We start from the raw sequence: 72,089 nt of genomic DNA, 5'->3' as shown, positions 1-72,089 counted from the left end.
AACATTCCGCATTAATTCAATTTGTGTGGTTTGATAGGGTGATAAAATTAACTGATTAGTTAGGCTGTTAGTTAAAATTTGTTAATTTCATACAGTGTCGTACGAGTTCATATTATATTTTTATTTCAAATCAAGAAGATTCAAAGGAAATTTTAACTAGCAGCAGTTGAACTGATCAGTCAATTTTATTATCAAATCAGTCCAATTCAACTGACCCACCCATCTTATCAAATCACACAGGACTGAATTGATACATAATATCTAATTTTTTAATACATTCCTATACATAATTACCTTTCAAAAAAAAAACACATTTCAAGCCATTCAAGCCTCAAAATTTCGAGGTCTCTAGCACGATTGTATTAATTTAACCAAAAAGACTACGGGTCGACCCAGCATTTATCAAATTGGAAAACTCCTCCTGAGTTAAATCCTAGAGTAATGCATGCAAGGGTGAATATTAAGCTTCATCAAAATGGCATCGTTTTGGTAAGTAATTTGAAAATAAAAAACACACAAAAAAAAAAAGGAAAAAAAAAAAAGATGGGTTCGTTTGGTTTGTATTTCTGAAAAATTTTTGGAAAATTTTCTCTACAAATAAGTTTTTAAAAGTAATCAAACCAAACAAATTTTTTCAAAAAAATTTCTCATAACTTTTAAACCAAACAAGTTTTCCAAACAAATCTCTCTCACACACACATCAAATCAATCACTTTTTCCAAAACTCTCTCTCAAAATAATTTTCCAAAACATCTTTTGAAAAAAACCAAACCAAACAACTTTTCGTACTTTTTATCTCTAAAACACATCTCTCAAACACAAACCAAACATACCCAAAGATCTGAATCGATCAAGAAATAGCGAAGGAGAGAGAGAGAGATGCTGAATCGATCAAGAAAATCTTGGTGAAGCTGGTGAGTTCATAATCTCTACCCTCGGAATATTTTCTCTATCACTTTGAATGCAATGTTTGCTTTCCTTTGTCAAGACATTGTGGTTCTGTTGGAATTTCAGCCACAACCCATCTGGGTTTTCTTCAAAATCTATACAGATTCAAAAATCAAAACTACTCCAGAAAAATATAAACAATGACTAGATTGCAAAATTGATGACGGTGAAGAAGACCCACCTCTGTTGTTGTTGTCATCGTCGTCGTTTTGTAGGGAGTCCCTCCTTGAAGAACAACAGCGTTTGATGAGAGGTTTTTGAATCCTTGAAAAAGTAGACCATAAATTGTGAGGTGTTAAAAAGCTTCCGAATCGGAATGGAATATCCATTTGAATCTGTGTATATGATTCTTCTACTTGGTGATAATGCAATATGGTTTCACAATCTCAGCCACAGCTTCAATCTGAGACTCTCTCTCTCTCACTCACTGTGTATGTATGTGTTATCAGACTGACTGCGCTTCAATCTGTTTTTGCCTTTTTCAAAAATACCCACCAAAACGACGTCGTTTTGGTGTGGCTTAATCTTAGCCAGTGACCACTCTAGGATTTACGCTCTAGAGGATCTTAGCGCCAAAAGAACCGGGTTATGCATCGAACTGTCTGAAAGGGTCTGTGACTTCAATTCATAGCTTCTCACCAAAATAAATAAATAAATAAAAAAGCTTCAATTCATAGCTTTACCAGATCTCTCTTCCTTGTTCCTCAAATCGTTGAGAAAAAACAAGGCTTTGAATCGTTTGGTTTATTAATCTCCCATTGTCTTTCCAGTTTCCCCATTCCCTGAATCTCCAATTCCATTACCACGAATGGCCAAATACTGGAGTGATCAGTGAACAACGACTGCGATCTTCCTTGTCCAATGAGTTTTCTTTCTCTGTGCCCTAATTTGTATTATTGATTCAATCGATCTTTTTTTATTTGAGGGTTTTGCTTAATCTAGCAGTATTTGTATTTACATGGATTTATTACAGTGGGTTTAACCAAATCGGGATGCCCAATTCTATTTAATGTCTGATTATTGGTTTTTTTGTCTTTTATAAGTAATTGGATAGGTTGAATATAATTTTTTACTCTTTTGCTAGAAAAATCAGAGTGCTATGAACAATGGTGTTTGATTTGTAAAATCATAGCGACATGAACCAAATTTTATTTTTTGCTTAGTTTTTGATTCATGCAGGTTCAATATTGATTTTTGAATGGAAACAACACAAACACAACTTCACTCTGCACATTCTTGAATTACTGATTACCAATGTTACACGGACTCTTCAAAATATATCAAATATCCATGTTAAGACACTCAGCACTTGGACAAGGTTATGGGCTATGTGTCCAATCCCTTCCATTGGGCACTTCTTATATATTTGTATTCAATACTATATATTGTGGTATAATTGCTATAAAATGAGTAAAAGGTCTTCTTGACATTGTATGTTACATATAATGCCATTTTATAACAAGATAGATTAAAAACATAGAATAGAATCATTTTTGGTTGAGTTTGCATATCCTTAAATTTAAGGTTTGATAGATCAGACTTTGGATACGCACCTGACACCCCGTATATGAGTCCATGTAACACAACTGATTATTGTTAGTCTGACCACTGGTCCACAACCCAGAACACTCTAATCTAATTTATGTAATCCCGCCTCTTAGAAATTGTGGTTGTAGATACGAAAAAACAAAAAAGCCTAGAGAATATAGTTCTGGATATGACAAAAGAAAAAGAAGCAAAAAGTAAAGTAATTAATTATAATTTTTCAACCAGGTCAGTTTTTTATGTTTTTGAGTTTTGTAATAATTTTTTCATATCTTAAACTTAGAAAATATGAGGAAGAAGAACTCCGAAAATATGAGGAAGAAGGAATATATTTCTGTTATATTCAAAACTTCTTATCTTACAAGACCAAATGACACTCCTTATATAGGAGATATTACAAACATCATTATAACCCATTATATACCACTTACATATTATATATTACCACTATCTACCACTATCATATTATAGACATGCCACTATCTACCACCAACACCACTATCATATTCTATACATGCCACTATCTTATTATATACATTAACACAAATTTCCAGCACTCCCCCTCAAGCTGGTTTGAAGATATCTTCCATAGCCAGCTTGCTAGTCAGCTTATCAAATTGCTTCTTGTGTAGTCCTTTCGTTAGCACATCAGCTAATTGTTCACCTGTTGGAAGGTAGTGTTAATTTTAGAAGAGAAAAAAAGGTTAGGGTATGAGTGGTTAATCATACCCTTTTATATTAAATCATAAATATAAGTTAAGGCCTAAATAAAGGCCCATTACAGACTGAATGAGAATAAAATGGGAAAAATCCTAACACTTCTAACACTCCCCCTCAAGTTGGTGCAAAGATATCTCTCATGCTCAGCTTGTCGAGAATGTCACGGAACGGTTTAATCCCTAATCCTTTGGTAAGAACATCAGCCAATTGATCCCCAGACCGCACGAAAGGCATACATATAATGCCACTAGTAAGCTTTTCCTTGATAAAATGCCGATCAATCTCCACATGCTTGGTCCGATCATGCTGAACCGGATTATGGGCTATATTAATGGCGGCCTTATTGTCACAGTATAGCCTCATAGAATCTGTGTGATTAATCCCCAAATCCCGCAATAATAATCGAATCCATAAAAGCTCACACACACCTTGAGCCATAGCTCTGAATTCGGCCTCTGCACTAGACCGCGCAACAACATTTTGTTTCTTGCTCCTCCAAGTAACTAGATTTCCGCCAACGAAGGTACAATAGCCAGAGGTGGATCTTCTATCAGTTACTAAGCCAGCCCAATCAGCATCTGTATATGCCTCCACATTGAGATGACTATGCTTTGAGAAATAAAGACCCTTACCCGGAGAAGATTTCAAGTATCTCAGAATCCGCATAACCGCCTCTAAGTGAGTTGCACGTGGAGCATGCATAAACTGACTAACCATACTAACTGCAATAGCAATATCAGGCCGCGAATGGGATAAGTAAATAAGCTTACCCACTAGTCTCTGGTATCTCCCCCTGTCTACGGGCTCGCCTCCTTCATCCTCACTAAGCTTTAGTCCGGGTTCTAGTGGTGTATCACATGCTTTACTTCCAAGCATTCCAGTTTCTTTTAGCAAATCAAGCACATACTTTCGTTGACATATGAAGATACCATCTTTGGACCGAGCAACCTCAATGCCTAGAAAGTACTTCAATTTGCCTAAGTCTTTGATTTCAAACTCATTAGCCAAATACTCCTTTAATCGAGGAACCTCCTCAACATCATCCCCTGTGAGTACAATATCATCCACATAGACAATGAGGGCTGTTGTTTTACCATGTGAGGAGTGTTTCACAAACAAAGTATGATCTGCTTGACTTTGTTTGAAACCATATCTCAGCATGGCTTGAGTAAACCTCTCAAACCAAGCCCTAGGAGACTGCTTAAGGCCATAAAGTGACTTGCGTAACCGGCACACCTTTCCTGTGGTTTTAACATCCTCAAAGCCAGGGGGAATGTCCATGTACACTTCTTCTGCCAGATCTCCATGGAGGAAAGCATTTTTTACATCAAATTGATGGAGAGGCCAGTCAAGATTAGAGGCAAGGGAGAAAAGGACTCTGACAGAATTCATCTTAGCAACCGGTGCAAATGTCTCCTGGTAGTCTACTCCATAAGTCTGAGTAAAACCCTTGGCCACCAATCTAGCTTTGTAACGTTCAATTGAACCATCGGCTTTGTGCTTTACAGTGTACACCCACTTACATCCAACAGGTCATTTGCCCTTAGGTAACGCAGCCAATTCCCAAGTGCCATTTTTAGCAAGCGCTCTCATCTCCTCCATTATGGCATGCTTCCACTCAGGAGTAGAAAGAGCATCCTGAAAATTTGAAGGAAGACTCACAGAAGAAACTTTAGACAAAAAAACTTTATAGGAAGAAGACAGATTAGTGTAAGAGACAAAATGAGAAATAGGATGTTGAGTACACGACCTAACCCCCTTCCTTTTAGCAATGGGAATATCTAGATCAGAAATAATTGAGTTACCTGGACCAGAAGGAGAGGATTTTGGACACTCATCAGAAGAAGAAGATAGCAGTGGAGAATCTGAATTGGTCTCTTGTACCTAAGTAACTTTCTGTCTACCCTTGTCCCTGACATACACTTTGCCGTCTTTCACTGCAGATGGAAAGTCAGCATTCTCAATAGTTGGATCATCAGTAATAATAGTCTCAGGAGCCGCAATAACTGATGGTGATGGTAGTGGTAGTGATACAGGAGTCTCAGGAGGCGCAATAACTGATGGTGATGGTAGTGATACAGGAGTCTCTTCACACCAAGGCTCCCCCTGAAGAGATGACGGGGACACCGGGGATGAGAGAAAATACGACTGGGATTCAAAGAAAGACACATCCATAGAAACAAACCATTTGTGAGAGGGGGGATGATAACACTTGTAGCCCTTTTGAGTGGCGGAGTAACCCAAGAAGACACACCGAAGAGACCGAGGATCCAACTTACTACGGGTAGGAGAATGATTATGAACAAAGCACACACACCCAAAGGTTTTGGGAGGAATGGAGAAGGCAGCAGAAGCTTGGAAGCCAAACAAAACATGAAGAGGAGTTTGTGTTAAGAAGAACTTGGGTAGGAAGCCGATTGATGAGGAACGCAGCAGTGAGAACCGCTTCCCCCCAATAGGATCGAGGAACGCGCATTTCAAAGGATAAACAATGCGCAATATCAAGAAGATGCCGGTTTTTACGCTCGGCAACACCATTCTGTTGAGGGGTATTGGTACAAGAAGTTTGATGAATAATACCATGAGTGGCAAAATAGCTGGCAAGTCCAGAATCAATGTATTCCCCCCCATTATCAGAACGCAGAATTTTGACAACTGCCCCAAATTGAGTGCAAAGCATTTTATGAAAATTTTGAAATACAGAAAACACCTCACATTTGTCCTTCATAAGATACACCCAGGTAGTCCTAGAACAATCATCAATAAAGGTGACAAACCATCGTTGACCCTTTAAAGACACAAAACGAGAGGGACCCCATACATCAGAATGAATCAAAGAAAAATGAACTAAACTTTTATTAATAGAAGGAGCAAAAGAAGCTCTGTGTTGTTTGCCAAGTTGACACGACTCACAATGAAACTCAGAAACATTATGTTTCAAAAAAACAGAGGGAAAAAGATGCTTAAGTAACAAAAAAGATGGATGCCCAAGACGGCGATGCCACAGCCAGATGTCTTCCTTGGTAGATGGAGACTGAATGGATGAGTGAGCCAGCTTGTCTACTTGATCCAAGATATAGAGACCATTCTCGTGTCTACCACTGCCAATCATCTTCCTCGTGATAAGGTCCTGAAACAGACAATGGTCAGGAAAAAACGTCACACTACAATTTAAGTCCCGTGTAATACGACTCAAAGACAAAAGATTAACACTAAAATTGGGAACATGTAGGACAGAAGATAAAGGGAGAGAAACAGTGGCATGAATTAAACCTTTCCCAGACACAGAAGAAATGGTACCATCAGCAATGCGAACTTTATCCTGCCCTGAAGAAGGGGTATATGCGGAGAACAAATCAGAAGAACCAGACATGTGGTCGGAAGCACCAGAATCGATAATCCAAGGTAATGTTTGATGAGAGAGAAAAGCACTTGTAGAAGAAGCTAAGTTACCTGACTAGGCAATATTACCTGAAGATGAACTAGAGGCCCGACGGTCTAGCAAGTGGCGAAGAGCAACCTCCAACTCAGAAGTAGAAAACCCTGAGATATCAGCAGATGAATCAACTGGAGCTGTGGACTGTGGCTCAACTGTATTAGAATGATGGGCTCGGGCATTGGGCCCACGGCCTCGAGACTGTCCGGAGCGACCCCCTCGAGAACTAGAACGGTCTCCACGACCGCCAGATGGTTGCCCATGCAACTTCCAACAAGTCTCACGGGTGTGGCGAGGGCGACGACAAAAATCACAGAAGAGTGTATCCTTCTCAGAAGGAGGGCGAGAACCACGATCCCCATCTCGAGAAGGGACAGAAACTAAGGCAGATCGATCAGAAGAGGCAGCCAGAAGCATAGCAGAACGACGACTCTCCTCATTCTGCACATAAGCAAACGCTTCTTGGAGAGAAGGAAGAGCATCCATACCAAGCACACGACTCCGAACAGGATCAAACTCCACATTCAAACCTTCCAAAAACTTGAAGACCCGCACTTGTTCAACAAATTTCCGATAACCAGCAGAATCTGTGGGGAAGACCGGCTTGTAGTCTTGAAGATGATCAAGTCGCTTCCACCCATTGCTAAGGAAAGTAAAATACTGGAGAATAGTCATCTCACCCTGAACAGACCGGTCAATAGAGCGTCGTAACTCAAAAGTCTGCAAGAAATTACCTTTGCGAGAATACGTAGTGGCCACAGCCTCCCAAATATCCTGTGTTGTGTCCATAGACAAGTATCCCTCACCAATCTTCGGAATCATAGAGTGTATCAACCAACCCATGATAAGAGAATTGGTAATCTCCCACTGATCATAACCTCTATCGGTGATACTGGGAGCCTGTACACGCACATCAACATATCCCATATTCCCTTTACTCTTCAAAAATATAGTCAAACTCTGCGACCACGCTAGATAGTTCTGACCATTAAAGAGAGAGGTGGTGATTTTCTGGCCAGGGTGGAGGGAATCGGTCATCGAAGTGGTCAAAACAGGACTCGCCCCTTGCGTAACAGGCTGCGAAGTAGCAGACTCACTAGTCAATTCAGCCATAATGACGTCACGACGGAACCCTCACAAACACATCTAGAGTGAATCACAAACCCGAAAGATGGGAAGATAATAATGAATTTTAAAATAAAAATTTAAGAGGACATTTTTTTTTTTTTTGAATTTTCTGTTTTTTTTTTTTTTTTTGTTAGAAGACAGATTAAGGAGAGGCAGATATTACGAAGATAGAGAGAAAGATGAAGACGAAGGTGTTACGTGCAGAGACAGAGAGATGTCATCGAGGACAGACCACAGGGCTCCAAGCTAGCCGAGAGAGAGATGAGCCTGTGCCTTCGACTGGAGTCGCGACTCCGACTGGGGCTGTCAGAATCCTAGGTGCCTTCGACTGGGGCTGTCGGAACCCTAGGTTGTGCCTTCGACTGGAGTCGGGATTCCGACTGGGGCTGTCGGAACCCTAGTTGCCGTCGACTGGGGCTGTCGGAACCCTAGGTGGCTTCGCCAGAGGCTTGCAGGCTGGGGTGGTGATGCTGTGGCTGCCGGAACCCTAGTTGCCGTCGACTGGTTTTGTTTGTTTTGTTTTGTTTTTTTTTTTTTTCTTCTCCTTCTAGGTCTGCTCTGATACCATGTTAATTTTAGAAGAGAAAAAAAGGTTAGGGTATGAGTGGTTAATCATACCCTTTTATATTAAATCATAAATATAAGTTAAGGCCTAAATAAAGGCCCATTACAGACTGAATGAGAATAAAATGGGAAAAATCCTAACACTTCTAACAGGTAGGTCATACAGATTATGTCAGCATTGATTTTCTCCTTGATGAAATGTTTATCCACTTCTATATGTTTTGTGCGATCATGTAGAACTGGATTATGAGCTATAGATATAGCTGCTTTGTTGTCACAATAGACCTTCATAGGTGTCGGGTGAGAAAGCTTTAATTCTTCGAGAATTCTTTTAATCCACATTACTTCACAGATTCCATGGGCAACAGCTCTGAACTCTGCTTCTGTACTACTCCTAGCTACCACATTCTGTTTTTTACTCCGCCATGTAACTAGGTTCCCACCTACAAAGGAGTAGTATCCGGATGTTGATCTCCTGTCTGTAACACTTCCTGCACAGTCTGCATCTGTGTATACTTCAACTTGAAGATGTCCATGTTTCTTGAACAGTAAGCCTCTCCCTGGAGTTCCTTTCAATTATTTTAAGATCTTATAAACGGTCTCAAAGTGCTCTGTCCCTAGTGAGTGCATGAACTGACTTACCATGCTGACTGCAAAGGCAATATTAGGCCGCGTATGAGACAAGTAAATCAATTTCCCTACAAGTCGCTGATATTGTTCCCTCTTTTTGACTTCTTCAGCCTTAGCAGCTTGTAACTTCAAGTTAAGCTCGATCGGAGTCTCCACCATCTTACAACCAAGCATACCTGTTTCTCCAAGGAGATCAAGAACATATTTTCTCTAATTAACGAATATACCTTCCTTGGATCTTGCAAATTCCATTCCGAGAAAATACTTGAGGGCTCCCAGATCCTTAATGTGAAATTCTTTTGCGAGTTTCTTTTTGAGGGCTGCTAACTCTGCTTCATCATTACCAGTTAAAATGATGTCATCAACATAAACAATCAAAATTGCAATTTTACTATTTTTTGAATGTTTATAAAATATTGTGTGATCTGCTTGACTCTGCGAGAAGCCACAACTGATAACTGCCTTCCCAAAGCGTTCAAACCACGCTCTTGGTGATTGTTTGAGTCCGTATAATGACTTGTTCAATCTGCATACTCTGTCGCTTCCAAGTCTCTGCTCAAATCCCGACGGTAGGCTCATGAACACCTCCTCTTCAAGATCACCATTAAAAAATGCATTTTTAATGTCAAGTTGATGTAGAGGCCAATCTGAATTTACTGCAAGAGATAACAGTACTCTGATGGAATTTATTTTAGCAACAGGAGCAAACGTCTCCTGATAGTCGATCCCATAAGTTTGAGTGAAGCCTTTAGCCACCAGTGTCGCCTTGTATCTCTCAACGTTTCCATCTGCGTTACATTTTATCGTAAACACCCATTTACACCCAACTGTTTTCTTGTCTTTGGGTAGATCAACTATCTCCCAAGTACCACTTCTTCTTAAAGCATTCATCTCTTCCATGACTGCTAATTTCCAATTCGGATCATCCAACACTTCCTGTATATTCCTTGGAACAAACAAGTGTGAAATCCTAGATGTGAAAGCTCTATGGTTTTTAGACAGTCTTTGATAGGAGAGGTAATTTGTAATAGGATGTTTAATGTAATTTCGGACACCTTTCCTAATTGCTATAAGAACATCAAGGTCGGAAATAGAAGGAATAGGATTACCTAAAATTTCGATGCCAGAACTCGGGTGGACATTCGGGTCATTAGGATGGACATTCGGGTCATTATTCCTCAGATGAAATCGCTTCCTAGTATAAACCTGAAGCTCAGGATTTAGATCATTTTGTAGTACTTCTCCCCCTAAACAAGAATCTTATTGACTAGGCACCATAGAACTTGGTTCTCCTAAGTGATCATTATCAGACAGATGTGGTTTTTGTGTAGGATAAATGACATTGGGGAGCGGGATAGAAATATTCCAAAAACGGTCTTCTACTCCACTTGTCTCCCCCTGAAGAGAAGTGTTGGGGAAATAGGATTTTGTTTCCACAAATGACATATCCATACTCACATGAAATTTCTTGGTTTGAGGATCGAAACACTTATACCCCTTTTTGTTTGAGGAATAACCCAAAAAAACACATTTTATAGCACGGGGGTCAAGTTTTGAACGAAATTGACTGGGAACATGAACATAGGCAATACATCCAAAAACTTTGGCGGGTAAATCAGAAAACAACCTCGTGTCAGGAAAAAAAGTTTTGAGACAATCAAAAGGTGTTTTGTATGTTAACACCTTTGTAGGCATCCTGTTTATCAAATAAGAGGCCGTTAAAATTGTTTCACCCCATAAATATTTAGGAACATGCATGTAAAACATTATAGCACGTGCTACTTCAAGTAGATGTTTATTTTTTCGTTCTGTAATGCCATTTTGTTGAGGGGTATCCCGACATGTAGATTGATGAAAAATCCCCTTTTTTTTCCAAAAACTCACCCAACTGCTCATTGAAATATTCTGTTCCATTATCAGAATGTAAAATACCAATTTTGGTTTGAAATTGGTTTTCAATCATATTGTAAAAATTTGTGAATAAATTTTTCACGTTAGATTTTTTATTCATCAAATAAATCCAACATAAGCGGGTATGGTCATCAATAAATGTAACAAACCATCTTTTACCAGAAAGAGTAGTGATTTTAGAAGGGCCACAAACATCACTATGAATCAAATAAAAAGGTTTGGAAGTCTGGTAAGGTTTTGGCAAAAAAGTAGAGCGATGAAATTTTGCAAAAATGCAACTTTCACAATGAAAAGAAGAACAATCAATCCCTTTAAATAATTCTGGAAATAAATATTTCAGATAAAGAAAACTAGGATATCCTAGCCTATAGTGCCATAGCATTATTTTTTCTCGAACAGAGATTGAACTAGTACTATTAAAGCTCTGAGCTTTTTTATTACTAATAGGTACTTCATCAAAGTAGTAAAGACCTTCAAGCATCCTAGCACGCCCAATCATCATCCCCGAGTTTTGGTCCTGAAATTCACAATGGGATTCAAAAAATGTAACACGACAATTAGAATCCTTAGATAGTTTACTGACAGACAAAAGGTTACAGACTAAATTGGGGACGTGAAGAACAGCATTGAGATTAATTTTCTCAGTTAGTTTAATAAATCCTTTTCCTGCAATAGGTGAAAAATTACCATCGGCTATTCTGATTTTGTCATGACCAGAACAAGGGAAATAGGTACTAAATAAATGGGAAAAACTAGTCATGTGATCGGAGGCACCGGAATCTATGATCCACGTAGAGAAGTTTAGGCAAGAGAAGGCTTTAGGATTTCTACCTGTTTGTGCCAACAAAACACTAGGAGTACCGGATGAGGAGTTAGATTTTATCAGCTTTAAGAGTTGATCAATCTGCTCTTTGTTGAAGGGACCTGAATCGGCTTCATTAGCGGTAGGAAAGCCACGATTCTTCTCTCCTTGTTTGCTGCTTTTCCAGTTGACAGGTTTGCCATGGATCTTCCAACACGTTTCGCGTGTATGGCGAGGCTTGTTGCAAAAATCACACCAAACCCGTGGCTTATCATCAAACCTGCGCTGGTAATTTGCAGCATTGTTGGCCGCAACATCGCTAATTAAAGCAGAAATTTCAATTGATTCACCAGTACCTTTTTTCTTAAGCATGACGCTCCTTCGGCTCTCTTCCCTTCTGACTTCGGCAAATACTTCGCCAATGGATGGGAGAGGAGGTCTGCCAATAATTCTTCCTCGCACTTCATTGAACTCAATGTTGAGGCCGGCAAGAAACTTGTAAATACGGCTGTCTTCCACAGTTTTCTTGTGGTGGTTGCAGTCGTCAACCGATTTCCATTCGTATGTGTTGAAGATGTCAAGATCCTGCCACAACCTTTTCAACGAATTGAAATATTTGGTGACGGAATCATCTCCTTGACGAATCTCTCCCAACTTCAAAGTTAATTCGAAAACTTGAGATTGATTTCCTAGGTCAGAATACATCTGACTAACATTATCCCACTATTCTTGTGCAGTAGTATAGCACATGTAATTAGAGCTTATATCCTCCTCCATGGAATTGACCAACCATGTCATAACCATGGAGTTTTCAGCGTCCCAACTGTCGAACAGCGGGTCATTAACAGCAGGAGCCTTATTGTCACCAGTGATGTAACTGATCTTTCCTTGCCCACGGATATACATCCGGACAGATTGTGACCAGCGAAGAAAATTATCACCATTTAGGCGGATGGTGGTGATTTGGATAGAGTGAGAGTTGGACGATTTCACCAGAATGGCAGCGGCAGGGGTTGAAGTGGTTTCGGACGTGACTTCCGACATGGCTATGACGGTTTTAGGGCTGCTGTGTTTTTTGTTGCTCTGATACCAACTTAGAAAATATGAGGAAGAAGAACTCCGAAAATATGAGGAAGAAGGAATATATTTCTGTTATATTCAAAACTTCTTATCTTATAAGACCAAATGACAAACATCATTATAACCTATTATATGCCACTTACATATTATATATTACCACTATCTACCACTATCATATTATATACATGCCACTATCTACAACCAACACCACTATCATATTCTATATATGCCACTATCTTATTATATACAGTAAGACAAATTTCCAGCACTTAATATGTTCTCAATAAGTCTTAATATATAGTTTTAGTGATTATATAGGAAAGCAGACTTTGTGTGGGTAATACCAAATAAGAAAATTGTAGGTATTTACTATTTTATCTACTTTTATATATATATATATATATATATATATATATATTTGTGTGTGTGATTATGTAGAGAGTGCCTCATTTTAGGAGTTGACCTAGAGAACTCAGGGCCAACCCTGTTATTACCAGGGTTCAGACCAGAGTCTTTAGATTCAGTTTGGAACGAGAGAGAGAGACTGCAGAATTTTGTTTTGTTTGAAGAGCAATGGACAAATCGAGTGCTTTGGACTACATCAACCAGATGTTCCCCACAGGTCATGTCTATACTATTTACCCTCTCTCTATGATATCGATGTGTATATGCTGAATAGATCCTCACATTTCGTGGCTTTTCATTGTAAATTGTTTTCCCAGATTATTTCATCAATCAATGTTGATGATCCTTGCGAGCCCCCTTCCAATTCCGCATCTATTTGGCTGGGTTTTAAGAACTAGTTTTCTGAACTTAAAAAAAAAAGAAAAAAAAAGGACTAATTTGGTATAGAAAATGAAAAATAAAAATACTCATCATTTTCACATGATTTTATATATTTTTGGGGGCAGAAATAGTTTTTAAAAACTTGTTATATCTTTTTGGTGTTCATTTTTGTCAAATTAATTTTTTAGTTAAAAAAATTCAGAAAATGAACTCAAACCTTTGTATCGGATTCCCAAGTCCTATGCATATGTTTTTTTTTTTTTTTTTTTTAAATTTAAAATTATTATTTTTTGGCTGGGGAAGGGGGAGGGTATAGTGGAAGGGCCTCTTGATGGGCATCCAGGAGGACCATGTATAGCTAATGGTCACTGGTTTTCATATTGCTTCACCTTTGGTTTCATTTAGAGAATGATTTTTATTTATTTATAGTTAGATTCCCTGGCAACGGCGCCAAAATTTGGTGGGTCGTTTCACACACCAAAAATAAACACTAAATTATACCAAATTTTTTTAGAATAATGGCAAGTACAGGTATCGATCCACAGGACAATTGTAAAATTAAACGAATTTAATTGCTAAATTCCTAAATTAATTTTGATTAGAAAGATTGATGGATATTATGACTAAACAAGAATTAAATGAAATTGAGAAATTAAATTGACAATTAAACGTAGAGTTTGAGATATTGATTTTTGGGAAAAATCTTAGGGTAAAGAATTCACCACTAACTACATAAATGAGATTTAACATCGGCCATAAATTGTAATCCGGTTTGAAATATCAAATATTTCACAATTACAAGTTTGAAATATTGATCAAGAGGGTTGTTGCATTCAACGTACAAGCACGAATCATCCCGAGTAGCACGAGTCGTTTGTTCTAAACTATGGTAGCAACACGATCCATCTCTCATAGCATGACTCGTCTCGTACTTTGAACACAAACACAAAGAAAACTAATGTATGGACAGTATTAAACAATCACAGAGGATAAAATACTTGAAGAGATAAAAAGATAGAAAATAGGTTGGAATAGGGTTTGAAAATTATTCTAAGGAAAGAGAGGCTAGGGTTTTGAAAATGTGATTTTCCTCAAGCTTCAAGGAGAACTTTTATGGGGGCTTAGTAATGTGCATATTTTTGGTTTAGAGAAAGCATGTAAGATGGGATAATATATATATATATATATATATGTCGTAGTTAAAGATGGAAGATATTCCAGGTTTTTTCAAGTACAACATTTACTCTAGTAATTATATATGAATAAATGGGAAATAATTTGGAGTTTCACAAAATTTTAAATGAATTGCTGAAAATATGAAGCATAAAGAGAAGTGGTGGTATGGAAAGTAAGTGTGAATTTTGAAGAACATTTTGGGGGTCAGTTATAACTGATAATGATATCGGTGCTACTAACATTTTCCTTGTTACAGATTTGCATATGCATTCTTGAACTTCATGATAATCTTTTTGGGGAATGTCTTTCTTCTTGATTGGTGCTTTTAACTTAATTGACAATTGACAATATCAAACATGGTTAATATGTAGAGGCCTCTTTGTCTGGTGTGGAGCCACTTATGCAAAAGATACATAGTGAGATTCGCCGCGTAGATGCTGGAATTTTAGCAGCAGTTCGTCAACAGGTTATACTCTCTGCACACTGTATTTTTATTTCTTAAAGTATCAATGTAATAGTTGTCTCAACCACAAAAACATCTGCTAAACCCCTATCCCTAGCCCTGCCAATTGTCATACTCAAGATGTTAACCACTAAAACGAATAGAAAAGGGGATAGAGGATCACCCTCCATTATTGGCGACAAACAACCATGGTTTTAAATAACATTATTGGGATATGTATCATTATTGGCGATACGGTCATATATTAGTCGATATTGGACAATATTGACCGATATATAGGTGAATAACAATACTAGAAGTCCAAAATCCCATTACATATCGTCTAATATGATACATAACGGCTTATGGTTAAAACCCTGCAAACAAAACAACCACAAATCCACTTCCTCCATCTATCTCCAAAATCTTGTAAAGAGAAGTAACTAAACTAATAGGTCTAAAATCACCAATCTACAAGGAACTATCCTTCTTAGGAATCAAACAAATAAGGAAAGCATTGGTACCACAATAACCCTGCCACTTTGGCTATATAGACTTATTCCTCAAACATTCAAACACTGTGACTTCCTCTTCTTATGTTGATCTATTTGCATAAATTGGAAACCACTCTAATTCATTTATCCCTGGCCTATCAATCCCAACAGAAGAATACAAAGATGAATAAAAGGGAAAAAAAATCTCATTAACTAGTTGATCTTCTCTATCCACAACCCTTCCAAACCCTATCTTCAATCTTTTATGAACTTTTTATTTTTCCCATTTACAACCCAATGAAACAACTTGGGGTTATTGTCACCCTCCTTTAACCATTTTATTTTCGCCTTTTGACCCCATAATATTTTTTATGTAAAAGCTACTTCAAACTTTGAATGTAAATCCACTCTCTTCTTAACAAGAGACTCACTCAGATCACTCTCTCCTTAATAAGTTCCTTGTCACATTTTATTCCATTTGGTGGCTGTTTCAGACTTAACGAGGATATTTATTTATTTATTTTTTGAAATTGAAGAGATTGCGGGAAAATAGAATCAAATGCATGTATATATGTTTTTTCCGATGAGTCATAAATTTATTAAAAGAGTGCCAAACGTGTGTAAATTCTTACACTGGATGTATGGAAAAACTATGCTTTATGTGTCTTCAAAGTTCCACAGAATCTACTAAATCCAAAAGCCTAGCTAAGGCGTTAACCCTTTCCGTCATCCAAGTATGGAACAAATTTTGAGGATGGTTAGATTATGCATGGCGATGAAATGATTGGATAACATTTGGGTTCATCCTGGCTATCATATTGATCAATTGTCTACAGGCTTTACCAAATGCTAATGCACCTATAAGCTGTTACTGGTAATTGTAGATTTATCAGATGATAAAATGTAAAAGAATTGTCAACCATCCCTTGTTTGCCAAATATTGTTGGATGGATGTTAATGGTCTGAGAAGATACAAAAAATAAATTAAGTCATGCTTTACCATTGTCATCCTCATATTGGTTGATTTTGAGTGAAAAAAATCTTCAACATTGCAACACAAAATGGCATTAATAATCTATATTTGTGTTTAGACTGCTTGAATGATTTTGATTGGTTTTGTTGTGAAGGTAGTAATAGTTTATGTCTCTCATCTTGTACATTGAGGCATAGGAGAGTATGAAAACAAAGATCTCTTGGTAGTCTATTTCACATTTCATGCATTTATTTTCTGTTTTCATTATTTTTAATTAGGCCAAGTTTGGGAAGATCCAAAAAAGCCAAAAAGTCAAAAAGTTACTCAAAAAACTAAAAAGTTAACACTATTCACCAAAAGTCAACAATTACGGCTGCACAACTCCCAATTCAAATTTTTCCCTACAAATCAATTTTTACAATTTTTTATTACACATTTTTCAATAAAAAGTCAAAAAGTTAACCCAAACATCCATATTTTCAACCTCAATTTTTTAGTCCAAAAAGGCAAAAAGTGCATTTTTTTAGTCTTCCCAAACTTGGCCTTAATTAATTAATTTATTTTTGATACAAGTTCTTTGACTGTAAACCATTGTAATTCCAGAGTAATTCAGGAACGAAAGCCAAGGAGGATCTTGCTGCAGCTACGTGTGCTGTGGAGGTTTGTTTATCAGAATTAATTTGGCACTTCATTTTTTGTGAAAAACTACCTTCTTTGCAAAGCCAAAACTTTATCTTGAAAAGTCACTATCATTGTAGTTTTAACTTGTATATGCTGCTGGTGGCATCTCTTATATGTGTATGGGTTCTATTAATTTATTTATTTTCTTGTTAAGCAGGAACTCATGTATAAGATCCGTGAAATAAAAAGCAAAGCTGAGCAAAGTGAAACAATGGTTCAGAAAATATGCCGTGATATTAAGAAGTTAGATTTTGCGAAAAAACATATAACAACAACAATCACTGCTCTCCATCGTCTTACCATGCTAGGTTGGTTTTTTTCTGTATTCTCTCTCTGTATCTGACGTTGAACCCTTGACTTTTATCAACTCAGGCCAAGTTTGGCATCTACTAAAAAATACAAAAAGTCAAAAAGTCACTATTCTATTTAAGTCACATCATCTTATTTAAATCACATCACCTCTCTAACACATCACATCAAACCCAACCCAAACCCAACCCATATAAGCCAATAAGTCAAAAAGTGCACTTTTTTAGAACATCCCAAACCAACCCTCAGTTTCAAGAACAATGAACACAAGGAGTCGAATAATTTTGCGTATTTACATTTTCAGTTATAAGCACAAAAAAAAAAAAAATATATATATATATATACACAATGTCAGTTTCAGTGGTTTCCCGCACTTTCACTGTAATCAAGCTTGTCAGATTCAAAATTCGAAACTGGTTTAAAGGTAGTTGTTCTGTCATTGGTATATAGGATCAAATAAAAAGACATAACTGATTCCATGCAATGTTGAATTTTACATTAATTTTATTTCATGTTTCCCAACCCCTTAAGATTCTTTGGATTGACAACTTGTCATATGCGGTAAAGCGGTTGCTTAATTGTTGATGAACAGGTTATCGTGTTGTAGGTGATCAATATTGTCATTTTCTTCATTCTTTATTTTTAACTATAAGTTCATGTGTTAATCATTATTTATAATAATGCGTGATGAGCATTCGTTTATCTGAGAAGTTTTGTTTCAAAAACTGGAAACTAACAAATTAGTGGTTCCATGACAAAACAAGATGAACTTTGCGTAAGTATTAAATTACGTTTGTCAAACATTTGTGTTGTACGCCACAAACCTGATAGTTGTGTTAATTGCTCCCTCCCCTCTCCTCTCCCATTGTTTGATGTAGGCTAGCTTCTGGAATTGCTATTGTTAGGATAGGTTTAGTTAGGTTGGCTATTTCTGTTGAACAAAACTTTTGGAATCTGTAATCTGGGGATTTTGGACTTCGTATCTTTTTAATTGAAAGAGTGTGTCGAAATGTGATCAACCTTCTAGGATGTTGATGCAGGTTTGTGGTTCTGTTACCCTCAGTATATGTTCGTATGAGCCCTTGCACAACACTCCACACTTATATTTAGGCACCAACCCATCATAGGACTTTGAAATTTGAGTTTTCAAGGGAAAAAAATATTGAGTTTTTAGAAGTTTTTGGCTCCTACCTAACCAAGGCTTGCCAAGCACTTGAGTTTTGACACTCTTGGAAGGTCCACTCGATAGGTGCTTGAGCTCTGAAACTCTTGCTAGGTTCGCTCAACGGGCGCTTGGCAAGAGCTTTGGTTTTCCAACGAGGCCTGCTCTATAGGCGCTTGAGCGCACAAATTACTGCAAGTTGTGCTTGAGTAATGCTCGACAGGGGCTTGAGCTCTAGAAGTCTTGAGAGTTGCTCAACCAACGCTTTAGTGTTGGGGATGACTGAATTTTTCCTTTTTGTATTCCTTTTTTGCCACTAATGTATAAAGAGCCATCTTTGCCTCAACTAAAATTTTAACTAATTAATGTTATCATTGACCTAATAAAACCCACATATAATACCTAGAAACATAAACTTAGCAATATTAGAACACATGGATGAAAACTACGACCCATATCTGCCAATTCAAAAATTAATGAAATAGCCTTAACTATTAAAAACCTAATAAAATATAAAGACAATTGTCTAGCAGGATGTTGCTCATGAAAACCACAAATTTAAGACTTAAAAGGGTTGAACCTAAACATGATTACGCAATTACCCAAGTTGTGCTCAAGGTGAAATGCCATACCTTTATTGTTTTTCTATGCTCTGCATCTAGAATTCATTTCTATACAAAAAAAGAAATGTGTAAGGTATGGATTGGAAAATTGGCATTGCTATATGTCAATATATTTTTTGGTTGGCAACAAAGAATTTTTATTAATAAATTTTATCGACATATTTTGATAATATATTGCGTTTTTTTCATCTGATAATATATGATATTATTGCTATATGCCTAAATTATGTGCTCAATATGTGGCTGGATAGAGATCCAAGCACTGACTAGATAACCGTACTTGGTCCTTTGAAAACGCATGACTCAGTCTCACTCTACATAAAATGCGTCTTGCATCATTTTTTTCTATGTTAATAAAGATCATTCAAATTGTGGATGCACCATTTCACAATCATATCATTAGAGGCAACAAAGGAAGTTTTGCCTTGACTGGAAACAGTGGCGGAGCCAGGAAATTAAGTTAGAGGGGGCGCTTATTAATTACAATTTTTTATTTAAAAAAAAATCATGATCAACATTAAGATAATAATAATAATTTAGCCTAGTTGGCCAGAACCCTCGCACCTCATTGGAAGGTCAAGGGTTCAAGTCTTGTGACATGCACGACTTCTCCTCCCCTAGGTTACAATCTCCATTTTGGGATTGGAAATTTATGTGTGCCTTAACTGTTATTGAAATATATTATGACATTATAATGATCTACAATCAGCTTGGTACTGGTTCCTTGAACATATCTGAAATGGCCAGTTCACATATCTCTGTTTGTAAATTTTTACTGCATCCGTTATTTGTATTATGGCAGTTTCTGCTGTGGAACAACTTCAACTGATGGCTTCAAAACGGCAATATAAGGAGGCAGCTGCACAGCTAGAGGTACCATCTCTTGAGTGTATTGTTCATATTTTCGCCACAATAGTTCAAGGATTTTCTACTGATTTGTCACTTACATTTTTTTTGTTTATAGTTTGTGTGCTATGAATTTGGCATTACTTTTAATGCTGCATAGTGTGCGTGCTTTTTTGTCAATTTGGTCCCTATAGTTTGTGTGATGCAATTGCCCTTTAATTTTTCTACTTTTCAATTTGGTCCAATTGATATCTTATCAGACATAACAATTTTCAATGGAAAATGGCCACGTGCATCCGAAGTTATTTTATGTATGTTTAAATGATGGACACTTGTGTTCCCCAAGGGTTACCATCGTGTCTAGTTGTACAAAAACTTAAAAATAATAGGACACGTTTGGACGAGTGTTGAACAGGTGTTAGGAGATTCCAATGAGTGTCGGTGTCCAACACATGTTTGATATGGACACAATGACACCTTCTTAGTAGTGTTTAGTCAAGTCATTGAACCCAATTCTTATTTATTTATTTATTATTATTTTTTATAATTACTTAGGTACTTTTGGTCATTAACCTAAGAAATGTACACACTTTATAAGAGAGGGCCGTGTTCATGTAGGATATTGACACTCGTCAAACACATCCTGACAAGAGTTTGACATGTGTCCAAACGTGTCCTGTTACTTTTTAATGTTTCCATAACCAGACTTTTAAGGGACACACTTGTTTATCCTTTACACATGAAAACATATGGATCTTGGCACAAGTTCGAAAGAAATGACTTGGGCATCAATGATTAATCTCAAAACAATGTTCATTTCCTTTGGGCTTTTTAGTTATGGAAATTGTAAGATCTAAAACTTTTAAATTGTCTGGGAATGTTTTTTTTTTTAAAATTGATTTTATGACTTTCCCGTTCACACTTCTTTTCTAATATATAAGATGTGAAAAATGGTTTCTTAATATTTTGATATTATAAAACATAAATATATTTTTTTGTAAGGAAATTGTTTTTAAGAAAAACACTTCAGAGGAGGTGAAACTTGTACAAATAGCTAAATCCTATGTAAATTTTAAATGACTTATACAAAAAGAAACTGATCTGAAAAAAGGGCAATACTGGTGAGGATATGAGAAAAATTCATGCCTAAGGGAAGGGAAATCAATCAGCTAGGTTAGCTGGAAAAATCTCGACTTCAAATTGACATGGAGAGGGATGAAAAAAGGGAATGAATCCTGGTGAGGATACGAGAAAGAGAGAAGGCAAGAACGAAAAAGAGAGAAATCATAGTGAGATTTTACAAAACAAATTCATTTATTTGTGGTGTGGCATATTCTGCATGGTGCTTAGACCTAATTGACAATTGAAAATTTTCCACATTTGCACTAAGCACATTAGATTTAAAATGAGTGGTTAATTTCCATTACCTAACTATTTTTTAGTTCACCTATCATTTAGGTGTATTTTGAGTTATATTCTGTCGTTCGTCATTTGAAGGTACATCATGTTCACTTATTAAGAATGATAATGGATTTCAGGCTGTAAACCAGTTATGTAGTCATTTTGAAGCCTATAAAGATATTCCCAAGGTCACTGAGCTCAGGGAGAAATTTAAGAACATAAAACAAATTCTGAAGTCTCATGTTTTCTCTGATTTTTCAAGGTATGTCAAACCTGTTTGGCACAATACCTGAGAACATTTTTATTTTCTTGGGGACAAAATGGAAAGAAGGTTGAATATCTGTTTGGTTCCTTGTTTTAGGAAATTATTTTCGTTAAATCAGTTGATGAGGGAATGTTTTCTTATTTCTGTTTAACATTAAAATGATGCTTTTTGTTCTTTGTTCTCTGTTTTCCCATCAAAATAGTAAAATGATCTAAATTTTTTTTAATGTTTTCAGGAAACTTGTTTTATAAACCCATTTCTGAAGTTTGAATAAAAAGAAAAGGCCTGCTTAACTGTGAAGTTCTATGCACTCTATTTTTCTAAAGCAGTTAATTAGGTACTCCATGATAATGCTAATGATATGTTGTTATTAATTTTTAATCTTGAATTTATGTTTTGAATTTGTCACATTGATTCTGTTTTATGCACGTCTACGTGATGTGACTTTATCTGAAGACTTAACTTGTTTTTATGATTCCTGTTATGATGTTTAGCTCTGTGAAGGATGTCACTATAAGAAGGGTGCAAAAGTCTTGGAACAAAATTGGTGGAAAGAGGATTTTAGGATTCAGAGTTATGCAATTAAAAAATAAGTCTCTTTGGTTTTGGCCTGTAAAGGAAGGAGTAAAGCTTAGTGTTATGAAAACATTTTTTCTTTTATTTTCTGTAATTTCTAAACCCTGGTTTCTTCACTGATTTTGAAAGGAAACTTATCCTTGCTTATGTTTTCTGATGCGTCTCTTAATTGAATTTCATGGATTTGAAATGGAGGAATATCTGCCTAATTGACTTATTGTTATTGAATTTGCCTCCTTAGTTCTACCGTTTTCCATTTATCTATCTATCCCAGCTTAGGTACGGGGAAAGAGTCTGAAGAAAGTAATCTACTGCAGCAGTTAGCAGATGCTTGCTTAGTTGTTGATGCCTTGGAGCCATCTGTAAGGGAAGAGTTGGTTCAAATTTTTTGCAGCAGGGAGCTTACTTCATATCAACAGATCTTTGAAGGAGCTGGTTTGTCCAATTCTATACTTTGTTTTCATTTAGTTCATTTACCACTCGCATATATATTTTTCTTTTGATGACCATCATCTTGAAAGTTTTCATGTTAACTATTTCATTAGAACTAGCAAAGTTGGATAAAACTGAAAGGAGATATGGTTGGATTAAGCGTCGGTTAAGAACAAATGAAGAAATCTGGAAAATTTTTCCTCCTTCATGGCATGTTCCTTATTTGCTGTGTATCCAGTTCTGCAAGTTGACAAGGTCTGCCATTTATTACTCTTTTGTTTGTTTGAATATTCATCTGTGTTATGGAAGAACTCATAATGTGATCATGATACAGTGATCAATTTTAAAACAGAGGTACTATCCAAATGTACATGAGGTTTTTGACACTGCAAACCCACAAAAACCTTAAGGGCATGTTTGATTGACTGGATTAGAGCATGAGATTGAGATTATTAATCCGTGGACCCAATAATCCTGTGTTTGTTTGGAAATTTTGTTTCAGAATTATTAATCCAATAGATAATTAATCCAACAAATTTGTAGGATTATTAGTAATGGGGTAGGGGTGAGATTATATATCCTGAGTTGGGAAATAAAATAAAAAAATTCTTTTACCCTTGAGTAAAAATTAAAACACTTATTATTTTTATATAATTTTATATTTTAGAAGGCTAAAAGTAATTTTTAAAAATTTAAAAATATTTTTTGATATTTATTTTATCAAATTAATTTATATTTAAAAAAAATTAAAACCAAACATGGCTTTTGTATTTTTATTTTGCTTTTATTTATTTATTTATAATTTTTTTCAAAACCACGTTTATGAAGAAATTTTGATAAAGTAACGATTGTGAAGAAACATTGATAGAGGGTAAGATTGGAAAAGAAGATAAATATAATTGTAATCTTACATTCATATGTTTTCTTATCCAATGCAAATCAAACAGTGGACAAGAGGATAATTTATCCTACTAATTCAATTGGATAATGAATACTACACTAATTTGATGGGATTATTAATACCTTCACTATTAGTCTTGTGAATCAAACATAGCCTAAGTATATTAAATAATATGTTGCTGCTGTTGCTATTGCTGGCAAAAGAGCACATAAGGCTATTTTGTTTCCTTTTTTGTTAGAACATGATATACGAAATCCTTCAGTTCTATTTACATTTTCTCAAAACGAACGGTGTTGGCATCCTTGTTATTTTGGATTTAGGAAGGTCTTCCCTTTCCTTTGCATTCTTTTGTAGATTTTTGGGGGGATTTGTACATTCTTGTAAATACATAGTGGGTGGTTTGATTTTTGTCTTTTTGTTATTTTTTTGTTACACTTGTAGGGTCGTGTGAGACCCTAAGATGGTGCTTTGCAAGTTGTACATGGGAGGCATCCCCTTGATGCTTTTAATGCATTTACTAATAAAAAAAGAAAAAAATATGAAATCTAATAATAGTTCAGAGTAAATGTTACAAAGATTTCCACTGCATAATTTACATGTTAGGATGTTAATATATATATATATATTTTCCCCCCACTTAACCTCATCTGATTATACTGCACAAATAAGCAATATATTTTCTCTAGAATAACATTGCAAGTAGTGACATTTCTGTGTTTCTTTTTTTCCAGGACACAAATTGTGGAGATCCTTAATAATTTAAAAGAAAAGCCTGATGTTGGGACATTGTTGTTGGTAGGTTATACTTTCGTCACATTTTTTTCCCAATTGCTAGGCACACTAGTCAGTTTTTCTTATTCTCATTAAACTGAAGTTATAATTTGTTCTAGTTGTATCATCAATGGAGCCTTAACTTAGAAGTATTGGTTTGCTTTCTAAATCTAGTGTTTGATTGACAGCATTAGTATATTTGATCCCACTTTGAAATTTTTGCAAAAGGAAATAAGCATTGCATGTTTGTTTCTTGACATAAAATACTAAAGGGAGATTTCATGCTGAAAAGCTGAACCAGGTGGAGGGGTGTTGGTGTAGCAGCATAAGAACAAGAAGAAGAAATAAATTGGGGATCACAATCCCAAAACAACTCTCAACCAAACCTGAGACCTTCGTCTTCTCACGCACGGGTTCCCTCACCTTCCTCACTCAGCCTCATTCATCACTGACTAACCATCTCCCTTTCTCTCTCTTAGAAACCCTAAAGCACTTCACCATAATCTGTAAATTGCAAAACCATAAAGGTCTTCTCAACTGTCTTCATCCCGCACATCTCAAAGTCTTTCACTCTCTCATGCACAAAGATCTCAGATCTAATTTAGATCTAAATTGCATCCATGGCGACTGGGCTCAAGCAAAGAATGAGGTTGTTGCAAGGTGCAGTGGCCACCACTGCAAGATGGTAGAGGGCGCGGTGGCAGTCGTTGTGAGATGGAGTTCGCAGTGATATAACTATGGTAGCTTTCACAAATAAATCTCTCTTATAGGTTTTTGGAACTCTTCTCTATCCCAGATGTATGTATGTGTGTATATATATACTTATATGTATGTCTATGCTAGGTTTTTAAGTAAAAGGGGAAAAGGATAACCAACCATTCGAAACTGTCTGCAACCCGCTGGTTGACCAAATGAGAGAGACGGTCGGCTTCGAACAGAATGTCAGTTGATGAGGATTAGTGAAATCTCCAACCCGAAAGAGTCAGTTTGAGTCCAGGTTTCTCTTGTAAACTTGAATCGTTTGACCCGTGGGCAACTCTAATTCATTCAGTCTAACTCTCCGAACCTATCACACAAAGCCATACATGTGTCCTAAGAAACCCGAATTAAAGTTGCCAAAAATAAAACAAATCCCAAAAGAGAAAATATTATCAAAATTAATTATTAAACCCTATTGCTTCATCCAATTCCTCTTTGTACCCCATCATTTCACCCGAACTGAAAAAATTTCTCATCTGGAGAATATTGATAATAGAGGCGCTCCAAAAGTTGTAGATCATGGTGGCAAAGCGCTTTCTCAACCCAGATGACCTTGATGACTGGATGAAGTGACCACATTTCCCCCTAAGATTGACTCACTTTGGCTCAAAGGGGAAAGATTCTAGTTATCTAGATTAACTCACTTTTTGGTATATTTTTTTGGAGGATTTGTACATTTCGTAATATGTAGGTGGTTTTGGTTAGCCTTTTGTATGCTTAGTGTATAAATGGTTGCACCCCTTCTGGCATTTGTTTATAATCCATTACATTTACTTATAATATATATATATATATATATTTATATGTGGAGAGTTTATCATAAATAAAATGCTTGCATTCTATTTCTTGATTATTTTCATTTCTGTGAGGAACTCTCTCCTGATGTTTTCTATTTTTCGTAAATATGTGTAGGCACTGCAACGAACTCTAGAATTTGAGGAAGAGTTAGCAGAGAAATTTGGCGATAGCACTCATGGCAGAGAAACAGGAAATGACAATGAAGAAACAGGTAGAGGGGGCAACAACAGTCAAACTGTATCAGATATTCGGAAGAAGTATGAGAAAAAGCTTGCTGCACATCAAGGAAGTGAGAGTGAAGTATGTATTAGTTGATTACTTGACTTAGTTAAAAATGTTGACAAAAAAAATTAGTTGCCAATTTTATTTTCTATTCAGCTGCTTATCGTGTCTTTTTATTTCTTTGTTATTAGGAGAAAGATAGACAAAAGGATTTGGTGCCAGGAGCTGGGGTATGTGCATATCTTCATGGGGATTCTTCTTATAAAATATTTGTTGGTGGTATTAACAATTCTTTGCTGGTAGATCATATGTAAATCTCGAAGTACGCCCCATTAAGCATAAATGCTTGAATATTGAATATTCACCATCTTCATTTGTCTCGTCTGTATGATCTGCTGCATCTCTTTTGAGCAGTGTTACTAAAAAGATTTACTTAAAGAAACATGATGATGTTTCTCATCCCAAATCTACATCACTTAAGGCTACTTTGGTTGCTCATACCACTTTAGCTAAAAACATCATCAATCTTCATTATTTCTGCTGTTTAATGAACAGATGATAACACTGCAATATGTATGGATTTTTTTTCCCTTCAAGTTGTAGTTAATAGTTACATGTCTAGGGACATCAATAATAATGTGAGATATGATTGTGGTGAGACTAACCTTAGACATGTTTGCTACAGTTTTCATTGTTATGTTTTTTACTTGTGAGTTAGTGTTGAGTCTTTTTACTTAGAATTTTAGTTTTGTTCTGCTTTAAGACTTTCAGCTAATAATCTTGCCGCTGAGAATTATCTGTCTGCATTATTGATGTGGCAGTTCAATTTTCATGGAATTGTTTCATCTTGCTTTGAACCTCACTTGACGGTATATGTAGAACTGGAAGAGAGGACTCTTATGGAGAATGTGGAGAAACTTGTTCAGGTTCGACTGTATTATGCTTCATGAAAGCATTTTATTGTTTCGATGTGCTTATATTTCATGATGTAATAATATATATTTATTTCTATAACAGGAGGAAACGTGGGATATTGAAGAGGGAAATCAGACAAATATTTTGTCCAGTAGCATGCAGGTAAACCACCAGAGATTTTTTTAGGAAGTTCTTAGAGGACTGGGTCCTAGGAAGATGATTATAGTTGTTCAATCCAGCACAATATGTGTATGTATGCATATCTTTTGGGTTTCTTTAGATTTGCTTGTGGTTTGTATTTAATTGTGGACCCAACATCACAAATTTGTGACAGTTTCAGACAATGGTGGAAATATATACTCCTTTTTCCAAAAATAAATTTGTGATAGTTTCGTTGATGGTGGACAGTTAGTGTAGCATGCTTACAGGAACAAAACAATACTGGGTATGTAATTTACTATACCTAAAAACATAGACATAGAAATGGTTTAGGAATAATAGTAGCCAAACCACTTAAAAGTTAATGTAGTAATAGTCACGGGGAAAGGAGCCAAGATAATACTAATTAAACTTTCTAAATTCATTTGGTCACCCACTCTGCATTCGGATTGCTTGTTTTTTAATTTCATATTTCTATTGCACTATCTTGATTCTTTGTTGTTTTGTAAAGGTCTTTCTGATTATCCGGAGAAGCTTGAAGCGATGCAGTGCATTGACAAAGAGCCAGACATTGTTGAATTTATTCAAGGTAAAACATCATTTAAGTTGTCGTTGTTGGTATGATCACTAGTTTGCATTGATTTTGATTAACATAAATGTGGAATAATTGATTGACATTGTTGTTCTACACTTGGTAGTTTTTATCCATGCTCAGAGCAAATGTAAGTCCGACTTTCTAAGCCTAATAGTAGGAAATGCTGTCATTCCCAAATATTAGCACATTATTTGCTTTAATGTTTCATGGATTGTTTTAAAAGAGAGTAAAAGATTATCTAAATTTTATTCTTAACTTTTGCCTTTCCTACAAACCAATTTCCTTAGATTGCTAGTTGACTTGTCCGGCTTATTGTCAGAATTAATAGTTTATTCTTCTATAGGAAAGTAATGTGTCTTTTTAGTGTGAAGAGCTTCAGCTGATAATTAAATATGTTCTAGAAGTTGGTCATGTTAGGTCAATTGGTTGTTAAAGCAAGACCTGAGTTATTTTAGACCTAGAAAATTGGGGTTTGTTATAACAAGTCCTCGGTTTGTATCCGTGAAGTTTATTTCATATATTTTTGACGCGCATGAGAAAAAGAGTATGATCTCTTTATTTCTTTTTTCATATTCGCTGTTGTGAAGTTGAACATTAGCAATCATTTAATCTGGTTTGCCAGATGTGTTGCCCATCATTTCATTGGCATCATATTATAGCCCGTAGTAGATCCTTTTGATCGCCTAATAATGTGGTTTTCTTGGAATTCTATTTAGAAGTATTGAAAAGGCCTAAAGATTTGTAATGTCTTCTGAATTTTTATTTTAATATCTTTTTATGCAATAAGAAATATGATTAAAGAGAACAATGAAGTCTGGAATGGGAACATTTAGTATGTTTTCTGTCACACCCCAAACCTGGGGACAATGACCCACTGTGGATGACGAAGTGTTAGCCTATGGAACACAAAGGTCAATAATCATAAAACAATGTATAGTGTCTCAGCATGCGCAAATAACATCGCAACTATATGCAATGGATGAATTCTAAGAGGTCACATAACATAGGTCCCTACAGATGACATAAAGCCCCATCTAATGCTTTCGCTGCTTACCTAAAAATAATAAAGAATGAAATGGGCTCACAAGCCAGTGAATGGAAAACATGTATAATATGCTGTAGTTCTAAAACAAGGTATAATTGTAAAATAGCTATTATTCAGAAAATATAAACGATATACAGTTTGGTTTGCAAAACTAGTGGTAACAAATTAATTCTCAGTTAAAATTTGGTATCATGGCTAAAAAAAAAAGCAATCTCAATCTTCAACTTGTTTCCAAAACAGGGAAATCAATATTCATCTCAAGGTAAGAAAACAATAAAAGAACAAGTGATATCATCATGATTGTTCACGATAACAATGTAGTATATCAATAAGATAACCATTCTATAATGTTTAGGGGCATTCTTGGGCAATTGGATCCGACATTCAACTTAGAAACTTAGATTCCTCTTCAGATGGCATCCGAGCCTTTTCTTTTAAGATGATTCAATTGAAGGTCACCCTGCCTGACTTCGGTGTATTCTGTTAAAATTGATGTATTATTGATTGATATTTTGATATTAATTACAATGATTCATGATTCCTATATATAGAAGAGGGTGAGTGTGTAGTAGGTAAGGAGTAGGTGAAGTGGAGGTGGTAGTGGTGTAGTGGGTTAGGTTTAGTGGAGTAGGTGAGGTGGTAGTGGTGTAGTGGGTTAGGTTTAGTGGAGTAGGTTTAAGTGGGTGAAGTAGGTGATAGGTTTTAACAGCCCCCCGCAAACTCAAGGGGGATAGGAACTAGCCAACTTGAGTTTGGAGAGAGTTACAAAACAAGAAAATACATAAAAATAAAAGAGGATAGGTGACACTGTATGGTCGTGTCAGACCATTGGTGAAGACACTGGATGGTGGTGTCATAACGTTGTAGAGGACACTGTATGGGGGTGTCATAACGTTGTAGAGGACACTGTACTGACAGTTGTTGTGATAGTTTACAGAGTCTTGCTGGACCCTTGTAGAAACTAACCGGAATCAATGTCGGGACAGTTTACAGAGTCTTGTCGGACCCATGAAGGAGCTAACCAGAATCAATGTCGGGACAGTTTACAGAGTCTTGTCGGATCCATAAAAAGGCGCACTCTCAAAAGGTGTGCCCAATCTTTCAAAAAAGGCGTGCCATCAAAAGGCGTGCCCAATTCATAAAAAGGCGTGCCAGATATGATGGCGAGGCACGTAAGTGCCTTGGCTGGCGCGCCCGTTTGTCGTCTGGCGTCAAGTGGCGCGCGATACGCGTGGCTACCTCAGCTATTTAACCAAGGTTGATGCTGAGGCTGAGGCAGACAAAAAACTTCTGAAAATCCTCTGAAAAAACTCTTCCTTTGCTGAGAGAGAAACTCTGTAATACTCTGTAACCAACCCGTCTCTGAAACACTTAGCAACATGGCCTCTTCTTCCCGTCCAGCTACCCAGAACATGGCCTCCTCTTCCCGTGGTCTGCTCACGCTCTTTCCAGAACTGAACGAGTCCACAAGAGAAATAACTGGTGCGGTGGCCAGTGAACCTCAACCAAACACCTCTGGTTTTGCTCCGTTGAACTTTCCGATGCGGTCGGTGGAGCAAAAAATGGCGGTGCAAACTGATACTGAGGCCAATCAGTATACTCTGAAGTCATGTGTGGAAATCATGACTGCGGTCACAAACTTGTCGCACCGGCTGCAGAGCAGGACAAATGAGGTGCAACAGGTAAACTCCCAGCTGGCTCTGCTCCAATGCATGTATAAGGATGCGCGAGCAGAGATAAGTGTGCTAAAGACAGAAAACAAGGAGCTGAAGCGGAAGACCACCATGATGTTCCGATTTGGAGGTCCACCATATGCTGTAGTGGAGGAGCAGGGAGGAGGCAACTTGCTTGGTGGTCTAGGAAGCACGGAGGCAACACCGTCAAGGGCCGGCCAGGACGGAGGCAAGAAGAAGAGACCGGCGGCAGAGTAGAGAGGAAAAATCCCGCCTCTGATGTGTGGTTGTTTTGGTGTGTTTTGTTTTGTTTCGTTTTTTTTTTTTTTTTTTTTGGTGTAAAATGCTGATCGGGGTTGATCCCCGGCATGAAGAAATGATAAGATTGTAGAATGTATGTGGTGTTATTTTGATGATGTTGTTTTGTTGAATAATAAAAAGAAAAGAAAAAAAAAAAGAGATAAAAAACAATTTTTTTTTTTTTAAATAGATATATATTCTAGAATGGGTGCTGGCAACAGCACATGGTGGGGGGAGAGGAGTCTGACAAAAGAAAGAGTGAGAATCAAGAGTGAGGCAACAGCACATGGATTTGGAAGAGTGGGTGGAGAATAAAAAATAAAAGAAAAGTGGGTGGGTAATAAAAAATCAAAGCTGTATGTTTAAATAAAGGAAGAGTGGGTGGATAATAAAAAATAAAAAGAAAGGGAGCATGGTGGGTATGTGAAGTAGATAATAAAATAAAAGTGGGTTTAAAGAAAGTGAGGGATGTGGGCGGTGGATGAACAAAACAAATAAATAAATAAAGGAATGAAAAGAAAGAAATAAATAAAGAAAGAAAGCAAGTGTTGTGTGTGTTGATATGTTTTTATTTTATTTTATTTTGTTCACCGCCTCTGCTGTTTGTGTCCCCTCCATGTGCTGTGTCTCCTCCTTTCATCATACTACCCACTCTCTCTCTCTCTCTCTATCATCGACTCGGCCAAGTCTCAGACGGCATCAATGGCTTTGCCAAATCAGCAGACTGTTGATTATCCCAGTTTCAAGCTTGTAATTGTTGGTGATGGTGGAACAGGGAAAACGACATTTGTGAAGAGACATCTTACTGGTGAATGTGAGAAGAAATATGAGCCAACCATTGGCGTGGAAGTTCATCCTCTGGATTTCTTCACCAACTGTGGAAAAATTAGGTTTTATTGCTGGGACACAGCAGGGCAGGAGAAATGCGGTGGCCTTAGGGATGGCCACTATATCCATGGACAATGTGCCATCATCATGTTTGATGTGACTGCCCGAGTGACTTACAAGAATGTTCCCACATGGCACTGGGATCTCTGCAGGGTGTGGGAGAATATTCCAATTGTGCTTTGCGGAAACAAGGGTGATGTGAAGAACAGGTAAGTGAAGGCAAAGCAAGTTACTTTCCATAGGAAAAAGAACTTGCAATACTATGAGATTTCAGCAAAGAGCAATTACAACGTTGAGAAACCTTTCCTGTACCTCGCCAGAAAACTTGCAGGAGATGCAAACTTCCACCATATGAAGGAAGGCGGGGGTGGCAGAGAGGCGCTGTGTGACGGCGGTGGTCTCGAAGAAATTTCAAGGTATGTGTAGAAAATTTTAACGGACTAGGTTGAGGTCCGGCGGGCGGCCAAGGCGAGGTTGCCGCCCGCCGGTGAAGCGAAAAATATTAGGTTCTAAACCTGCTCTGATACCATGTTAAAATTGATGTATTATTGATTGATATTTTGATATTAATTACAATGATTCATGATTCCTATATATAGAAGAGGGTGAGTGTGTAGTAGGTAAGGAGTAGGTGAAGTGGAGGTGGTAGTGGTGTAGTGGGTAAGGTTTAGTGGAGTAGGTGAGGTGGTAGTGGTGTAGTGGGTTAGGTTTAGTGGAGTAGGTTTAAGTGGGTGAAGTAGGTGATAGGTTTTAACATATTCTTTACAACTGTTGAGCACTATATATGTATGAGACACATGCAAAGAACCCAAACCAACTTCTTACAACATGCCCCCCCCCCCCCCCCCCCCCCCCCCCCCCCCCCAGCCTACACGTACATCTGCACCTACACCTCTCTGCACCAACACGTACACCTACACCTACACCTCTCTGCACCACTAGATCATCACCACGCAGCAAGGAGTCCATGACAACTCACATGACTCACCACTACCTGCACACACCACACTACACCAACACTACAACCATGCACAACACAGCCACCCAGTGACCACACTACACAAACTATTGCTGCCCATAACAACCTCACTCCCACCGACTATTGCACAATCATCCCTCTTCACAGCTAGAACAGCCACCCCATGGGTGGCAGCTCTGGGGACATTACACGTCCTTCGCACGCACCCTCATGCCCATTCATCATGCACACACATCTACTCATAACACAACCATTGCACCAACCAGCACATCCCTCATCCTCTCTGAGAATCTATAGTGACACCCACTTCACACAACTTGCCCTATGACACTCCTGAACCTTCCTTTTTCTTTGTTCACCTGCTAATACATGATACAATCATACACATAAAACTCTCAATATGTATATACAGCCTTGTATATATATATATATATAAATCAAAACATGGGAGTGTGTACTATCCTATCTGTGATTGGCTGCCTCCTCTCAGTTTGCTCTATTAACTCTACGGCTTTCCCCCTCTATAAATGTATATTTATCTATATGAAGAACCCTAACTGCCGCCATCACCACCATTTACCTCTAACCCATGTCTCTTTCTCCCTCTTATGCCTTTATCTCAATTCGATGCTAAGAAGCACAGCCATAGACAAGGACAGGTGACACAAAATTTCAAAAGTTACATCATAATCTTTATTATACCAAGGATTGTTTTGAGATTTTATGACATTTTGAAATCCAGGAATTTGAAGATACTTTATCACATAAAGACTTCACCTAAATCACCGGAATTCAAGAAATTTGAAATATTGGCATAAATTCGGTAGCCAAAATCTTACACTTGAGGACTTGCCTCATTCTCAAGTTGTAGTATAATATAATCAAATTGTTTTGTGAATAAATGCTTCCATCCCATTAGAAATATTTCTTTATTATTATTATTAATTTTTGAATGTGACTTTGAAATGACCTTAATGCTGATAGAGTTTGGACACCCACAATATTTCATGCACCAACATATGCGATATATAGGTTGTCTATACAGATTATGATTTTGTGCTCATTCTCCCTTTTAGGTATTTCAAAGAATTCTTAAAGCGTATGCTACAAAGCTTTTTGCAAGATTGCCTAAAGGAGGCACCGGAATCGTTGCAGCTGCCACGGGCATGGATGGACAAATAAAGGTATCAATGGCCTTGTTTAGTTTTGTGATGACTGATGTGAGCAATTGCTTATTATTTTAGAAAATACTAATTTTATTGTTGCTATCAATCTGACTATTTCATGCAGACATCTGATAGGGATGAAAGAGTGATCTGTTATATCATTAATACAGCAGAATATTGCCATAAAACGGTCAGTTAGATATCAGAATTGTATAAACTTTTCTCATTTTCTAATTCATGACATTTTAGGTTGTATGAGCTAATTGTGTTGTCTCACAACTAACAGTGCTTTTCACATTTAAGTAGAGTGGAAAGAGATCCTAAATTGGCATCTTTTGAAACAATATGAGGGCCAAGAAAAATCATTTTTGAATGGTTTAAAAGGGACAGTTTTCGGTATGTGTGTGAGAGAGGGAGATGTTGTCTCCATTATGTGAAAGTAATGTCATATTGAGAGGATTTGGAGTGTGTGCTTCAATCTGGACCTTTGATTGCTATTATGTTCAGTTCAGTTATAATCCCAATTTGAGAGAACCTGTACCCGTATTTTATAATATGAACATGTGTTTTGTTGGAATGTGTCCCATATCGCTTGGAATTGCCCTGTGCTAGTTATAAGGTTTCAGTTTCCCTCTTTTTAATACCTGGGTTCTAAGGAGAAGTGTGGGCTGGGCTTTTTCAATTTGGTATCAGAGCTTGGTTAGGCCTGTGATTGATGTACCGTTTGTCCAGCTACTGTATGTTGTGGTCCAGGAGGGTGTGTTGGAATGTATCTCATATCACTTGGAGTTGCCCCATCTGTGCTGATTATAAAGCTCCAATTTTCCTCTCCTTAATACCTGGGTTTTAAAGAGAAGTGTGGACTAGGCTTTTCAAACCCTTTAGAGTCTTGGAATTATACTTTGTAATGATATTGTATATCATTAGCTCTAAATCAGGTTATGGCAAGTGAAACAACTGTGGATCAATGGCGCTTTTGTAATTCTATTTTTTGTTTTTATTTCTTTTGAATTTTGACAGTCCGGTGAATTGGCTGAAAACGTGTCCAGTATAATCAAGCCTCAATTAGCGGATGGAGTGGATATGTCTGAAGTGCAGGTGAATCACTGTTCCATTGCAAAATTCCTTCATAGTAATATTGCTGTTTGTTTAATAGGAACCGTGTGTCTGTGCAGAATGAATTTTCAGCTGTAATCACAAAAGCATTGGTAACATTAGTGCATGGTCTGGAGACGAAATTCGATGCTGAAATGGTTGCAATGACACGGATTCCATGGGGTACACTTGAAAGTGTTGGCGATCAATCAGAGTAAGATGCAATATTTAAATGTTTTGAACGTTAAGTATTAGTGCCTGGGGCATCTTACCACGAAATTCGTGCATTTTTTTACAGGTATATCAACAGCATAAATATGATCCTTACTAGTAGTATTCCTGTCCTTGGAAGTCTTCTTTCTCCCATCTACTTCCAGTTCTTCTTAGATAAGGTGATCGTAAAATTACATTATGGCTTTCATTATAGATATTAGCCTTGTAAGGTTGATGGATAGTGCTTTAAGGTTTTCTAATGTTTGGGAATATGCATGTGTAGTTGTTTATTTTATTATCTTTTATGCTCCATTTTGGCAACTTAACTTTCTTTGTTGTATCATCCTTCGCCCTTTCATTAATTAATTTCATTTTCCTCTGCTAACAAAATCACATCCAAAGTTCTGTGTTATAACAATCATACATAATTTCATAGTAAATCATTTTTTGAAGTTATTCACTAGGTCAATTTGCTCATATCTTATTTTTTTATGCAGCTTGCATCATCTCTTGGTCCACGCTTCTATGCCAATATTTTCAAGTGCAAGCACATATCAGAAACAGGAGCCCAACAAGTAATGATTGTCTTCAAGTTTCTTTTGTTCCAATATATTGTGTTTGCCATCCACTAATAATCACTAGTGTATGTACTGTATGCTGAAAGGCATATGGGTTAAGGCATGAATGCTTGGATCAATAGAAAGCCAGAGGGATACATCCCAAGGCACACCCTTGAAATTCGATGGGGTTTACCATCTGCCAACCATGCTTCGGCCTGTAAGGAACTAATGGAAATGGCAGGACCGATTTCTAAAATATGTGGCTCATGCAGTAACAAAAATAGTTGTTTAATATTTATTGATTGTTACACTAATATTTTATTCATTTAAATTTGTTTGTTAAGAATAAAGAGAAACCGTATTGTTTTTTATGAGTTGCTTAATTGAAACAAAAAATAGTTATTTAATATTTATTGATTGTTACACTAATATTTTATTCATTTAAATTTGTTTGTTAAGAATACAGAGAGACTCTATTGTTTTTTATGAGTTGCTTAAATGAATATTTGGAGGAATTTCATGCAACTTGCCTATGGTTTAGAAGAAGACAATTTCTTTACACCTGTGTATCTGAATTCTGAAAAATACTTTGTCAACTAGTAAATGAATCTGAATTTCCTTTATACTTTTAATATGGCATTCTTTTGAAATTTAGCTAAATACATTATGAAAACTTCATTTTCAATCAGGTGGAATTTTCTTTTAAAATATTGTGATGTAGAAATGAATTATACTCAAAATTGTAATATAGATGCATTATGCCCAAAAGTTTAAGATTTATTTGTTTCTACCTCACACCTTCCATATAGCAGTTAAAGAATTCTTTTGGTCAAATGATCAGTCATTCTACATCTTAATGTAAATTATATGACTTTAGTTGTATAAGCCCTTCCAGGAAATAATTTTTGTTGATTATGTTACATTTTTTTTTAATGTAAATTCATTGAATGATATTATTGCAGATGCTGTTGGACACTCAAGCTATAAAGACAATTCTTCTAGATATTCCCTCCCTTGGAAGACAGGTCAGAGAACACATCTGTAAATGTGATTAATGTTCATATAGTGTAGTTTTTATTGGCCGTTCTCTGGATTTATCACTCTGAACATCATGAGTAGACACAGAATTTTATACATCTGGTATTGGCACCATGTACATTTTCCTCTACTATATTTGGTCCATAGTTGTCAAAATCCTGCAATTTGTGATTCAAGTCATACATCAAGTCTATTCAAGCCCTAACTGATTCAAATTTGTTGGGCGATTAAAAGGACTGAATATGTGGGTGAACCAATGAATCTATAGGTGAATAGATGAATTCAACCGAGTTGGTTGATTCACCATTAACTCTGCTGAATGGTTCTTTATTTGAATTTAGTTTCTTTTTGTTTGTTTGTATTTTTTTTTTAGTTGTAAAAGGTTTCAAAAAAATCCTTCCGAGGCTTTTAGGGTTGTTTTATACATTCCCAACCTTTTCCACACTTTCTGGTTATGTATGCATATGTCTGCAGCAATGTTTACCACTTTTCTTATTTGTCTGAACAGACATCAGGTGCTGCTAGCTACTCAAAATTTGTAAGCCGTGAGATGAGTAAAGCTGAAGCTCTCTTAAAGGCGAGTAATGAAATTAGTTTTGGATTTTTGCTTCTGGAAAGTTGCAGTCATCATACATATCTAGTTGTCTTCGTTCTACAGGTTATTCTATCCCCTGTTGACTCTGTGGCTGATACATATCGTGCGCTGCTACCTGAAGGAACACCTTTGGAGTTTCAGCGGATACTGGAGCTTAAGGTCATAGTCAAAATCACTACCTTGTTACTCTTATTTTTTTTTTCCTTTACCCCTTCTAACACCTATCAGAGGTCTTAATCATGGTCAAGGCTAATATGTCCCTACAACTCTCCTGAAATCAGTCACAGCTGAGTGACGTGATTCAATGGAGTTGTTCTTATGAGCCTTGTCTTAGACTCACATGTTGTGAGAGTAAGACTGACTTGATAACAATGTCAACCTTGAAATTCATAGGTAAAACTATCAAATCTAAATTTGAGTTATTCTACTTGTATAATTGATGTCAAATCTATGCATTTCAAATCCATCACTCTCCAAATGGACCCATGTTTGAATTGAAGTCCTAGAACTTGTGCTCTTGTGCCTGTATTGATTTGAAAACGAAATGATTTGGGCAGGGCATGAAGAAAGCTGACCAGCAAAGTATTCTGGATGATTTTAACAAACGTGGGTCGGGGATTAATCAACCACCACATATGGTTGCCCAATCAGTTGTTGTCCCGTCTGTACCCACTGCCCCTATGGCTCCTACCATGTCAACTCCAGGTTCAGTTGGAGTTATTGCTTCAAGAGAAGATGTGCTAACGAGAGCAGCCGCCCTTGGGAGAGGTGCAGCTACAACCGGGTTCAAGAGGTTCCTTGCCCTAACTGAAGCTGCAAAAGACCGCAAGGATGGGCCTTTCAGGAAGCTCTTTAATGCATGAGGAATGCTTCTGTATATTTTACCGATTTAATTCATATAGTAAGTAACAATTTTTGTGTCAAATAATGTGTAAATTGTCCGAACATTTTGCCGAGCATTTTGAGTAATTCAAAGAAGGGGAGGAAAAAGAAGGGAAAGAGCAAAGATTTTCCAACTTCACGTATAGATTTGACATTGTATCTATCTATGTGTATGCATATATGCAAGGAGAGGGATATCCGTAAATTAAAAATTCAACATAGGAATAACATCCCTCTTTCGCAAGTTAAATTGCTCCATAATGTATGTTTGTTGCATATAACTAGCATCTATTAATTGAGGGGCTTCGTTGAGCTAAGGATAGAATTTCAGGAGCTCATTGAACTTTTGGCATAATAAAGCTTGCACTATCTTTTTGCACTTAGTGCACAGTGTGCTGTCCGTAAAATGTTATAGGTTTTAAATTTTTTATCAAATAAATGACCAAATGTCTCGTATGGATGTGTGGGGTCTACAAAATTGCGGATTCTATTCCCATTTGAGACATTTGTTTGGTAGAAAATTTAGTATTCTTATCATTATTTTTAATTCACCGTGCCATAAATCTGCAAGCTCACAAATTCACTGACTTCTTTTAAAAATTTGCTAACAAGTCCCAAATGTTGTGAAAATCCATTTAGTGTAGCTAGTCCCACATGCTATGAAAATTCATTTAGTGTACCCCAATCTACCCGTTTTTACATTTTGAATTATTGTGATTATATGTATATAAATATGAGTAATGCTTGCTAACCTGAATATGAGGTTGGCTTGAATGGCTCGAAATTCATCTTATCGGTCGTTCGGACAGATGTTCGACTAATCGTTCGGCGAGGAGGTTGACTGCTGCGGTCGACGAAAGTGACAACCGCGGTAGACAACCTTTCACTTGGTCGTCTGGGCGGACGTCCGGCCGGTCATCCGGGCGGACGATCGGCTAACACCCATTCAGGCCATTCAAGTTTCCTTCAATTCGAGCTACACGCTTTTTCCAAATATATGTTTGGTCTTTCACGTTGCAAACCTTTAGAAGTTTAAATCACAATGTTCTTATAAATCCTAACGCAGACAATGTACTTTTTTATCATTTCCGAAACATTTCTACATTGATTTTAACATTAAACAATGCATAAGAAATACTTATTAACATTTACTTTAGTTCATTAATTGAATAGCTGCAATGCAATACGGCTTATAATTTTCACCACTTTAGGATTTCCACCGCTATATTATGAAAAATGTAGTTGGAAGATAATGGAAAGTGTTCAGATCATCTGCCCCTGTTGGACTGTGTTCAGATCATCTTGATTGAATTTCTCTGAAAACCACGTAGTTTTGATTGATGTACATAATAATAATAATAATAATGAGAAAGAAAAATAGAAAGACTCAAAGAGATGCATATTGATCGAGAGAGAGGTTCACGATCGTGCTTGGAGGCAACCCTACCCCGAATTTATTTGTTTTCTCTGACTTTTTGAATAATGTTATTGGTTATGTATTTTTATAGTTGGTACATATTTGCTTCCATTTTATTTATCAAAAATAAATAAATAAAAGAAGACATTACCCCCACACACCACCCACACCTCAAAACCTTCTTGTCAAAAACCAATCACTCGAACATGAATATGTGATTGATTCTCATATTCTTCCGTGTTTTAACCTTTGGCATGGTGATTTTGAATGCCGCGTCAATTTCTTCTTTTTCCATAGTAGAGCAAGTTTGAGGTTGCGATGGCCATTTGGTTTGGTCTTGGGTTAACATTGTTGTGCACTCGTCATTTTGGTGCTTCTGCGGAATAGTCGAATGCATTGATTGTTGGTTGGAGCTATTGGACTTCACAAGACTCGGTTGATGTTGTTTTCGACCACGCTCAACCTTGGCTTGATGAGCTTGGAGAAGATTCAGCGCTAGCTGACAATTACCATAGCAATCTTCATCATCTTCTCTTTTCTAGTTCTGGCTCTTCATGAAACTTGAGCTTTTCTCTATGACATAGCCTCAGCAAAGCTTAGGTGGTGTGCTCATAGTAATTGTGAAGACATATGACAGGGAGTCCATTTTTCATCGATTGATTTTTTCCATCACTTTGTTTTTCACATTGCTTGGATTCCTCTTTCTGGTTCCTCTCAAGCGAGTTGAGTAGAAGCGGGAGGAGGTACTGTTATGGCAAGTATCGGTGGATCAGCTCGTGATACTAATATAGCAAGTGCATTGTCACGGACTTAGTTATTTCCAAGGTATCAGTACAAGCTAGACAAGTGAGACAATTGTACACTCACAAGGTAGACAAGTGATGCTAGATTAGTCTTTAATAACCCTTTAGTGCAGAAGAGAGCGCTAATACACACGAGAGTTAAGAAAATGCTTGTGTATTCACTAAAGACAGAACTCTTACACTTTTAATAGATATGATCCAAATTAGCCTTCAATAAGGTAGCCTAGCATTCCTAGGAACATTATAAAGCCTTTATTAATTAGGGTGTGTAGAAGGCCTCTACTATCTTACAAGAATATTCTAGATCCTATTCTAGAAGTACATTCTAGAATCATGTACAACCTTCCAACATTATCTCAAGTCTTCCAAGAACATTCGGAATTTTCCATTAGCCTCCATTCCTTCATCCCTCCTCTTGGTAGGCAATTCTAGCTACATAACTTAGCAGGACGTGACATTCTCTCCCACATAAGCTCGTGATACCCTGATCGCACCTTATTCGTCGAAGTCACAGGTTTTCTCCTTAAGTTGCCTTTTTAGATTTGTCATGTCCACTTGTCTCGTCGTTACATTATATATTTAGAAAAATTATAAAACAAAAAATTTGAATTTTGTAACAAAATAAATTTTTAATTTTGCAAATTTTAACTCTAATTTTTTGATTTTTTTTTTTACATTTAAACTATTTGTCTATTTTTGTTAAATAAAATTGACAAAAAAAAAAAATTTAGTCACTATATTCAATAAAAAATATATTTTAAATACTTTTTGTACATCAACATTGAAAATAATAACTAAAATATCATTTTTTCATTAATTTAGTTAATAAAAATAGACAAATAATTTAGATTAATAAATCAAAAAATTAATTTAAATTTAATTTTTTTTTAAAAATCATTATTTATTTTGGTTCTTTTAGGAGAAAATTAATCTAAGGTCCCTCTCCCATTTTTAATAATGTAAAAAATCAACAATATTATTTTGTGATGTCTAAATTCTCTCAACCCACACTCATATATCATAGAGAAATTTGACTCTCTTAACTTAAAAAAATTTCCTCTCTTCTTCTTCTGTACATACTGTAACCCAATCTTTCCTCCCTTTCCCCACGCTACCATCTCCGTTGCCGCATCATCCGTTGGTTTTGGAGATCTCGAAGAAAGTCATGATTCATTTTCCCTGACCGCAAAAATCGCGTTGAAATAGAAAAGTTGATTCGCGGTTGGAGGCAAAACTCCGATCGCTGGAGAAGCATGAAACTGAGGTTGACGAAACGGAAACCTAGCGGTGACGGTGCCGAATCCGGTAAATCTGCCGCCATGAGAGAGACTGAGATTGAGCGAAGGCGATGAATCGACCATCAGTGCCGGAGAGAAGCCCTCGCGACTCAAAGACTCGACGGTATTACTCTCACTCGGACTCTGATTACAATTCACTTTCTTGATTTCATTGATCTTCACATCATTATTCTCTTCCGGTTGAGGAAAATTAGTCTTAGTCTTAGCACGACGAAACTCTCTGGCAGCAAAGTTGTAGGCTTTGGCCGCCTCCTTTGTCGTATCGAAGGTCCCCAACCAGACACGGCTTTAATCAGAAAAGATTAAGGGGGAATTTCTGTGGGTTTGGAAAGGGGGAATTTCTCTGATTTGGGTGAATTTCTTTGGGTTTGGAAAGGGATTTTCTCTAGGTTTAAGTGAATTTCTCTGGGTTTGAGTGAATTTCTCTGTGGTGGAGAGTGAATTTCTCTGTATTGAAGTGAATTTCTCTAGAATGTTCAGAGAAGTTCTTCACAGAATTTCTTTGGTGAGATTTTCTCTGTGAGGTCGAATTTTCTTTGGATCAATTTGAGAGACCTTAGACATTATTAAAATATTGAATGTCCTTTATGCTATAAAATCTGAATAAAGGGACCTTAAAAAAATCCCTATTATTTAGAGGGACATTATTTATTTTGTTTTGTTTTATTTTTTTTGGATGTAAGACATTATTTATTTTGTTGGAAGACATAAACTTGGTTTTTATTTATTTATTTTATAATTTCTCCTATATATTTTTAGAAATTAGCGCTCAAATGCGTGCTCTCTCTCTCTCTCATGTACGCTCTCAAATTATGGATGAATAAGAAGTGGGACCTTCTCAGGTAGATGTGCCATGAAGCCTGTACAAGTGAAATATTAGATCATAACAATAAAACTCTGATTTAATCATAACAATAAAACTCTAATTATTCTATAAATTACGATTTGTAAAAGGAAAGTATGCTCAGTTATTTCAAAATTTAAATTTGTGTGATACTATATATGGAAGCAATTCACTAAAATCTAATTATTTTTTATTTAAAAAAATTCTATTGGTTAATTCTAATTTAACTATAACAATTAAACTCTAATTATTCCATAAATTATGACTTCTAAAACAAAAATATGCTCAGTTATTTTAAAATTATAAATTTGTGTGCCAGTAATATGGAAGCAATTCACTAAAATCTAATTATAATAATAAAAAAAACTCTAATTATTCCATAATTTATGATTTTTAAATATATATATACATATATATTTCTATTTTAAGATTTAAAATTATGTGTCATTAAATATGATAAACAATTCAACAGAATCTAAAATTTATAAAAACCTTTGAAATGGTCACGTTATCTATATTATAACTAATATAGAAATCTTTTTCAAAATTATTTTAGGGCTTAAGTTACATAAGCTTAATAATGACCATGAACATAATGTAGTAACATATGGATAGTTTTCCTACATAAATATTTGTCAAAAATTTGAATGAGAAAATTTTATTTAAAAAATAGGTTGATGATTAGATTTATGGCATATTTGACAAAACTTAATTATTGATTTTGTAATGCTAAAAGTTTCAATATAGTATAAAATTTTTAAATTACATAAATTTATTCATAAATTTTAAATGTGAAAAATGCTTGGAGTATTTGAAAATATTAAATTTATTTATAAATATTAAATTTTCAAATGGTAGAAGAACTATTTGATTAAGTATAGAATTTTTTAATACACATTTTCAATCAAATACACAATAAAAAACTTAGGCCTATGTGCTATAGTTAAATTTTTTTGCATACATATTTAATTTAATTTATTTGTTTAGTATATTAGTTGTAAATTTTTTTTTAATATAAAACAATTAAAATATATAAAAAATTAAAAATGATCTATTTAGAGTTCAAATTAAGAAAAAGGCTTTAGGGTTTGCAAAATGTTCAATTGGTTTAACCTCTAAAAGATTAGTAAATATAATTAATTAATAGTTTAATATGGGGTCATTTGTATTACAAGTTAAGAATTCACATGAGCTGTCCAATTACAATCTCACAATTAAAAAGGGCAACCATTTTATAATTTCACAATTCACGAAACTCAAGTAAGCATTACATAATCTTCATCGACCAAGCCTCACCAGACATGTTCATCTGTCATGACCTGTCTGCTAGCACTCACTGCAACGAGCGGTTAAATGCCTATCTGATATATCCATCTCATTCGGAATACGGGACATAGATTTACGACCCCGTTTTACTTTTCGCAAACATAGTGCATTAGGCATTAAGGTCCGCTGCGGATCATCCCAATAATTTTGATACGGTATTGGGTTGAATTTAGTTTCCTAAACCCTCATGTATATAGGAAGCCTATATACTGGATCAACGTACTCGAATGGATTGTCACCGTATTCAGACATAACAGCGAGCATATGAGAACATGGATAGTATCTTATCTCATATTTGCCACAACTGTACATGGGTTGATTCATGCGCACAATCTGTGTATTGCGACCTCGTCCATGGCGAAAAGATGTTTGCATCTCAAAGACGCGGCAGGGCCTATCAGACATTATTAATACAAACTAATTATCATGTTTGTAGGTGTAATTAACTTCACAACATAATAAGCACAATTTAGTTTACATTACAAACTAACTTGTCATACGATATCAACTGGAAAGTATTTCTCCTTGCAATGCCCTCCTCGATAGTTTTTTGCATCTCTCTAGGGTATTGGAACTCATTCCGTGCATCTATTTCTGCTTGGGCTCCTATCTCGTCAAAATATTTTACGAACTGTCGAAATGTAAACTCAACCATAGCTGAGATAGGTAGGTTCCTTGCATCTTTCAAGACACTGTTGAAGCACTCTGCGTCATTGCTGGTCAATACCCCCCACCGATATCCACCGTCATACGCAAGGGCCCATTCCACAGGATTCATTTTGCAGACCCAATCGATGGCATCTTGGTTAATGGCCTGTATTTGTTCTAAGTAGGTATTACACTTTCGTCGTTGATGAGCACTCTCTGCTTTCCATAGAAGTTGTTTTAGTTCCTTATTTTTAAACTTTATGTTGAAGTCACTACAAACGTGTTAAAGTCACTACAAACATGTCGAAGGCAGTGCCGATGATATCCAACAAATTGGAGCGAGGGATTCAGCCAATGTCGCCTCATAGCAGCTAAAATACTCTCAGCTCGATCAGATATCAGAGTCACTCCCTGTCGGTCCATCACAATATGTTCCCTGATATTTGAAATGAAGAACGACCAAGACTCTAAACTCTCCGTGTCGACAATAACGAATGCAAGTGGTAATACTTTGCCATTGGCAGTGACGATCGTTGCTACACGCAACACACCAGTGTATTTGCCGTATAAGAATATACCATCTATGGTTATAATAGGCCTATAATATCTGAATCCATCAATGACGGGTTTGAAAGACTTGAAAATAAAGTGGAAGACGGGCATGATGGTTGTACCTCTGGTATATCTATGCTTCCATTTAACGATGGTGCCAGGATTAGATGTCTATAATGCATGCATGAATTTAGGCAACTGCTTATACGATTCATCCCAATCCCCGAATACCATTCTAATTGCCTTTGACCTTGCATGCCACACTTTCTTGTATGATATACTGTAGTTCATGGTCTTTTTGATATCTTCGATGACATTCTTAATTGGCATATGAGGTTAATTCTGCATACGAGAATCAAATAAGAGTTGGATTATTTGGGTGTGAACATTATAAACAAACACACACACACACACACATAGATATATATTTATTTTTTATACTCACCGTAACTTGTCCCAAAAGATGAGAAGCAATGTAACTGGAGTCAATATTAATGTGGTCCATGTTTATCCTTGGGTATAAACAATGGTGAAAACCCCTATACAGCTTTATTTCAAAAAGACCATATTTCTTATTAAGAGATGCACGCAACCACCAACTGCAATCGTGCTTACAAGCAGACACCCAAAGGTCTTGCTTGGAGGTTACGACCTTATACTCTTGATTATTTCTTGCGTGGTACAATTTTATAGCATGTACAAGTTGTTTCTTATCGACGAAGCAACTCTTCATTTTCAGCGTTCCAGATCCGGTTATGGAGAACAACATCACAGCTACTCATGTCAAAATCACCACCCATGTGAATGTTCTTATAGAAAGGGATTTCAGGTCTAAGTGGGATGGGGACATTTTCAAGGTCAATGGGGTCGTCGGCATCATTTTCTTCATCATCATCATTTGATCCAGCCAATAAATTTTCTTCATCAAACATTTCATTTTCATTATCGTCTAGGGCGACATCAGGACCATACATGTCATTGTTAGCAATATTGTCAGCAAACTGCACATAGTTTACCGTTTCCACCATACTCCCAACAACTTCAACTGAAGTCGTCTAATGGCTGCAGGTGGGCACATCTTCTGTGTTATTGTGAAATTCATAATTATATCCACCACGCGAACTTGATTCCATACCATGGCCCTTAAATGTCTGTTGTGTGTAGACCACTAAATAACGTTGATCTGATGCATACATAGGAGACTGAAACGCTGTCGTGTCAATCCCCTGTATAAGCAATGTAGTGAAGGGATGAGAATCCATCTGTGTCATATTCGGCACATTGCGTACAACCTCTTTATCAATGTACACTTCCAAACAATTTGGTGGTTGGAAACTTGCACTGATACTTAATACGGTGTTCAACGTCTCATCGTCATTGATCAGTAATATCTTATATCTGTTGATTGCTTGCCACTGGCGATAAGGATATCTACATTTGAAGTTCAATCGGACACTTTTGCCGTAAATTGCCACCTTAGACATGAACATCTCCTTTAAATTGTTAAGCGTGGTGCCAAGTTGCACCCTATATATCCCTTTCGGCTCAATATCATATGACACACTTTCATCGGGATTCCGAATTATGTTTCCTCCCCAGTAGAAGATAATTGGAACACTCTCCATGCACTCGCTTCAGTGAAACAAAAAACTTAAAATATCAACAATATACTCATATTGAATTTTACTTCTAAAATAATTATATGGATTTTAACTCATTCAATTACAATTACTTGTGAGTCAAGAACTTTATTTAAGTAATCATTAATTGTAATCCAACAATCATTATTGATTTTTTAATTAAAATATGAGTTAAAAAAATTATTATGTTTTGGATATTTTTTAGCTTTTTAAGAAAAAAACTTACAACATATAAAGAATGTTGGTTTGTTTTGACATAAAATAATTACATATTTTTTATTATTTGGTTAAATTAAAACTAAGTAAAATATTTTTTTTCATAGTCTCTAAAATAACTTATCATTAAGAATTTTGTAAGTCAATTTTTAAGAAGTTTACTTCCTACCTTTGTAACACAGTGATCTTTAGGCAAATTACACTTCTTCTTTTGAACTGAGGCAAATTACACTTCATATCACTTTTTTCGAACTTAAAATTATAACACTCCCCCTCCCCCTCCCCTCCCCTCCACTCTTATCTATTAATTTTTTTTTTAATTTTTTCAATTATGAAAAATGTTCATAATACAAAAAATGTAGTGAACAATGTATTCGTAGCAAAACTTTGATTGAAATTATAATTTATATTCAGGAATGAGTTTAATAAGAAGAAATTTTTATTTGTAAACACATTATTAATAAATTCATTAAATTAAAACTCGTGTATGGACTTATTCCTTAATTTGTATATGCTCGTGCATGGATTTTAATTTTTTATTCTTAAATTTAACCCTTTCATAATTTTTTTAAAAAAACTAAAAACTAAAAACCTTGTCATAACAAAGAAATTAAATTTCAAATATTATCATTCCATTACTTTAATATAATGTGACTTTACTTAGAACGGTATTGAGTAACATAATCATTTAATTATGATTAAGTTAGTACAACTCATATTTTTAGTGTAACATTAAGAATTAAAAGTCTTTTTTTGGGTAAAAATTTTAGTTTACAATTTATTATGAGTGGCGAGGGGTCATGTCTAGCAATCGTAATATTTTTTGGAATCTTAATATCTTAATTTTGATTTTATGGTATATTATTTCAATTTTTTTTACAGTTTTCATAAATAAATCAATTTTCTAAATGTATTTAGCCTAAGTGTTGATTCAAGTAGGAGAAGTTAAATTAATTATAAAGACATTATTTTAAATTTTTATCAATCAATTTAAATTTGATTGGTTCATGATAATTTTGAAACTTCTTAAAATTTAAGAATAAATTATTGTTTAATATGAATAAACTTATGCAAAAGTCCTAATTCTTGCTATAATTTTTGCTTCAATCGAAAGATGATTTTTTTAGAAATATCTTCAATTTATAACATGAGTTTATAAACTAAATTGTGAAGGTTTAACTAATTGTAAAAAAATTATATAAAATCAATGATTAAATGACACATGAGTTTTTATATTTTTATAAACTCAAAAAATTGAAAATATTGTCTAAGTCTATGCATAATATTTTTCAAAATAATATTTTATTTCTAAAAAAAGTTAAGGGTGATGCACCAATGAATTCCAAATAGTGATCTCATGAATTGTTTGATCATTTTTTATTTATTTATTTATTTTTTTATGGACCCAACGGTTTGATTCTAGTATAAATTACATAACGACTAAGTATAAATGCGCGTGTGTTATATACTGTGAGCAAATGTGGATTTTCTCATAATGTTGAAATTACTAAACGTATCACTTCAAAAAAACTTCTTAATGTACTTTTTCCAAACGTTACAATCAATGTAACACACTAAATAGAACTTGTGAGTCAAGAACTTTATTTAAGTAATCATTAATTGTAATCCAACAATAATTATTGATTTTTTAATTAAAATATGAGTTAAAAAAATTATTATGTTTTGAATATTTTTTGGCTTTTTAAGAAAAAACTTACAAAAAGTTGAGAGAAAATAGAATCTTTGATTTTTTCGTATAATTTGTTTTGGATATTTCTTGCACTCAAGTTGACCCTAAATCTTGGTAGCATAAAAATCTCCCAAAATTTAATAAGAAGAATAGTTAATGCTATTTTGACCTTTTGATGCTAAGTTCATAGGGTTCATAATATGTCATTAAAAGCCCTATACAAATATTGACACGAAACCATTCATAGGGCACCCATAACTTTCTAATGTGCCTTACTACTTTCATATGGCAGCAATATTGATGATAATCTATTTTCAAAATTCATTAAGGCTCTAGAACTTGATTTTCATGACAATGGCAATGAACTAAAAATTAGTTTTTTGTATTTTTAATCCCAAAACTAAAAGATATCTACAAGGTCTAGTACAATTCGAAATTTTGTCAAAAAAAAAAAAAAAAAAACTATAAATTGTCTTAAAGATAGTTTTAATAACATAGAATATGAGACTCTCAATCAAAACCATTCACTAGGTGTAAGATTCTTAAAAAATAAAAAATAAAAAATAAAAGTCTAATAATGTACCATGTGTTCCATATATCAATGAAACAACTTGCAACAACTAATAATGAATGGTCATTCTAACAATTAGATTAGCTAGTACATAATTAACTAAAGTTAATTGAGGATATAACTTCGTGATGTAGGACTAGTGTAGTGAACACTCTCCTATTAGTAGTGAGCCCAAAACTAATAGGTTTGAAGGCTATTGCAGTTGATTTTTAATTGGTTTTCATGGTTGAAACCGTTAGCAAAAAAATAAGGGGTTAAAGATTTGTATGGGTAACAAAAAGGTTAGATTTAGAGAATTCAAACACAATGTCTTAGGGGCTATTTGGGGGTTGTTCTGGACAGAATGAACAATAACTTAGCTAGTTTAGTTTTTTTTGCAATCTAGAGTATTGGGGTTAAGCAAATACGATACTTGACGCTTCGATATGGGCTAATACAGATCTAGATTAGTAGTTTTAAAGGCTAAAAGTGCAAAAATAAATAAATAAAAGAAAAGAAAAGAAGAAGGAAAAGTCTAGAAAATTGACATGTAGCTTGCATATGTTATCTCAAATTTTGATTCTATTCGGATTTTAATTTGATTATTATGTGTTAGTTAATCCGGGATTTTTTTAGATAGGAGTTAATATTTTTAAAAATTAATTTATATATATATTTTTAATATCTGTAGACACCCCATTTTTGACCGACCTTGAGACTCAGACGTCACCAGTTGAGCGCTCGGTGATACTGTATAATGTGCTCGTTCAGAAGTTTCAGAGACTCGGCCGTGAGCCCTGCCTCCGGATTTCCGAACCCTCTTTTGTGCCTTGCCTCGGTTTGCGAACCAGACTCAGTTTTCTCTGTTTCTCTTCGCGAAGGGAGGGAGAGGTCTCATAGACCATCTCTCAGTGGCTGCGTGCTACATTTTGTGGCTGTAGGCCATTTTGCCCACTTCGGAGCCCGGTTCCCGGTTTTTCGGAGCCGTTGGCCGTGTGACTCGGTTCGGGACCGCCTAACCATCTCCGTTTGCTCCAGTTTTTGGCATGCTTCTTATTTGCTCCCTTTTGAGGGACACTGAGGTCTAAGAGACCCACTTCGTGGTCGAATACCACTTTCGGTGTTTAACAGGCAGTTTTCGGGGCCCCGAACTGCGCATTTTGGCCCCCGAACATCCGTTTTGCATCGATTTTCGTTCATTTTTGGCAGGTACCTCTGTTTCATCACCAGGAAGGCTGTAGAAGGGTGGAAGGCCAGCAATTGTTTTAGCAACCAGTTATATATCCTCCGGCGCCCTCCGACGCCCGTTTTTCTCACTTCCAAGCCAATGTTGAACACCCTTGGGCCATTTTCTTGAACTTTTAACCACATATTTGTGATGTACACACATGGGAGGACCCTAAAAGTTGGTGTCCGGCCACTAATGTTGCTTGACCCTTTTGAACCCCTTCTAAAAATGGCCTATTCTCTCTCCTATTTTACAATTTGCAATTTTGAACCACAGGGTTGTGATGAGGGAACTTGGGAGGACAGCAATTTGTGGTGGCCGGCCACTAATTCACCTTGACCCTTTTGACCCTTGGCCGGCCGGCTAGGGGGGGTGGCCGGCCGGCCACCTGCAGCTCCAAAAAGTGGCCGGCCTCTCTCCTCAGGATGAGTACTTTACAGCTGTATAGTTGTTTTCCCCCAAAAAATATCTGTATCCGGGGGACAGCTTGTGGGGGAAAGTTGGTCCTTTTTCCTCCACTCTTTCCCTCCATGCCCTCCCTCTCCTTGGTCCATATAACTGGCCTCCAGCTTTGGTCCAAGGGCTAGAAGAAATTGCTTTGAAGCCTTGCATTCATATCTCCCTCTATCTCTCTCTTTCAAGCAAAACATCCAAGTCCTACACCTCATTTCTTCATCACCACCAAGCACCACCACCACTACTCCATTTCCAGAAGTTTGGGGAGCTTTCCAGCAGCTAAGAGGCACCACTTCTCAAGCCAAGAAGCAACCAAAGACTTGTCTTCAAGGGTGAGTACCATTTCCCCCTTTTTGAGCTTATTTTTGCAACATTTCTTAGCCATACTTGCTTACTGTTTTGAGCTCCGGCCCTAACTGAAAGTGGCCTTCTTTTGAGCTCTTTTTCACTTTTTCTTAAGGGCCTCTCATTGTTTGAGGCCCTCTTGATGCATTTTCTTCATTATCCCTCTTGTATGCCATAATCTTGCATAGTATTTTTGGCCTATATGTTATCTGTGTTGGAGCATGAAGTAAACTGTAGATAGGCTTATTTTGAGCCCCTCTTCAACACTGAAGAAGGGCTCATCACTGTTTGAGACCCCCATGTATCACTTGCCATTATACCTCTATTTTGGGTCCATTTTTGCATGACTTGTTAGCCTCGGGTGCTTCTGTTTTTGGGCTCTTTTCAGAACTGAAAAAAGTCTTATTTTGGCCTCCTCTTCATGTTTCATTAAGGGTCTTTCATGGTTTGAGGCATATTTCATATACTTTGTGTTATATCTCTCATTTTTACCATATTTTTGCATAATATTTTTGGCTTGTGTGCATACTGTTTTGGGTCCAGCCATCAACTGTAAAGTGCATTATTTTTAGCCCCACTTCAATGTTGTTGAAGGGCCCCTTTGTTTTTAAGGCCAGCATCTACTACTTGCTTCTTTGGCCACCTTTTGGCCCATTTCTTACATGAGCATTTAGCCATACTTGTGTTTGTTTTTGGCCTCTTTTCAGAACAGTAAAAGATCATATTTTGGGCCCCTCTTCAACTTTCTTGAAGGGCCCTAATCTGTATGAGGACATCAGCTGTGAGTTGCTTCATTATCTCACATTTAGGGCCATTTTTGCATGCTAGTTTTTCCCTATGTGTGTTAGCTGTTTGGCCATGCTTTGAACTGTAAAAATGCTTATTTTGGGGCTGCCTTGCTTCTTTCTTTTCATTCCATGTATCAATTATGCATGCTTTGTATAGCTGTAAGCCATTTCATGTACCTAGTTTTGCATTTCGGGAGAAATTCCATGCATCGGGTTTCATTTCGCTTCGTTTCGGGGCTGTTTTGCCCCTCATTTTGCTACTGATTTTTGCATGTTTTCATATCATATTCCATGTCTTTGCCATGTCTCATTAGAGTGGCATTTCGGTGCCTGAGGGTCGGTCCTCGGTTTGCGTGCACGGGTGCACGCATTTCGAGTTATCTTGTTTTCATCTGATGGCCTCCTGTGTGAGTGTGGCTGAGGCTCTCTCATGTTGGTGTAAGCCCATTATTGCATTGCGTATGCCATTTCATCCATAGCATTGTGTATGCTCGGTTGTGTATTACCTCGTGCAACGTGTATGCTATTCCATGACATTGTGTATGTTAGGATTGTATCTTAGTTGCATTTCATGCATATCATGCATATTGCATCGTGTTCAGGATAGGAGTTAGCCCTGGGCACGGGAAACGAGGTGCGTTTCGTACTCCGAGTGACGGAACGTGTCTCAATTCCCCAGTCACCGACATTCCGGATTATCCATGATGGAGTTAGGTTTTGTTGTGTTTATACGTGCATTCATTCCATATTGAGTTGCACAATTCGACTCCTCGGCCATCATGCATCGAGATACGTGATTGGTGGCACGAGGATCGAGACATGCATATATCTGTGAAAATACATTGCTATGCCCCTTTCCTGCTCTCTGTTGCAGCAAATCAAGAATCAGCGGTCTTCCGAGGCTTGGCACGCATTTCAAGAACAGGTGCAAACAGAGGCTAATTGGGGCATCGTCATGGATTTCCGCGCAAGGCAGCCCAGACATGCATCATTCATCAGAAGCAAGGCAGTCCCTGGCTTGCATGCCAGTTTTACAGCTTTCTTAGTTAATTTGTAAATTAATTAGGAATTTGTACATTATTTGGACTGTATTATTTTGGACTGTAATATTCTTTTATTCGGGACTGTATATTTATTCGGACCCTCTGCGCGAGGGCATAACTGTAATAAGTGTGCGTGTGTGTGTTGCATGTCTTCCAACCCCACGTCTTTCTTCCCTTTTTATTTATCAGCTTATGATGGTTAGATTAGGGCATATTTTAATTAGCATACAGTATGATAGCATGTTTGCATTCATTCATCTGTTTTGCATGCACCGGGCTCGGCGCATCATACTAACTGAATTTGTATTTCAATTTCCAAGTTGAATACATGTTAGCTGTTGCATTCCATATGCCATGTTTAGAATAGCCGAGCCTGCTATAGTTTGCATTTTTGTATGTGTTGCATTAGACATTTCTGTATAGTTAGGATCATGCATGGATTTCTAATTAGTTTCTGTTTTGGCTTGGAGTACTCGGTAAGTTTTATGCTTTAGCATCCTTGCATGCGTGTGAGTGACTGCCATGAATAGCATGCTTACCCTGAGGCTAACTGCTTATGTGATATAACTACCTGAATGCCTGTGGGTGAAGGTTGGGTTATTTGGATTGGAACAATTCATCTAATGTTTGTTTTAAGCCCACTAGATAGTGGCAAAATCATGTTTTCTAAGCCCACCGGAGGGTGGCAAATCCACGTCTTAGCCTACCTGCGGGTAGCACCATCAAACCATTTTCAAACAAACAAACATGAAATGTTTTGTTCCAATTTAGGCGACTCAGTCTATACTTGTATGCTGTGCGCATCACATAGTAACCTAGGCTAATAACTGGAATAAGAACACACAATGTTTTCAAAAATAGATATCATGGTTGGTTGAGGCCGATCTTTGATCGGGCAAGTGGGGGTGCTCACGAAGTGACCTTCCCCAATTGTACCCAAGTTCCCGAGCCGAGGCAACTTTGGTGATGACGGACACGTGGCCTTAGGCAACGAGTCAGGGTTTCCTAAATTTTCCAAAAATAAAATATTTAGGTGGCGACTCTGTATCTAGCAAAGCAGTCCATGTTTGGCACTTCTTTCAAAATCTGTTTTCTCAAAACGATTTGCCAGATTTGGACTCTTTGGTTCAGATTAAGAACCGTGACGATTTGAGAGTCCTGAGCTGTAGTGACCCCAAATGAACGGAACGGGAGCTCGTCCCTCCTGGGGCGTTCGGGGACGTCTACAGTTTCTGGCGACTCTGCTGGGGATTTAGAGAACTTGACTCGAACTCTTGATATCTGTTTTTGACTACACTTGTGTGTTTCTTTGCATTGCATTTGCATTGGTGCGCCTAGGACACCGTGTTTGCCATCTGCTATTCCTGAACGGTTTGGCGGAGGCTTGTCTTGTCAAGGCATGACCGTAAGGCTGACCGATTGTGGGCTCTGCCAGTATGGGAACACAAACCCCGGTTTTACCGGGGCACCCTCTTTGACCATTCGACCTAGTGCATATTCGGATCCATAGTGACCATTCCAAACTAGGACAGGTTGCTTACCCGTTTATAGGTTGTTTGAAACCGCTGCGTGCGTAGTGAAACCCTAGCTCCTGACAAAATAGGACAGGGAAACCCTACCCTAACATAGGGGTGTTTTGGCTCTCACTTACTTGTTATGTGCTTTGGGGTGCGTCCCCATTCGAATGCATGTATCAGTTTGCAAGTTTGGGCATCAGGCCTGCGGGCATCAGTATTTGGAAGAATCAGTTTTACCTGAGGGTAGCAGTTTTCCGGCAGAATTTTGGGCAGAATTTAGTAGAGGAAACACTCATCCGACGGTGCTCGTATCTGTTCAGATGGAATCAGGCTGAGATGCTGTCTGTTTTCTCTTTTGCTAGGTAGTCTGGGAACCATAGCTTCAGAAAGCTTCGATATCCCCCGAGGTTCATCGAACTTGTGCTGATAGACTTTGTTAGGTCAGAGATTCAGTTCAAGGGCAATCAGTGTTCCTTTGCCAGAGGCAGGGTAAAAGGGCTAGTCGGGCACAAATCACCAGTTCAGCAGTTACCAGATCAGTGGCCCTTATCCACCCCACCAGTGAACAGTCAGGCTGAGGTCTCAGTTTTTACTGCAGGAATAGATACCAGTCAGTCAAATGGATCAGCAGAACACGTCAGGGATGGAGGCAATGATGCGCCAGATGCAAGAAAGTATGAAACTCATGTAGCAGGATGCTGCCCGTCAGGAGGAATTTGCCAAACAGCAGGCTGCGATCATGCCTCAGCAGGCCGAGCTCATTATCAAGTTGCAACAGCAAAGCAGCGCGTCCGCTTCACAACAAGTTCCTCCCCCAGCAGGAGCTCCAACACCTGGGGAGACGCCAAATGTCCAGGAAGGTACGGACATTCCGGTAGGGCCGGCTCCGCCCCCAATTTTACCTCAACTATCCAAAACACCTACCAATCTACCGGACTCTCCCTTCGGGTTCGAGGTCGACCCCACAGCGTTGAAGTTGAGCAAGCTTGAAAAGTTGTTCAAGAAATCCCAGGGGGTAAGGTCCATCCCGGGCATTGAGGACGGGTACACCGACGCAGCTGTAACTTTGCCAGACAGGTTCAAGATGCCTCACATCGACCGTTTTGATGGGTCAGGAGATCCCATGGTCCACCTGAGTTTGTTTTCAGATGTTTTGCGCCCGATGGGGTTGACGAGATTACAGAAGCTCTCCCTTTTTGACAGGACCCTGTCGGGTATTGCGGTCACCTGGTATGCCAAATTGGAGGATTCAGTGAAATGAAGCTGGGAGGAGATGGCCGAGGCCTTCGTCGCACAATATTCATACAATACCCAAATCGAGATTACGACCCGTGATCTTGAGACGATGAGGCAGGAGCCGAAGGAGAGCTTCTCAGAGTTCGTGGCCCGCTGGGGGGCCAAGGCTTCAATGATGACCCTTAGGCCCACTGACAAAGATCAAATTCGGATGATTGTGCGCAATCTCCAGCCCAAGCCAATGCAGAAAATGATCGTGATCCCCTTCCCTACCTTTCCAGACTTGCATGAGATGGGAGTGCAGATCGAGGATGCTATGAAGCAGGGCCTCTTTGACCAGGAGAAGGAACAGCCCAGGAGGGCGTTTACCCGCAGTTCGAATGCGACCACCAGCGGTGACGTAGCTGCAAGATCTTCCGAAGTGGGCATGGTCGCCACCACCACACCAAGGGCAGCCACCCCCTTTGTTGGTGCATCTACTTCAAACCCCCGAACTTCAGACTATCTACCCCAAGGCAAGAGGGTTTTCACCCCACTCTATGTGTCTTTGTCCAAAGCCCTGGGGGTCCTACTCAGGAGGGGACACCTGAAACCGTTAGAGCAACGGCCTCTACCCGATCCTCTCCCTCCAAAGCATGACCCGACTAAGTACTGCGCCTACCATCAACAAACCGGTCATGACACCGACTATTGCGTCCGTCTCCGCCACGAGATACAAAATTTGATTGACAACGGGGTCATCCTCGCACCAGGTCCTGCGAAGTCTATCGGCACTTGATAAGTGAACCTGTGGGGGGATAATGTGATGTGATCGAGGGATGAACCAGCTGCAGGTAGCACTCGATTTACTCCAGATGTGGTAAGGACAGGCACTATTCTGAGCATTTGCGAATGCCAGTTTCTGACTTGGGTATTGGGTCAGTCTTGTTGTTTTGTTTTGAGTCTGTCTTTTTTTGTTTTGAGTCAGTCTCTTTTGTTTTGGGTCTGTCTTGTTGTATCGAGTCAGTCCTGTTGTATAGGAGTCGGGTGATTCCGCGGGGTGTTACCTCGGGCATCACCATTTTGTTTAGTGTTTGTCTTTTCGTTTTGTTTTGAGTCTGTTTCTGCCAAGGAGCCAGTTGTACCAACAGATTTTGAATGAAACAGTAGTGATTTCCACACTCTCGCATTTGTTTCGGCCGTGCGCCAATGGTGCCAGAAAGTTTGAATGAAACGGCAGTACTTTTCGCCTACTCTTCTGTACCCCAAAATCATTGCATTGACCTAAGTTTTTCAAAACTTTTTGAACACTGTGATGAAAACAAAGAGGAAGGAATTCCTCGGGATTTGCAAAATTTGATCATTTGAGAGAAAGAGAGGCGTGCCAAGCCCTTAATGAATGAAATCATGCTTGTTAGCGTGAGTACTGAGAAGGACCCTGGCTTGATCCAGACTGGTTTCACACTATCTTCAGCGCGAGCGATTTGTCGCTTCTTTAAAAACTTCCAAAAACAAAATGTTTTGCGCGGTCCTGCGAAGACCTGTGTGGAATCGCTCCTGAGATTATGCAGCCTAGGATCGCTCTCAGCCTCGAGACTCAACCCCTTTGCTTCCAAACCTTGAACTTGAATTCAGAAGGTTTAACGGTCAACTACGATGTGAGGCCTGTGTGGCCGGATTTGAAGCAGCCCTCGAACAAGGGGCTAGGAAAGTCAGGTCAAGAAGATCAGATCTCATCAGAAGAAGCTTACAAAACAAAACAACAGCCACTCTCTTGGATACGGATGGCTTCGAGATCCTAAAACCATTTGGCATGGACTTGTTATACTTTTACCCTTGAGAGGCTCGCTGGGTCGAAAACCCAGAAGGGCGGCCCAGGCAAAAGTTAGAGCAAGAAAAGAAGAAAGAGAACAAAAAAGGAGAAAAGAACAAAAGAACAGAAAAGAAAGATGCAAAGAAAAGAACAAAAAAAGAAAATCAAAAAAGAAATGAAATGAAAAGAAAAGAATACAAAAATTGAAAAGAAAGAAGAACAAAGCTCGCAAGGTCGAAAACCCGCGACGGGCGCCTTGGCAAAAGTTAGAGCATAAAAAGGAGAGGTTAAATACCCGAGCGTACCTTAACCCCGAACTACCTAAGGCTTGATTCCCATCTTTGGGATACGTAGGCAACTTCATTCTGAAGTCCAATCGTAAAACAATTCGATTGTGTCCATGCGATGGTTCTAGTCATCTTTGTCTTCTCTATATCTGAGGATTTGGTTGTGTTTGTCGCTCTGAGGACTGCCTACAATGCGCTGCGGTGCCATCCAAACAAGGGGCAACTTTCCGTTGCCATTCGATGCGCTGTGGTGCCATCCAAACAAGGGGCAACTTTCTGTTGCCATTCGATGCGCTGCGGGGCCATTCAGACAAGGGGCAACTCTCCGTCGCCATTCAATGCGCCGTGGCGCCATTCAGACAAGGGGCAACTTTTCGTTGCCATTCAACGCGCCGCGGTGCCGTTCAAACAAGGGGCAACTTTCCGTTGCCATGCAGCGTCCTTCAGACAAGGGGCAATTTTCCATTGCTACGGATCCGAGGTTGTGCATCTCAAGAGTAGGTTCCGTGCTTATTGAGCAGTGGTCGTTTGCAAAAATAGTTTTTGAGAATTTTTACTGAGATTGACTAATCTTCTTGAAAAGTATTCCATTTTCAAAACTGGACCATTTCTTGGACCCAAAAAAGGAAAACTCTCAGTGCTCACAGCCTAACTTGCATGATTTTAAATCAGAAAATCGAACAAGCGCGTTAATCTAACTTTCGTGTTGGTCAAAACTGTTTTAGTAGAAAGCAAAAACAAAAATGGTCAAAATGATGAACTAGGGGCACAGTTGAGTCAGGCGTTTTGTCTTTTCCCCTTTGTCAAAATACTTGCCAGAAAGGGCACTCTACTCGTCGGAAAGGGCACCGTATTCGCCAGAAAAGGGCACGACAAAGGGCAGAAAGCTCTCACATCCTCCAAGCAACGAGGTATCAAGAAAAGTGCGAAGCACGAACTAGAATGGGGCAAGATATTCCACTCCCTCATCTGGACAGGTCTAACCACGTCCAAACTCCTTGACAGAGCGTCATCAACCGATGTTAGCTACGGGTTTGCTACACATCCTATTGTAGTACAACCCCTCTGAGAGAGGAACTCACTAGCTGCGCGCAGGAAAAGAAGAATCTAGCAGAATGCTAGGGGTGCGAGCCCACAATCTGCTGTTCATCCATCAACCACCCAGGGGAGGGATGAAAAAACGAGAGATTGAAGAATAGAGAGATTTACGATGAGAGAAAAAGTGAAAAAAAGGGATTTTTCAGAAAAATAAAGCTTGAGGGCCGAGTGATGTGAGGATCACAAATGAGAGAGGGTGGGGAACAATACCCGGTGAAACAGGCTCCCTGTGCACGTCTGTGTGTCGTGTCTTTTGTTTTGTTTGTCTCGATTCTTGCTTTGAGTCGTTCCGAGCGTGTCTCGATGTGTTTAGGTTGTTTTACTTTGTTTTTCCTTTGTTGAGTGGTGTTTAGGTTGTGTGCCTTTTATTTCCGTGTTGAGTTGTCTTGCTGTGTTCAGTCGTAGGCTCAATACCCAGTCAAGAGCTCATTTATCAATTCCAAAATAAAATCGTTTTGTGCTCCGAGTGCCGTGCCGTTCTCCGCAATTGTACAAAACAAAATTTGTTCTTTCATAAAATCACAGGATTCAACCCAGGTCATGTGAGAACAGTAGAACCAGGACCTATCTGAAGCTATATATGGTTCCGGACTGCAAAAGCAAAAGAGGAAAATGTCGGGTATCTGAGTTTGTTTCAACTTCAGTAAGTTTCGAGACTACATTCCGTGTGTACCTCTTCAAGTCTTGCCAAAGCTCCGAAGTATGAGTGTGCCTCTACCTCAAGCTCAAGATCAAGCCTGCTTCAAGCCAAAATGGCAATTGAAGTGCTCCCTCAGAAAACCAGCCCCTGCCAGATGCATCTTGGCTGTGTTTGCAATGAGTTCCTAGAAGACCAACTGCGACGGTGGAAACTAGAGTTCGGACGGCTATTGCCTAGAACGCAAAGGTTCGGAATTTCCGAGACTAAAGTCTGGTTTAAATACCCAGGGGCCTATCCTCGGCTTGAAATCTGTATGGCAGCCCTATAGATTGAGATAGCATGTGAATGCGCCTCGATTCTGGATACTGAATCAACCTAGTCTGTCACCCCGTTGGAGAATAGGGAAAGTTGTGAACATGGCCAGGAAGGAAAGGTAGTAACTGCGGTTTGGAAGTACAATCAAAAAAGTGCAAGAAGAACCCACTCTTTTCAGCTCAAAATGTTTCTGCGGAATTTTCAACTCATACCTCATCGTCAGTCGGCATGCACGAGGTGTATCCTTTTTGGAATGTATCGTGACCTCTCCGAGAGGAAAATCGGCGGTTGCGTTTGGAAATTGGTCTACTTAAGGCTTGTATTCCCTTTTTTTAAAAAACGGGTGTTGTCACGCGCGTTCCACTGGCATTGTTATGCTCATTCGTTGCATTGTTATGCACATCTATCTAGCATTGTTATGCTCATTACTTGTATTGTTATGCACATCTATCTAGCATTGTTATGCTCATTACTTGCATTGTTATGCACCCACTTCACTGGCATTGTTATGCTCATTACTTGCATTGTTATGCACCCACTTCACTGGCATTGTTATGCTCATTACTTGCATTGTTATGCACATCTATCTAGCATTGTTGTGCTCATTACTTGCATTGTTATGCACCCACTTCACTGGCATTTTTATGCTCATTCGTTGCATTGTTATGCACATCTATCTAGCATTGTTATGCTCATTACTTGCATTGTTATGCACATCTATCTAGCATTGTTATGCTCATTACTTGCATTGTTATGCACCCACTTCACTAGCATTGTTATACTCATTCATTGCATTGATTATGCACATCTATCTAGCATTGTTATGCTCATTACTTGCATTGTTATGCACCCACTTCACTAGCATTGTTATACTCATTCATTGCATTGATTATGCACATCTATCTCGCATTGTTATGCTCATTACTTGCATTTTTATGCACCAATTCACTTGCAATTATCATTCTTTCTCCTCGCGCGTGCAACGGGTTAGACCCTCTTCGGTTAAAAGTGTTCGGAATACGTTCCAACGCTTACGCCATTCTGAAACGCCGGGATACGTCCCTATGTTTCTCCCGCTTCGGTTAAAAGCGTTCGGAATATGTTCCAACACTTACGCCATTCTGAAACACCGGGATACGTCCCTATGTTTCTCCCCCTTCGGTTAAAAGCGTTCGGAATACGTTCCAATGCTCACACCATTCTGAAACGCCGGGATACGTCCCTATGTTTCTCCCGCTTCGGTTAAAAGCGTTCGGAATACGTTCCAATACTTACGCCATTCTGAAACGCCGGGATATGTCCCTATGTTTCTCCCGCTTCGGTTAAAAGCGTTCGGAATACGTTCCAACGCTTACGCCATTCTGAAACGCTGGGATACGTCCCTATGTTTCTCCCTCTTCGGTTAAAAGCATTCGGAATACATTCCAATGCTCACACCATTCTGAAACGCCGGGATACGTCCCTTTGTTTCTCCCCCTTCGGTTAAAAGCATTCGGAATACGTTCCAATGCTCACACCATTCTGAAACGCCGGGATACGTCCCTATGTTTCTCCCGCTTCGGTTAAAAGTGTTCAGAATACGTTCCAATGCTTACGTCATTCTGAAACACTGGGATACGTCTCTATGTTTCTCCCGCTTCGGTTAAAAGTGTTCGGAATACGTTCCAATGCTCACACCATTCTGAAACGCCGGGATACGTCCCTTTGTTTCTCCCCCTTCGGTTAAAAGCGTTCGGAATACGTTCCAATGCTTACTCCATTCTGAAACACCGGGATACGTCCCTATGTTTCTCTCCCTTCGGTTAAAAGCGTTCGGAATACGTTCCAATGCTCACACCATTCTGAAACACCGGGATATGTTCCTATGTTTCTCCTCCTTCGGTTAAAAGCGTTCGGAATACGTTCCAATGCTCACACCATTCTGAAACACCGGGATACGTCCCTATGTTTCTCCCCCTTCGGTTAAAAGCATTCGGAATACGTTCCAATGCTCACACCATTCTGAAACACCGGGATACGTCCCTATGTTTCTCCCCCTTCGGTTAAAAGCGTTCGGAATACGTTCCAATGCTCACACCATTCTGAAACACCGGGATACGTCCCTATGTTTCTCCCCCTTCGGTTAAAAGTGTTCGGAATACGTTCCAATGCTCACACCATTCTGAAATGCCGGGATACGTCCCTATGTTTCTCATTCCTTGCGGAACACCGGGATACGTCCCTATGTTTCTCCTTCTTCTCTAACTACTGGGATACGTCCCTAACCTCTGGGATACGTCCCTAAAATCTTGGGATACGTCCCTAAACCCTGGGATACGTCCCTAAAATCTTGGGATACGTCCCTAAACCCTGGGATACGTCCCTAAAATCTTGGGATACGTCCCTAAACCCTGGGATACGTCCCTAAACACCGGGATACGTCTCCATGTTTCTTTGCATGATCATAAGTTATGTTCGGCTTCTTGCATTATCATTTGCATTTTGCCCCTGCCTGAGGGCACATCTTTGTTATTTTGTACGTTTGTCTAAGTCTTCGGCCTTGTCAAAAGTGGGTCGTCTCTGGGCTTTGACATTCACTCCCATCACTTATGACTTTCGAGTTCTGTCAAAGAGGGGCAACTGTAGACACCCCATTTTTGACCAACCTTGAGACTCAGACGTCACTAGTTGAGCGCTCGGTGATACTGTATAATGTGCTCGTTCAGAAGTTTCAGAGACTCGGCCGTGAGCCTTGCCTCCGGATTTCTGAACCCTCTTCTGTGCCTTGCCTCGGTTTACGAACCAGACTCGGTTTTCTCTGTTTCTCTTCGTGAAGGGAGGGAGAGGTCTCATAGACCATCTCTCAGTGGCCGTGTGCTACATTTTGTGGCTGTAGGCCATTTTGCCCACTTCGGAGCCCGGTTCCCGGTTTTTCAGAGCCGTTGGCCGTGTGCCTCGGTTCGGGACCGCCTAACCATCTCCATTTGCTCTGATTTTTGGCATGCTTGTTATTTGCTCCCTTTTGAGGGACACTGAGGTCTGAGAGACCCACTTCGTGGTCGAATACCACTTTCGGTGTTTAACAGGCAGTTTTCGGGGCCCCGAACTGCGCGTTTTGGCCCCCGAACATCCGTTTTGCATCGGTTTTCGTTCATTTTTGGCAGGTACCTTTGTTTCATCACCAGGAAGGCTGTAGAAGGGTGGAAGGCCAGCAATTGTTTCAGCAACCAGTTATATATCCTCCGGCGCCTTCCGACGCCCGTTTTTCTCACTTCCAAGCCAATGTTGAACACCCTTGGGCCATTTTCTTGAACTTTTAACCACATATTTGTGATGTACACACATGGGAGGACCCTAAAAGTTGGTGTCCGGCCACTAATGTTGCTTGACCCTTTTGAACCCCTTCTAAAAATGGCCTATTCTCTCTCCTGTTTTACAGTTTGCAATTTTGAACCACAGGGTTGTGATGAGGGAACTTGGGAGGACAGCAATTTGTGGTGGCCGGCCACTAATTCACCTTGACCCTTTTGACCCTTGGCCGGCCGGCTAGGGGGGGTGGCCGGCCGGCCACCTGCAGCTCCAAAAAGTGGCCGGCCTCTCTCCTCAGGGTGAGTACTTTACAGCTGTATAGTTGTTTTCCCCCAAAAAATATCTGTATCCGGGGGACAGCTTGTGGGGGAAAGTTGGTCCTTTTTCCTCCACTCTTTCCCTCCATGCCCTCCCTCTCCTTGGTCCATATAACTGGCCTCCAGCTTTGGTCCAAGGGTTAGAAGAAATTGCTTTGAAGCCTTGCATTCATATCTCCCTCTATCTCTCTCTTTCAAGCAAAACATCCAAGTCCTACACCTCATTTCTTCATCACCACCAAGCACCACCACCACTACTCCATTTCCAGAAGTTTGGGGAGCTTTCCAGTAGCTAAGAGGCACCACTTCTCAAGCCAAGAAGCAACCAAAGACTTGTCTTCAAGGGTGAGTACCATTTCCCCCTTTTTGAGCTTATTTTTGCAACATTTCTTAGCCATACATGCTTACTGTTTTGAGCTCCGGCCCTAACTGAAAGTGGCCTTCTTTTGAGCTCTTTTTCACTTTTTCTTAAGGGCCTCTCACTGTTTGAGGCCCTCTTGATGCACTTTCTTCATTATCCCTCTTGTATGCCATAATCTTGCATAGTATTTTTGGCCTATATGTGATCTGTGTTGGAGCATGAAGTAAACTGTAGATAAGCTTATTTTGAGCCCCTCTTCAACATTGAAGAAGGGCTCATCTCTGTTTGAGATCCCCATGTATCACTTGCCATTATACCTCTATTTTGGGTCCATTTTTGCATGACTTGTTAGCCTCGGGTGCTTCTGTTTTTGGGCTCTTTTCAGAACTGAAAAAAGTCTTATTTTGGCCTCCTCTTCATGTTTCATTAAGGGTCTTTCATGGTTTGAGGCATATTTCATATACTTTGTGTTATATCTCTCCTTTTTACCATATTTTTGCATAATATTTTTGGCTTGTGTGCATACTGTTTTGGGTCCGGCCATCAACTGTAAAGTGCATTATTTTTGGCCCCACTTCAATGTTGTTGAAGGGCCCCTTTGTGTTTAAGGCCAGCATCTACTACTTGCTTCTTTGGCCACCTTTTGGCCCATTTCTTACATGAGCATTTAGCCATACTTGTGTTTGTTTTTGGCCTCTTTTCAGAACAGTAAAAGATCATATTTTGGGCCCCTCTTCAACTTTCTTGAAGGGCCTTAATCTGTATGAGGACATCAGCTGTGAGTTGCTTCATTATCTCACATTTAGGGCCATTTTTGCATGCTAGTTTTTCCCTATGTGTGTTAGCTGTTTGGCCATGCTTTGAACTGTAAAAATGCTTATTTTGGGGCTGCCTTGCTTCTGTATTTTCATTCCATGTATCAATTATGCATGCTTTGTATAGCTGTAAGCCATTTCATGTACCTAGTTTTGCATTTCGGGAGAAATTCCATGCATCGGGTGTCATTTCGCTTCGTTTCGGGGCTGTTTTGCCCCTCATTTTGCTACTGATTTTTGCATGTTTTCATATCATATTCCATGTCTTTGCCATGTCTCATTAGAGTGGCATTTCGGTGCCTGAGGGTCGGTCCTCGATTTGCGTGCACGGGTGCACGCATTTCGAGTTATCTTGTTTTCATCTGATGGCCTCCTGTGTGAGTGTGGCTGAGGCTCTCTCATGTTGGTGTAAGCCCATTATTGCATTGCGTATGCCATTTCATCCATAGCATTGTGTATGCTCAGTTGTGTATTACCTCGTGCAGCGTGTATGCTATTCCATGACATTGTGTATGTTAGGATTGTATCTTAGTTGCATTTCATGCATATCATGCATATTGCATCGTGTTCAGGATAGGAGTTAGCCCCGGGCACAGGAAACGAGGTGCGTTTCGTACTCCGAGTGACGGAATGTGCCTCAATTCCCCAGTCACCGACACTCCGGATTATCCATGATGGAGTTAGGTTTTGTTGTGTTTATACGTGCATTCATTCCATATTGAGTTGCACAATTCGACTCCTCGGCCATCATGCATCGAGATGCGTGATTGGTGGCACGAGGATCGAGACATGCATATATCTGTGAAAATACATTGCTATGCCCCTTTCCTGCTCTCTGTTGCAGCAAATCAAGAATCAGCGGTCTTCCGAGGCTTGGCACGCATTTCAAGAACAGGTGCAAACAGAGGCTAATTGGGGCATCGTCATGGATTTTCGCGCAAGGCAGCCCAGACATGCATCATTCATCAGAAGCAAGGCAGTCCCTGGCTTGCATTCCAATTTTACAGCTTTCTTAGTTAATTTGTAAATTAATTAGGAATTTGTACATTATTTGGACTGTATTATTTTGGACTGTAATATTCTTTTATTCGGGGCTGTATATTTATTCGGACCCTCTGCGCGAGGGCATAACTGTAATAAGTGTGTGTGTGTGTGTTGCATGTCTTCCAACCCCACGTCTTTCTTCCTTTTTATTTATCAGCTTATGATGGTTAGATTAGGGCATATTTTAATTAGCATACAGTATGATAGCATGTTTGCATTCATTCATCTGTTTTGCATGCACCGGGCTCGGCGCATCATACTAACTGCATTTGTATTTCAATTTCCAAGTTGAATACATGTTAGCTGTTGCATTCCATATGCCATGTTTAGAATAGCCGAGCCTGCTATAGTTTGCATTTTTGCATGTGTTGCATTAGACATTTCTGTATAGTTAGGATCATGCATGAATTTCTAATTAGTTTCTGTTTTGGCTTGGAGTACTCGGTAAGTTTTATGCTTTAGCATCCTTGCATGCGTGTGAGTGACTGCCATGAATAGCATACTTACCATGAGGCTAACTGCTTATGTGATATAACTGCCTGAATGCCTGTGGGTGAAGGTTGGGTTATTTGGATCGGAACAATTCATCTAATGTTTGTTTTAAGCCCACTAGATAGTGGCAAAATCATGTTTTCTAAGCCCACCCGAGGGTGGCAAATCCACGTCTTAGCCTACCTGCGGGTAGCACCATCAAACCATTTTCAAACAAACAAACATGAAATGTTTTGTTCCAATTCAGGCGACTCAGTCTATACTTGTGTGCTGTGCGCATCACATAGTAACCTAGGCTAATAACCGGAATAAGAACACACAATGTTTTCAAAAATAGATATCATGGTTGGTAGAGGCCGATCTTTGATTGGGCGAGCGGGGGTGCTCACGAAGTGACCTTCCCCAATCGTACCCAAGTTCCCGAGCCGAGGCAACTTTGGTGATGACGGACACATGGCCTTAGGTAACGAGTCAGGGTTTCCTAAATTTCCCAAAAATAAAATATTTAGGTGGCGACTCTGTATCTGGCAAAGCAGTCCATGTTTGGCACTTCTTTCAAAATCTGTTTTCTCAAAACGATTTTCCGGATTTGGACTCTTTGGTTCAGATTAAGAACCGTGACGATTTGAGAGTCCTGAGCTGTAGTGACCCCAAATGAACGGAATGGGAGCTCGTCCCTCCCGGGGCGTTCGGGGACGTCTACAATATCCTTCTCAATTAATATTAGGGAGAGTTACTGATAAATCCCGTAATTTGGAATGTTGGTGCAATTAGTCCTTAAATATTTTTATTACTCCGTTTGGTCCTGAGGTATGTGTATTTTTCTGAAATGCCCTTGTTTGTTGGGTTATGTGTGAAGACGTTTTGAATGAATTTTTAGCGTGGGGTTTGAATGGGTGTCACGGCGGCAAAAAGCCCTATAATTGTTTTTCTTGAATTGTAATTGTATGACGGTGTGTTGTCATACCGGTTTAACCCGACCCGTACGAATTGGCCCGCGTGTTATGTTAGGCAAACCCCCAAATCAAGCAAATAGTGCCACATAATCCCTAGTTTTTTTGGTGTTACCATTTTAGTGTTACTGGATTTGGGGGATTGCGTAGAATTGGGTGGATCTGTGGATATTGATTTGGGATTTGAAGGAATACGGTAGGGTTTCGAGTGAGATTGTCCATAATTTTTTTCCGAATTTGTGTGTTGGAGGCGCTGTGTGTTGTAGAGTCTGGACGCTGGTTGTGTGTAAGGTGTGGTGGTGTGAACATAGACGTGTGGGACAAATATCAACGGCGGCAATGGCGCACAATCGTAAGTTTTTTGTTTTTGTTGGTAGTCTTGTTATGTTTTGTTTTTTGTTTCGAAAGTTGTTGAAGGGTGGGTCTGTATTTTAGATTTGGGGGGGGGGACATTTGTTTGGGTATGTGGTCCATCACTCTGTGTGACATGTGTGTTACGTTGGCTGCGATTTGTATTGTTTTGAATGTCGGCATGTGTCCAACGATGGTGTATGTGTGCAACCATGTGTCGGGTTTGTGGGAGAATCAAAAGTGTGCATGGTTAGCACATGTTTGGTCCCCACATTATGTACTGAATGTGTTCCTCTGTAATGTTTTTTAATAAATTGGATGATCCTCATGTGTGTCACATGCTCACATATGTTTGTAATTGCATGTAGCCCATATATTTATTTGTGTAAAAATTTGTATGGGGTTGTTTGTAGTGATAGACGATGGTGTTGTGAACGTCTGATGATGTAAACAATCTGGAGAGGGGGGGAGGGGTAGTAATGTTGCAATGTCTGTGTTTTGGTGGTTGTAGAAGTTAGTACGATTGTTGGGAAACTGGGGACGTGGTAGGGTGGGTGTGTGCCACAGGGCAATTGTTACAGTTGGGATGTTGTCAGATTTGGGAGACATTTAATGTGGGTGTGCCGCGTGTGCAACAAGTGTTTAATAGTGTGGGGAAGTTTGGGGTGTTGTTGTAAGTTGGTAATGTGTGAACTGTACAAGGAATGATAAATTTATTTTGTTTTGAACAATTTTTGTTGTGTTACATGATTTTGTAGTATATGTTATGTGGTTGGGATCAAACACTGAGTGATTTTTGTTGTTTGAAATAGAAAATGTTGTGTGAATAAGGAGCCCGTGGACTAGGTCGGCCGAGCGTAAACGTTTAGAGGATTCAAGTGTAGCGTCGTCGTCGTCGAGGCTTGGTGTGAAGTTGTAGGGGTGTGTTTTGTTTAAACAGCCGCAAAGAGTTGTTCAGAATATACGGTCGCCTTAGAAACCAACACAGCGTATAAATTTTTGGTCCAATATGTCAGGTGTAATTAAGGTTGTTTCCGAGTTGGGGTTGAGTGAAAGACACTTTCGGCAGCTAAGGCGAACACCGTTTTGGCTAATGTTTGAAGCCATTATTATCAACAAACCAGACTTCAATGAATACAGGAAATGTGACGATCTGGTGGTTAAAATTTTGAGGACGTTTAATCTGCGTGACGACGCGTTCTACGTTGGTGGTTATCCTGTTACAGTTTGTAAAGCTGACATTAGGTTGGTTTTCGGGCTGCAATGTGGTGTCCAACATTTGGACCTGACGCCGTGCACACGCCCTGCATCTGATGTCATTCAGTGACGTTGTAGTGGCATACGGCGAATAACAACCAGTCTGATTAAAACTTTACTTGATGATGCGGTGAAAGGTAATTCGAAGCACGATGAGGAGGACACTGCTAAACTGTTGTGTTTATATGTGTGCGTGAAATTATTTTTCTCAACGTCCGGGGAGATGATCAGTTGGGTGTGTGTTCGGTACATGGACAACTTGGACACTGTCCAAAATTATGATTGGACGGCGGCAATACTAAACATGCTGATGGGGTCTGAGCGTGAATTTTGGCAGACTCCGGAAAAAGTTACGGGCTGTGTTGTTGCGCTGCTGGTATGTTGTTTACGTTAAATGATTTTATTATTTCGCTGATGTCACATATCATGCACGTTGTCGATATATAAAGTTGTCTAATATTTGTTGAACATGTTGTTGGTTTTATGTAATAATTGATGTTGTCTTTGTGCATGCACAATACTGGTTTTGTGAGCATATGAACATCGTGTCCACAACTAAACCCATAATGTTCCCCCGATTTTTGAAATGGAACATTAGCACACTGTTGGCCAGAACACGTGGCTTGGATTTGACGTCTGTGTCACAGCTTGAGGTGTGTGAGTACAAGTTTGATGTGTGTTATTCGTGTGTGTTTAACATGTTTTCATTTTTTTTGTTTGTAGTAGTATACAATTGATTTGTGTTATTCTTGTGGTAGGTGATTAGTGGCAGACTTGTGAGCCAACCGTACGAAAAGGTTATAATAGTTGGAGAAGAGTTTGATGGTGGGGAGGACGCTAATGTTGATAAAGATTGAGAAGTGGGTGGAGAATACAATAGCAATAGTAGTGATGGTTTTTGTAGTGACAGTGGGGGTGGGAACGATGTGAACATGGGTGATGGTGGAAACGAAGTTGTGGTTAGTATCGGGGTGGCTACTAAACGGAACGTGAGGGGTAGTGGTGATTGTAGCCGAATTGCAGTGGAGGAGGGTGTGGTTGCAAAAGGTAAACACAGTGTTGCGGTTGATGTTGTAAGTGCAGCGGAGGGGGGTGTTGGTGGTATTGTATGTGCAAGACGGGTGGAACGGGTTGGTGATGGCAAGGAGGAACTGGAGATGGCGTTAGCCGAGTTAGACGCACTTCGGATGGAATGTAGACTTAAAGATGGTATGATTGTGGAGTTGCAAGCAGAGATGGTGGATATCCTACATAGCGGTGTGGTAAGGTGGTGGATATCCTACATAGCGGTGTGGGACGTGGTAACGCTAGACGCGTTATTGATGTGGATGTGTGTGCAGCCAGGAGCAGGGAGTGGTCTGGGTTTGATTTGAACAACCGTTACCCTAGACACACTGTAGACTCCCCATTTTTGACCGACCTTAAGACTCAGACATCATCGATTGAGCGCTCGCTGATTATGCATGTTTGAGCTCGTTTTGAGTTTTCGGAGTTTTTGGCTGAGAGCCTTGCCTCCGGGCCTCTGAACTCTTTGTGCTTTGGCTCGGTTTTGGACCGAATCTTGTTTTCTCTTCCCTGGAGGAAGGGAGAGGTCTTGTAGACCAGTTTTTGTGGTCGTAGACCACTTTTCCCGCTTGGAGACTAGTTTCCGGTTTTCGGAGCCTTCGGCTGCGCGCCTTGTCTCGGGAGATGTGAATGTGTTTGGAACGAGCATATATAATACATAACAAAAGCATGAAATATGCAAGAAATGCAAAAATGAAGTACGCACCTCATGCGCGCGATGAGATAAGTGGAACTCAGGCTCCCGTAGCAGCAGGTCTGCGGGTGCTCGCCGCACAAAATTGGTAAAATGATGGAAGGTGCTGGGAGGTAGGATGTACTCCTCCGGGCGGTATGCCGTAGGATCGAACGGCCGAATCCTTGGAGGAAACGGCATAATGTCTGGCTCGTTCTCTACCCGTAGAGAGCCCTTGCCGTGACGAATGTGATCAGCCATCTGAAGAAATCTACAAAAAGATGCAAAAATGAGCAAAATGGGCCAAAATTGTAAAAAGTCAACAAAAGTCAACTCTTGGGAAGAGAAAAAGTCAACAAAAGTCAACGCCTGAGAAAAGGTGCTGAACTTGGAGACAAACATACCTCAACTGGTGAAAATGGATAAAGAAACTCCGAAAACAAATTCTAATCGGTTCAAAATGAAGAGAATCAAAAATTTTTGCGAAACAACTTCGCGTGGTGCGTTGGAAAACTTGTATGAAGTGCAGATCTGAGAGAGAAAAGGGTCTAGGAGCAAAGGAGAATGTGTTTCGGCCTTGTGTTTGTGAGCTAAAGTGATTTGGATGTGTATATTTAAAGATCCGGCCATCAAAAGACCAATCTGTCCCTGTTTTGCTAAACTGGTCGGCCGGCCACTTTTGTGGTCAACAACTGGTCGGCCACTGGCCTAGGTGGTCGGCCATCCCTCTAGGGTGGTCTCCAAGGCTCCATTGTTCTCCCTGTGTGGTTTGGTGATGATTGGAGTCTTTAGCTCTCGGGAAAGTACAAGAAAAGTATACTTTTCGGCGTGAAATCGTCCCCGTGAGAACTTCAAATTCAAGTCTTCGATGCGTGGCTCATCGTTACTCTTCAAGAGCAAGGTGTATCCTTTTTGAGTACGTTGTGACCCCTCCGAGAGGTAAATCGAGGGTTCTGGTTAAATTAATCTCGTTAAGGCTTATCTTTCCTTATTCAGCGTTTTGTTTCGAACATACTATTAGAGTTGCACTTTTCTTGCATTGTTATGCACATCTTGTTGCATTGTTATGCACACCACTTGCTCGCATGGTTATCCACATTACTCGTTGCATTGTTATGCACTCTATTCGCGTTGTCGCGCACACTTTTCTCGCATTGTTATGCACACCACTCGTCGCATTGTTATGCACACTACTCGTTGCATTGTTATGCACTCTATTCGCGTTGTCGCGCATGTTTTACTCGCATTGTCATGCGCACT

The 72,089-nt window shown here is 38.6% G+C and overlaps 2 protein-coding genes and 1 long non-coding RNA gene across 3 annotated transcripts; 2 read left to right on the top strand and 1 right to left on the bottom strand.

The window, feature by feature from the left end:
* Positions 1 to 670: 670 nt before the first annotated feature.
* On the bottom strand, positions 671 to 1,849 carry LOC145804119 (uncharacterized). The gene is made up of 2 exons (XR_014345727.1): positions 1,130 to 1,849; positions 671 to 1,043 (listed from the first exon to the last, which is right to left on the bottom strand). It is a non-coding gene; the product is annotated as an uncharacterized LOC145804119 (long non-coding RNA).
* Positions 1,850 to 12,720: 10,871 nt separating this feature from the next.
* On the top strand, positions 12,721 to 38,728 carry LOC114299339 (vacuolar protein sorting-associated protein 53 A). Its single transcript, XM_082897732.1, has 24 exons — positions 12,721 to 13,386; positions 15,098 to 15,192; positions 17,239 to 17,295; positions 17,474 to 17,624; positions 20,213 to 20,283; positions 21,795 to 21,919; positions 22,773 to 22,933; positions 23,044 to 23,185; positions 24,563 to 24,626; positions 26,274 to 26,459; positions 26,573 to 26,611; positions 27,203 to 27,307; positions 27,399 to 27,458; positions 27,967 to 28,044; positions 34,012 to 34,119; positions 34,226 to 34,291; positions 35,122 to 35,199; positions 35,277 to 35,410; positions 35,495 to 35,588; positions 35,907 to 35,984; positions 36,932 to 36,994; positions 37,516 to 37,584; positions 37,666 to 37,761; positions 38,160 to 38,728. Exons 1-24 carry the CDS (start codon positions 13,338 to 13,340, stop codon positions 38,463 to 38,465), a joined length of 2,475 nt encoding a protein of 824 aa, XP_082753858.1. The 5' UTR covers positions 12,721 to 13,337; the 3' UTR covers positions 38,466 to 38,728.
* On the top strand, positions 31,690 to 32,397 carry LOC114277617 (GTP-binding nuclear protein Ran-B1). Its single transcript, XM_082897733.1, is given in 1 exon segment — positions 31,690 to 32,397. A coding segment is annotated over 1 exon segment (612 nt). The 5' UTR covers positions 31,690 to 31,770; the 3' UTR covers positions 32,383 to 32,397.
* Positions 38,729 to 72,089: the final 33,361 nt, after the last annotated feature.

The sequence above is a fragment of the Camellia sinensis genome, chromosome 12 (assembly GCF_055761805.1).
Source record: "Camellia sinensis isolate YWXY chromosome 12, ASM5576180v1, whole genome shotgun sequence".
In the NCBI taxonomy this organism is placed as follows: domain Eukaryota; kingdom Viridiplantae; phylum Streptophyta; class Magnoliopsida; order Ericales; family Theaceae; genus Camellia; species Camellia sinensis.
The sequence above is the reverse complement of the archived record's forward strand: the minus strand, read 5'-3'. Positions and strand labels throughout refer to the sequence as shown.

Coding starts and splice junctions, on each gene's coding strand:
- LOC114299339 (XM_082897732.1), top strand. CDS start 13,338: ATGGACAAATCGAGTGCTTTGGACTACATCAACCAGATGTTCCCCACA. Junction 22,934..23,043: donor ACAGATCTTTGAAGGAGCTG/GTTTGTCCAATT, acceptor CTATTTCATTAG/AACTAGCAAAGTTGGATAAA. Junction 26,612..27,202: donor ATTTGGTGCCAGGAGCTGGG/GTATGTGCATAT, acceptor TTGATGTGGCAG/TTCAATTTTCATGGAATTGT.